Source organism: Eutrema salsugineum, unplaced genomic scaffold (genome assembly GCF_000478725.1).
Source record: "Eutrema salsugineum unplaced genomic scaffold, Eutsalg1_0 scaffold_1, whole genome shotgun sequence".
Classification (NCBI taxonomy): domain Eukaryota; kingdom Viridiplantae; phylum Streptophyta; class Magnoliopsida; order Brassicales; family Brassicaceae; genus Eutrema; species Eutrema salsugineum.
The window spans coordinates 15,443,197-15,515,285 of record NW_006256909.1 but is presented as its reverse complement, the minus strand read 5'-3'; the positions used below and the strand labels follow the sequence as shown (position 1 = coordinate 15,515,285).

The window sequence follows — 72,089 nt, the reverse complement described above, 5'->3', positions numbered from 1 at the left end:
CATCTACACTTTCTTCCGACCATTTAGAAAGAGACAACAATCATAAGGTCTTTCTGATCTAAAGACGAGACTGTATGGTATTCATTATCTCATCTAGATTTCAAAAGAGTAAACAGACAAGAAAACATATGCATCAATAGAGATCAAATGCACCATCAAAACATTTGATAGAACAACTTACAAACAGACAAACCAAAGAGTAGACTGAGATAAGACACTAACCGTATGAATCAAACACAAAAAAAACAGACATCAATGTCGAAAAGAATATGAGATACCTTTTCTAAAACTTGGTCTCCACTCAATATCAAACCCAACAATAGCTGTTCCAGAATCATCTCTCTTGGTTTCAAGAACCTTTAAAAGCTGCATTGCTCTCTTATCAACCTCACTAGCAGTCTTACTATACAAAATTCTACCACCAAACCTCATGGCCGGAAAATTCTTAGCTGCAATAAGGTATTAAAAAAAACGTCAATAATCAAAAGGAATAATTTGCTTTTTCCTACAGAATCATGTTGCCAACAAATGGAAAAAAAAAAAAAAAAACCATTGATTTTTAAATTGGGACGGTGACAATTGAGAAAACAAAGAACCTAAAAATTGAATCAGAAAATTGAGATCACCAGGAACAGACTGATAAAAGATCAGAGAAATTTCTAAGCAACAAGACAGGGAAATTCGAAATTAAATGGAGAGAGCCATTGATGTGGGTTCTCTAAACTATTTAATTACCTCTGCAGCGAGAGAGTGGAAATCGCTTGTAAGCTGTAGGAGAAGTGATGGAGCGAGGCAACTGGCGACGGATCTTAGGGGCTTGAGATGATGGAGCCTCGTGTCGATGACCGGAGGTATCAGGCCGTACGGTCGGAGTAGCGGAGGAAGAAGAAGAAGAAGAATGTGAGTTATAGGAAGCTTCAATGGCGTCGATAGCGAGAAGCTGCTCCTCTGTAAAATCCTCGTCGCCGTCCCAACTTGACGACATTTGTTTTTGAGGGAGAACGAAAGGAGCCGAAAAAAAAAAATGAATGCTTTGGAGGGAGGGATACGAATCGAATCAGGGCCTCTTAGAAATTTTTCCAATTTTGTTTTTATTTATTTACCTGAACAAGGAATTGGCAGTTTGCAAGTAAGAACATTATTTATTTTTTTCCTGCTACCCATTACATGTGGCTAATCGGCAGGTTGGTCAATGGAGCATCTTCGACAAGTCAGTATGATTGACGTAGAAAAATGCAATACCTTGTGCTCAAGCCTTTTTTGCAAGAGTATCAGCACAAACATTTTGTGTCCTAGGGATATGGGATAGTATACACACATCAAAAGTTCCATATAAAAAGTGGAAGTGATGAAATTCTTACATAAAAGAAGGCCAGTCCACTGGGGACTCGATTATGCTCACCGAATCCGAATAATCTATCTGAAAATGTGTCACATATATTCGTATTTCTCTTAGGCAAAACATCACTCAAAGGAGGTCATCCATCTCAGCATGTAAAACGGACAGACTTCTAAGACAATCTTGTTGTCCAACAACTTCATATCCCCTATCATCCCGTAGAATCAACCATAATCCACTAAGCGGTCTATGGGTGACCCAAGAGGCGTCAATTTGACATGTTGGGATTCGTGGATCCGCAGGAATGGGGCTTCTAGGAAGATAGGAATTTGGTACCATCGCATCTTCCTCTTCTTCTGGTTGGTTTGTTGTTCTCTACCTCTCAACTTCTAGGGCTGCATGCTGAAGAGTGTTTTGCAGAGAAATTTCTTTTCTATTAAAAATTTAGTCATTCTTTGCTATTCTATATATACCATAGTATTCAAAGATATATTTTTTTGTGGTTTTGTTAAACCTAGTTTTTTTTTTGTTTTCAACAAAAGAACACTCATATTTTGAAAAAATAAAGATACTTGAAAAGTAGTCCGGAAGAGACAAAGTTTGATAACGCCAGACTTGTAAAACCTGTGAATATAGAAACAAATTGTGGTTTATGGATTTTTTTGGTGCTTCACATCTAGGACATCGCATAGTGGACCATAAGTGTCTATAGGTGAGTTTTGGCATGTGATAAGATATCCTAATAATGTTTGCCACATAAAATGTTTTAACTTTTTGGTTGTATGAGTTTTCCACACTTACATTGAAGGGGAAGTAAGAACATTATTTAAATAATGGGATAACCAAGTAAATATACTAGTAAATAGTCTCATTTTAGAAAATACTTAGAAATATTTTTTCTCTAAATGTATTTGAATTATTGAGATTAGAACCAACAACCGGTAAGAATTGATAATTCAGTAGGAACCAGAAACAAAGCCGGCAGAAAACTAGATTTTTTCGGAGACAAAGCTTTATGAATAGAAGATTATATAAAAATTTAGATCCAACATTATTAAAAACAAAAACAAAAAACAAAAAAAAACTGAGAATCAATGGGAAAAAAAGAAGCAAATGAACAATGAACACTAAAGCTAAACCACTAAAGCAAAACACCTCCACGACTAACCCAAAGAAATGTAGACGCCGAACAGAACATTTTCTTACAGATAAATTAAGAAACTAAACGAATTTCTCACCTTTCTTACACTTTTTAATGACATAACAAAAGATGACCTTTTGGTCGATCGTGGAACTCGTCATGGAATTAGCTTTTGATGAAGTTATAGTTTTGGGACTATGGTTTATGTTTCATTTTTTAGGGTATAAATCTATATAACAAAATTAGTCATTAATAATGAAAACGATTAAAATAACTTTTCTGTTAAGAGTGAATTTTTTGGCTGCCAAGAAAAGACATAAGAATGCCCCGCCGACAAAATCGGATACAGCGAGGCCGACTAATCATTGTTCGTTCCTCCTAATGGTTTGATTAACGAAAGTGATGAGCATGCAAACCCAACTAATAAGACCTTGTTCGTTTCTGTATCTGGATGCTGCATCTAGTTGCAAATGTCCAAATGTTGTTCGTTTATTCAAAAAAAAATTTGTGTCCAGATGCAACATCTGGATACAAATTGATTAGCATCTCAAAAATCAGGATATTATAGATGCTGAGAAATAGAGAGTTCCGATGCAGCGTTTGCATCTGATTCATGTAAAAAAAGAAAAATCTTGATTTTTCACCAAAATGTTAATTTTTGGTTTTTCGCCAAAAACAAAAACTCTCCGTTTCCCGCCAAAGACGAAAAATCTCGGTTTCTCGTCAAAAACGCAAAATCTCGATTTCTTGTCAAAAACGCAAAATCTCGATTTCTTGCCAAAAACGAAAACTCTCGGTTTCTTGCCAAAAACGCAAAATCTCGATTTTTCGCCAAAAACAAAAAATCTCGATTTTCCGCCAAAAACAAAAAAAATGTCTGTTTCTCGCCAAAAACGCAAAATCTCGATTTCTCGCAAAAAAAAGAAAAATCTCAGTTTCTCGACGAAAAACGCAAAAATCTCGATTTTTCGCCAAAAGAGCAAAATTTCGATTTTCCGCCAAAAACGAAAAATCGACGTTTTTCACCAAAAAACTAGGTTTTTCGCCAATAAACAAAATCTCGATTTTCCGCTAAAAGCAAAAACTCTCGGTTTCTCGCCAAAAGCGAAAACTTTCGGTTTCTCGCCAAAAACGCAAAATCTCGGTTTCTCGTCAAAAACGCAAAATCTCGATTTCTCGTCAAATACGAAAAATCTCGATTTTCCGCCAAAACGAAAAAACTCTCGCTTTCCCGCGAAAACGCAAATCTTGATTTCCCGCCAAAAACACAAAATCTCGATTTCCCATCAAAAATGAAAAATCTAGATTTCTCGTCAAAAATACAAAATCTCGATTTTCCGCCAAAAACAAAATCTCTCGGTTTCTCACCAAAAACGCAAAATCTTGATTTTCGCCAAAAACAAAAAACTCTCGCTTTTCTGTCGAAAACGCAAAATCTCGATTTCTTGCCAAAAACGCAAAATCTTGATTTCTCGCCAAAAACGTAAAATCTCGATTTTCCATTAAAAACGAAAACTCTTGGTTTCTCGCCGAAAACATAAAATCTCGATTTTCTGCCAAAAACACAATATCTTTATTTTCCGTCAAAAACTCAAAATTCTAGTAAGTATAAAAAATCATGTTTTCTCAAAAAAATGCAAAAAAAAAAAAAATTCATGTATTTTTAAAACTTAAGTTGGTAAAAATATTATTTATTAAAAAATAATAATTTTTTTTAGTCATTTTATATATTTTGCATCCAACTATTTTTCTAAATTCACAAACGAACAATTTAGTATCTAGACGTAGCATCTTGATGCAAAACTTAGTTTCAAAAACAAACAATATCTAGATATTGTATCTAGATGTTGATCTAAATGCAAAATCTAGATGCAACATCTAGATAAAAAAACGAACAGGACCTAAACCCTTAAAAATCAGGATTTCACGAAATTCTTTAGAGCTTTACATACTTAAAGAAAGGTAAAATGATGAAAATATATGAGAATCAGATTGCTCGCCGGGTCTCATTTTCTCCGGTTAACTTAAAAATTTAGTTTAGTTTATAACTTAACCCTACAAACTACAAACACTAAATTAAACAAGAGGAAAGAAAAACTCGCTGATATTATTAGAAAAAAAAAGCCAACAAAATACAACAATTTCAATGAGAGAGAAAAACATTCAAGAAGAAATATAACTCAAGAAAACCTTTTCTTTTTTACTGTTTTGTTTCTTCATCTCTTCGCCTTGTAAATTCCAATTTGGCGACCCTACAAAAGCATATTATATATAGAAGATGATAGAAGATTAACTCTTTAGATAGAGAGAGAGAGACAAAGATCCTCTAATCCTTGTACTTCATCTCAGTCATGAGGAATCCAGGCATCTCATACGAGGCTGAGAACTTCTCGACATCAGCCTTGAGCTCCTCGAGCTCCTTGTTGTTCACCAAACCCTTGTTAAAGTCCTTCAAAAGCTTACCATGCTCCTTCTGGATGTTCAATGTCAGTGTCACAGATCGGCTCAAGAACTCTCCTATCTTCTCAAAGTCCTTCTCCACCAATCCTCTCGATGTCATCGCAGGTGTACCTACAAAACAAAAACGTAAACATCAAGACCCGAGAATGAGCTTCAATGACCATTGTCAAGAACAATTCATTCAGTTCCACTTTCTTACCGATTCTTACACCTCCAGGAGCAAGAGCACTGCTGTCTCCAAATACAGCATTCTTGTTCAAAGTAATGTTGCAAAGATCGCAAAGCTTCTCAACCTTGTTACCTGGCAGAAGAAGAAGCATATGTAACATCAGGACTAGTTTCGTATAACATAGGTCTCAATCTCAAAGGTTTTTTTTTCCCAGAGGATATAATTCACTTACCGGTTAATCCAAGAGGACGAAGATCCCAAAGGACAAGGTGGTTCTCGGTTCCACCGGTTACAATACTGTATCCCTTGCCCATTAAGTAGTTTGCAAGGGCAACAGCATTGGCTTTCACCTGTTTCGCATAGACCTTGAAACCAGGTGTGTTAGCCTGCTTCAACGCAACAGCTAGAGCACCGATCTGGTGGTTGTGAGGACCACCTTGAAGCGCAGGGAATACAGCAAAGTTGATTTTGTCCTCAAAGTCATAGACTGCACCCTCTGGTTGCCCCTTCTTTGGTGGTTTCGGGCCCTTCCTGTAGAAGATCATACCAGCCCTTGGACCTCTCAAACTCTTGTGGGTTGTGGTTGTCACAACGTCACAGTACTCAAACGGGTTTGCAGCTTCCTGTAAACATGAATAAAAACTCAATCAGCTTTGTGATTAAATGCAAAAAAGCTCAATCTTGGCAACTAACATTAGTAACACCACTTCATCAGGCTTAAAGATTGGTCTGATTAAAAAAAAGTTAACAATGTGATGATTCGTTCCTATGAACAAGCCTCATTCCATAATACACCATGGAAACACTAGATTTGAGACATGAATGCACAGATAAGCAATAAAACAGGGTCAATACTAACGAAAATCGTAGTCACAATGATGATGAATGCAGCCAGTGAGACAGAGATAAGAAATGTGTAACTGAGTCAGTGTAAGTAATTCATAAATCCAGATCTTCGCTGTTGACCATTCAAAATGCTAAAACAAAACCAGATCCAGCAAAATGAAGGAGATACATGAAGAACAAGATCAATACACATGATAGTAGGCAATATACCTGAGCAGCGACGAGTCCACTAATGTGAGCCATGTCACAGAGCAAAAGAGCTCCAACCTTATCAGCAACAGCTCTCAATCTAGCGTAATCCCAATCCCTAGGGTACGCACTACCACCACAGATGAGTAACTTAGGCCTGAAATCCATCGCCTTCTCCTCGAGCTTATCGTAATCAATGTAACCGGTGGTGAAGTTCACCTTATACGGAAGGCTCTCAAAGTAGATCGAAGTAGCAGAGATCTTCTTCCCACCGGAGGTATAGTATCCGTGCGTCAAATGACCACCTGAAGGCAGATCAAGCCCCATGATACGATCGTGCGGCTGAAGCAAGGCGGTGTAAGCGGCGAAATTCGCCGGAGATCCAGAGTATGGCTGAACATTGACACCCCACGCCGCGGTATCGAGACGGAAGGCCTCGAGAGCTCGCGAGCGGCAGAGATTCTCGATCTCGTCGATGAACTCGTTTCCTCCGTAGTAACGGTTACCGGGCATGCCTTCGGAGTATTTGTTCGTGAGTGCGCTTCCGAGAGCTTCGATGACGGCGAAGGAGGTGAAATTCTCGGAGGCGATTAGTTCGATTCCGCGGCATTGTCGACGCTTCTCCTTCTCGATGAGGTCGTGGATCTCTGGATCTACGGTGACGAGTGGAGTGTTTCCCCATGATGAGACTGGTTCCATCTCTGAATATAATCTGAGAGAGAGAGAGATTGGAGATCGGAGGAAGAGAGAGATCTGAAGATCGGAGAGTTGAGAAATGGGAGAGAAGAGGAAGGAAGACGGTTGGGTTTAAAAGCGGTGAGGTAGTGAGTTTAAATTACGGTTTTGACCTTGATTCTAAATTTGGTGTTGGTTGGTTAGGTGTGTGTGGTAGGAGAAATAGCGAATGTGTTTTGACTATTTTATCCTCTTACCAAATTTTTCCTTTTACTTGTGTTTAAGGTTGTTTTGGGTAAACTCTGTCTCCCACTATTTTCTTATTTTTGACAGTTGACAAAAAAAATTGAAATTGCTGGTAGAAAGAAAAAATTACAAACAAAATTAAACTGCTTTTTTTCTTTGACGTCTTTGTCAAAACAGAGCTTTTTTCAACACAATGCTAAAATTATTTAATGAGCTTTGTTATGTCTTACATAATTTATAGATTTTTAATTTTATAATCTATAATTAGAGTAATTGCATTTTTACACAATTTATAGATTTTAATTTGATAATCTATAATTGGAGTGATTGCATTTTTATTTATTAATAAAACCATTTAAAACTTATATGATGTGGAGACACATAATATGATCAAATTATGATGTAATATGATTGACTTATGTTAAGGCATATTTGGACGAATTACTTAACGTTAAATATCCTATTTTAATCAAATTTTATAGTGTCATATTAAATTATTATATGAGGCAAATTTTGTAACATCAGGTCTTTACTATTTTTTTTAAGTCGCCAAATCTTACTTTTAATCTTTGGTTTTCTGGTTAGTTTTAGAAAAAATTTGATTTTATACTGATGGAAATTGATTAAATAGTGTGGTCACATTATCGAGTATATAAAGCACTCATAGATACGAGTGGTAAAAAAAAAACATAAGAACGTTAGATCTAATCCAGTTATTTGAAATCCAGACAAAGTAATTTGATTTCTTTGAACTTCAGTTCCATTTAATTCCCTTTTTTGTTTCATCGCTAAATTTGGAGCTAGTTTAATTACTGTTTTTTTCTAGACATTCGAGTTTGTTTTCGTGTCATCACCTAAATTCAGATCTATATAAGTCATGTTGTTAATGGAAGTATGATCTTTAAGAGAATCAGGAAACACACATTTTGGTAAACAAACAGTTCCAGGGAATATTTGGTTGAGTCGCTTCTAAAACTTTTTTTAGCAAGCAAGTAAGTAGGCACTACACAAAGTAGTAGTAGTTGTAGTAGGACTGTAGAAGAAATTTTTTTATAATTATTTCATCGTGTTCTCCATTTATCAAGAAACAAATAAAATAGCTTAAAATTGGGCCATAGAGTGGGGAGGAGAGTAGGTGGTTTGTTTTTTTGCGAGTCGGTGAAGGTTAGAATCGTCCTCTGATATTGCAAATTTGATTTTGTGGTACTTAACTAGTGTGCGTAGTGGTAGTAGCAGATCTGAGGTCAACATGTGATGTGACCAAGATTTTCATTTTATTAATCGCATCGCAAGCCGCTACTTTTAGCGTTTCCTTTTACGTGCGTTTTGTTTACTTATATGTATGTATGTAGAATATGTCTGGAAGTTCAGTTCGGTTATTTCGGTTAATGAAATTCTTGTTCGGTTCAGAATTTTAAATATATTTTCAAAAAAATTGGTATAAGTTGGTATAAATAGGTTTTGGAAAATTAAAAAAAAAAAAAAAACAGAATCGATCGGAACGGAAGCCAACTAAACCGAACCAATAACCAAACCCAATTGAAAGTTGTCAGTCGGTTTGGATCTTCAAACCCTCGGATAACAAAAATCAACAAATTTGGTTTGGTTTACACAATTCGGTTAAAGTTTAGAATTTGGTCTCTTCTATCTACTATATATCTACTGAGTTAAAAAAAAAAAATAGCTGGCAAAATACAAATTTGTAACGACTCATTACTTATAAAAATGTATTTGTTCGCCATGAAAAACATTAAACCAGTGGCGGAGGTAGCTTTTTGGGAGGGGGTCAAATGACCTATGTGGATTTTTGTTATCAAAATATTTACTTATAATTTGAAGAGAAAATTTGGTAAAATATTGTAAAATCAGTTTATTGACCCTCTTTAATATTTGCATGATCAGTTTACTGACCCATGACAATCTTCTAAACTTATTCTCATTTTTCACCTGAGCCAATTACCATTATTTCAATTACTATTTAACTGTTTTTTTCTTTTTATTCTTTTATTTTTTCTGTTTCTTTTTTTGTTTCTTTTACTATTTTCAAAAATCCACCACTTCTAAATTCTATCTTCATAAATAATTGAATCATTTTATTATCACATACTTGATATTTTCTTCTTAATTATATTTTTTTTATTAATCTTTCACTTCTTTTCTTAACCATATAAGATTTTTACTTAACTGTCGACAAAAATATATTACTCTATTAATATTTTTTAATAATTAATAAATATTAACTATTTTTAAAACAGTTAACATTTAGAAAATATATTTATATTTTATAATATTTTAATTTATATTTATTATAAATTAAATTGATTCTGGTAAAATTTTGGGCTGGCTCCGCCATTGCATTAAACGATGATATATACATAAAATATAAATATTGAAATGAAAGAAATTAAATATTAGAAGAAGTGAAAGTATAATCACGTTTTGGAGAGATTTCCATGTGGTAGATAGATTAGGGACTTTTGTTATTGGTGAAGCTTCACCAACCTCCGATTTAGACTGCATAATTGGGAAGTCCACCTAACTCAACCAAAAATAACGAAAAGTATGTCCTTGTATTATTTTACTTATGAAAAAAAAACAATTCTTTGGTGTCATAGAGAATTGTAGTATATTATATTTTCCCTTAAATATCTAGTAATTCCTATTGTGGTGTCGACATGGTGACATACATAAAGAAAAAGGCGAGACTATTCACTAAACTACAACATATCGACATGGTGACATACATAAAGAAAAGGCGAGACTATTCACTAAACTACAACATATCAAATCCAGAAAAAAATCACGAGAAGACTGATTGGTAAAATAAAACATTACAAGTTTTTGAGCGTATGAAAGAAGTGTTAGACTATACGAGAATAACTTTAAAAATATTACTATAATAAAAATATTATATATTTTTTTAAAGTACAACTTTTGATAAATTTTTAAAGTACAACTTTTGATATCGCTAATTATTTTCGTTTTTGTGATTAATACTCCCTTTTATAATAGTACATCCCTTACTACGGTAAAAAATTATCACTAGAACTATTTATTTTATATGCCATATTGCCATGATTTTGCTCAGACAAATAACATGGGAAAATGTAAAAATAAAGGAAAAAAAAATCCAACTTACGTGAACTATAAACCCCAAAAAAGTTCATTGTTTAATACTTCAAAATATCATTTATCTCATAAAATTTGAAATTTTCAAAAAAAATATTAAAAATAGCCTATAGGGTGCTCAATTCATGGGATACTATTTTAGTGCTGTTTTATACTACAGATAACAGTGCACAGGTTGCTTTTTATGACCCGAATGTGAAACATACTAGTAATACTAGTTTCTACCGATGCCGATTAACTATTTTTCTTTTTCTTTCTTTTTTGGTCGGCGATTAACAATCTTTTATATGCATTCGACTGTACTTTTATATTTATAAACAAAGAGAAGAAAATGTTTTAGATCTGCGTAATATGAAAAGAAGAAAAGAAAAGCAAGCTACATCGTCGCATAATTGCTACGATTCTCGTTGTCGGTTGCCGGTTGCTTTAAATATCACAAATCTTTTAGCAAATTAAAACATACGTATAATGAATTTTAGAGTTAATTTTCCCTTAATTTTATCAGATTTTGGTTGATTTCTGGTTTTATTCTTGATGATCGGACTTAAATGTTCAAAGTTCAGATCCACCGACGCTCCTCCCACGCGCCTGTCCAGATCCAAACAGTAAACACAGACAGTCAGACACACTAGTGTTACACTTTAGTGGCTATTGCATTTGCACTATTCTTTTTATTCTTCAAAAATAAGTTATTATTGTTTTTCTTTTCTTTTTCCAAACTATTAAAACTCAAAATTTAGTTGTGGACTTTCATACTAGGTTTCTTAATTTTTTTTTTTTTGTCAACAGTCTAGATGTCTAAAACGGTTGGATTATCCAAATCGGATGTGTCGAATTTACATAAATGACATCTTGTAGGTGGGCTCGAGCGCTCTTTGCTAGAATATCCGCTTTCAAATTCTTCGCACGTGGGATGTGTATTATAGTAAAGGGATTGAATTTGTCTTTCATCTTCACGATCTCGTCCAAATGTAAACCAAATGCTGGCCATTTTTCGGGTGCATACACCATCTTCACCAACTCCAAACAGTCTATTGCAAATTTTACAGCAACCTTCTGCATTCCTATCATACAGTGCATAGCCCATATAAGGGCTTCTACCTCCGTATGCAGAGGTGAAAGGCTCCGTCTTACATTCTGTGCTCCCATTATCTTGTCCCTAACTCCGTCTTTGAAATAGTACCATCCTAATCCCGATTTATAATCCGTATCTTTTCATGAACCATCAATATAACACCACCAGCCATCATAACTCAGCAATGATGAGTAGATCATTGAGTTTCCATTATTTATGGATTTCTTCTGCTGTTTAGATATTTGGGTCTCTTCCCATAATGATGCTTCTGTTTCTGCTATTCTCAAGGTAACTTGAGGGTCTATATCAATATTTGAGTATACCTTTTCATTCCTTGCCTTCCAGATATACCATAAAATCCATGGGAATTGTGTATTTGTTGTCTCTTTTGGTAGCCTCCAGAATAGGTGATCAAAATTAGCATAAACCGATGTCATTGGAAATACGCCTAGGGGTGTTGGGATCTTTGATAAGGCCCATATTTGTAAGGCAGGGGGACATTCAAATAAAACATGGTTGATTGTTTCGTCCTCTGTTCCACAACGTGCACATTGTGTGTCGCAGTTTATTCCCCGGGTTATAAGTCGAGTTGGCACCGAAAGGCATCCCGATAAAGCTTGCCAAATAAAGTACTTTATCTTTGGTGAAGTTTCCAATTTCCAAGTATATGATAGCAGTACCTTGATGTTTGGCCCATGTTGGTCTTCAATTATATCGTCTGATAGCCGGACCACCGTTTGGTATCCTGATTTTACCGTATATCTTCCAGATTTTGTGAAATGCCACCCCACTGTGTCTTGTCGATATGAATTACTTATGGGTATCCCACGAATGAGTTCCACATCTTTTGGATCTATAATTGCCTTTATAAGACCCAGATTCCATGAGTTCGTCACTGGGTCTATCAGATGATTGACCATAAGATTTGGGTAATAATTAAAGCCCTTACAAGTTGCTGATCTCGGGCGAGGAGCTGGTATCCATGGGTCATTCCATACTGAAATAGAACATCCAGAACCAACTCTTTTGATTAGCCCTTTATTAACCAGAGATCTAGCTGAGATTATACTTCGCCATCCATAGGATGGTGAGTAAGAACTAACAGGGTCTAGCGGACTTGATTTCCTAAAATACCGTCCTTTAAAAACTCGTGCAAACAGTGAATTCGGTCTATCTATCAATCTCCATAATTGTTTTGCCAATAATGCCGAATTAAAGCTCTCAACCTCTCAGAACCCCATTCCCCCTTCTGTCTTGTCTTGACACATCTTATTCCACGCTATCCAATGTAAGCCTTTTTGATGTCCATCTGAGCTCCACCAATACCGTGCTGCTGCACTAGATAGTTTCGCCGTTGTTGATTTAGGTAAACGGAAGCATGACATGACGAAAGTAGGCATTGCTGAGGCGACCGATTTAATTAGAACCTCTTTGCCTCCTTTAGACAATAATCTCGAGGTCCAACTATTAATCTTATTCTGTTGGTTGTCTGTTACGAAGTTAAAAATCCTGGTTTTAACTCCACCCATCCCCTCTGGGATGCCCAGGTAGGAACCTGATCCCCCGTCTCTTGAGATACCCAAGATATGTTTCATCTCCTGTCGTATTACCTCTGGGACCTTGTGTCCAAATTGGACCGATGATTTATCAAAATTGATGCGCTGGCCTGACACGCCTTCATACTGCCTTAATATGCTCAAGATCTTCTGGCATTCCTCTTTGTTTGCTTTGCAAAAGAACAAACTGTCATCCGCAAAAAGTAAGTGCGAAACTGATGGACTTGCTGTTGCGACCCTCAAGCCTGTCAATAGTTTATCGCTTTCTGCTTTCTGTATATTCGCTATAAGAACCTCCGTACACAGTATAAATAAGTATGGTGACAAGGGGTCTCCTTGACGAAGTCCCCTTGCAGGATTTATTTGTCCTCGTGGCTGTCCGTTTAGTAGGACTCTGTACTTTACTGAAGTAATACACCGCATCATCCATGTTATCCATATCTCTGCAAACCCAAATCGTCGTAGTAATTTTTCGATAAAAGACCACTCGACCCTGTCATAAGCTTTACTCATGTCCGTCTTGATTGCCATATATTTACTCTTACAAGATTGATTTGTCCGTAGTCCATGAAACATTTCCTGTGCGATCAGAATATTATCTGAGATCAACCGGCCCGTCACAAAGGCGGACTGTGTTTCCGAGATTAGGTCAGGAAGCAACCTTTTCAATCTCTGGCATAGTACTTTAGAGATAATCTTATAGCCGACATTGCATAGGCTGATAGGCCGTAGTTCCGTCATCCTCGTGGATCTTTCTGTTTTGGGGATTAGACAAATATTAGTCATATTCAGCCTTTCATCAAAAACCCCCGTATTCAAAAAACCTTTAACTAAGTTTAGGATATCTTCCTTAATAATTGGCCATGATCGTTGGTAAAAGAGTGCTGTCATTCCGTCTAGTCCTGGAGACTTCTCTGGATTCATCATAAATAAAGCATCATGGATTTCCTCCTCCGTGACCATTGCCGTAAGCATTTCATTATGCGCCTCCGTTATCGATGGTGGTATCTCACTTAAAGCATCCTCAAGGTCTGATGGTGATGTTGAGGTAAATAAATCATTAAAATAATTAACTGCCACCTGCTCTATGTCTTTGTCTGAGGTAACCCATTTTCCGGCATCATCGTGTAATCCAATAATTCGATTTCTCGCTCTCCGTTTTTTAACTTGTGCGTGATAAAAGGAAGTATTTTTATCCCCCATCGTTGCCCATTGGATTCTACTCTTTTGTTGCAAGTATAATTCCTCGTCTCTATATGATTCTTTTAGTTTTTTGGAGACCGCTAGTACTTCCTCTTCTGTCTTTGTAACATCGTTTTGGATTTCTTCTAATGCCCTCTTCAGGTCATTAATTTTTTCTCGCCCATATGGTTGAAGGTTAAACCCCCACTTGGAAATTTATTTCCGGCAATTCCTAATTTTATCCACAAATAGAGTCTCATCCCTTCCTTGATTTAGATCCCAACCTTTTGATATAGCATCCATTAGACCCTCTTGATCTATCCATCTTTTGTCAAACCTAAAATGTGCCCTCTTGCGTGGATTTTTATCTGCTATTGTGGCTACAATTGGCCTATGATCAGAGCCAATCATCGCTAAATATTCAACGAATGAATGTGTAAAAATATCATGAAAATTTTCATTAGCTAGAGTCCGATCTAGTCTGCATCTGACTAGTTGTGAGTTCCTCCTTCCCCTCCAAGACATCGTATTCCCTAAGCACGAGAACTCTAATAGCCCACAATCTCGTATCATAGTGTTGAAAGCCACAAAGGAGGAAGCATGTCTTAGTCTCCCACCTTGTTTTTCGTTATTCCCAGTTATCTCATTTAAATCTCCGATTAATATCCAAGGTTCTGTTCTTGTAAGGCTTATTCTTGTTAATCGCTCCCAAACTTGTTCCCGGAATTTAGGAATTGGATCTCCGTAAATAAAAGACAAGAATACTTTTTTCCCAAGAACTTTTGCTTCAATATCAATTATTCTATTGCTTGAGAATAAAATAGAAACCTCAAAAGAATTATCATAAAAAAGAGCAAGTCCACCACTAGCCCCGCACGGTTCAACCGTGTACAATTTATTATAACCAAAATGATACTGAAATTTTTCCAAAAAATTAAAATCTTGCTTTGTTTCTGAAAGAAATAAAAATTCTGGTTTGTGCTTCTTCCAAATTTCCCGAAGATAGCTTATTGTCCACCGACTCCCAAGACCTTGACAATTCCAGCTAAGTATCCTCATCAATCACTCGAGATTTGGTGCCTTTCTGTCCCAGCTTCGGGTTTGATGGACCCTTGACAGATTGTCTTTTGCGTGGAGAGATCAATGCTTGAACCATCCTCTTCTTGGTGTTCCCTCCAATTATTGTGGCGTTACTTTTTGCAACCTTCTTCTTCGTACCTTGCTTGTTACCTTCGTTTTCTCCTGTCAAGACCATTTGTGTCTCCAAATTTTCATCTTTTTCTTTTGTACCTATTTCACCGATGGCGGTTTCCTCCACTTCCGTGTTACTTTCCTCTCCAGTTGCGAGCAGCTCACCATCTTCCTGCTCTAAGAGCTCTTTCACTGCCTCTGAGGTAAGTTGCATCTGATGTTCCTGCTCGATAGTATTATCTTCAAAGTTTCCTGCAACAGCTCCATCAATCTCAAAATCTATTAAAGTATCATCGTTTGCTAGCAGCTTTTCCCAGTCATGGACCGATTCTTCATTGGCTTCTAACCCTTGCCCATTTTCTGCTGCATCCATCAGAACCTTGCCCACCTATGAATCTGCACTCTGAGTCGCATTGTTAGCAACTTCACCATTCTCAAAATCCAAGTTTTTCCTTACCTTACTACCCAATTTTGGAGCCTCATTCATTCCCGCTAGTGTAGCCTCTGCATCTTCAGTGACAGAATTCCCCTTTGTAGCGATAGTTAGATTTGTCACCGCCTCTTTTGTATCTGTCATCTTTACGTTAGTAACCTTCCGATCATGTGTTGTTACATGTTCCTCACTTTCCTTCCGTTTTATCTCCATATACCGTGATTGGAGCTCATGAGGATGCACATAGCTTACAGGTCTGCTCTACTTCAGAGCTCCTTCGCCATATTTCCATTCTCCCTTACCCCTGAGATAGCGACCCTCTTCATATCCTTCCCTGTTCCCGTGCCCATGTTTTTTATTTTTGTAATACCCATTGCTTGAGGAGCTTGATCCTCCATACTTTACTGGTTCTTTAAAACTTCCATGAGCAACCGCATTTTTGTAGGAGATTGCTCCTTTCCCATTTTTTGGATCCTCCGGTAGCTCCTCCTTTCTGTTTAGATCAGTATCAACTTGCCGAGATGGACACTTTTGTTGCTCATGACAGAGACTGTAACAGGTGCGACAGTAACCAAAGAGCCTTTCATACCGTAGATACAATGTTGTTTCTTCTCCTCCATGGAATTCCACACTCGTTTCAAAACAGAGAGGCTTAAGCCCATCTATGATTACTTGAACCTTGCCCTCATCGAGATTCACCGCTTCGACCTTCCCCAAAGCCTTCCCGATACTTCGAAAGGTTGGATCAGCCCAGAAGTGGAGATGAGATTTACGAATCTTAGGTCCTAAATGGAGATTCTAGATCAGTGGCTCCAAGGGATTATTGCGGTTCGAACGGAGGAGATCGGTCCATTAATGGTAACAGCACAACAATGGAAGTTGTAAGGGATTGCTAAGATTCTGGGGCTTTTGATAAATCTTATCATTATCAAAATTATCGGAAAGCTAAGGTATGATGGAAAGAGAGGATCAAAATCCGAATCTGAGAATGCGGCTCAATCAAATCGACAGGGAGCAAAAGGATCTCGTTTCCTTCGATGGAGTATACGGATCACTGGTCTTCATAAACCATTTGACTCGATGGCTGTTAATCTAGACGGGAACACGGACCTGAGGGGATCTCATCAGAGATATAGGCGAGTTGGGACTAAGGAAAAAATCAAGGAAAATCCACTTTGCCAATCAGATCCTCAATCAAGGGTATCATTTTCAAGGATTGGAAGAAACCCATCGTTCACGGCCTTTATAAAGAAGAGAGCAAAAGGCGTTAAGCACCATCTCACCTGTTCTTCTATATCTTCTCACATCTGTCCCCAAACCTTTTCCTCACCACCACAACCCACAACGATGTCCCAAAGCAATTTGATTACGGGAAATGCATCCGGAAAAAAAATTGAGGTTTCACAAAAGAAGTTGAGAGTTTCGGTGCCACATTTTGATAACTCAAACTTGATCGCGGGCTACTCCAAAACCTTGATAGGGAGATGCATGAATCCTCAGCTGTAGGATATGAAGGCACTTCTTTACATGCTTCCAAGGATCTGGAAAGTTGAAGAGAGAGTTGTTGGAGCAGATTTGGGACTCGGAAGGTTCCAGTTTATGTTTGATCGGGAAGAAGACATTACGGAAGTGCTGAAGATGGAGCCATTTCACTTTGACTACTGGATGATCTCCTTAGTGAGATGGGCACCAGTGGTGGATCCATCTTATCCATCTGCAATCACTTTATGGGTTCGTGTCATTGGAGGTTTCTTAAATTTGTGGACCGAACATAACAATGCTTACAGTATATAAAAAAAAAATTAATTAAAGTTTGTAATTCAGATTATATTGCAAACTTAATCATCCATTATGATGTGAAAATTGTTGATTATTACAAAAAGATTTGAAGTATGAAAAATATTAGCTAAAACAGTATGAAATTAAATTTTAGTGCAAACAATACGACTAGTTTCTTTTTAAAAATAATTCTGGTATTTTTGATATTGTAAATTTGAAATAGAAAATAAGGAGATTTATTGAGTCATGAAGTTGAACCAAATAAATCTCAGTGTCTCGTGCTCAATTTGTTCTTTATATACAGTATTGAGATCTCAGAGCACCGCTCCAATAGAAGGATGAAGAAGAAGTTTTTAACAATATATTAAATAAAAAAATAAAAAATAAGAGAGATTATAAGAAAGGTTATAAAAGTTTTTATATGAGAACCCTTCTCTCATGGAGATCTACACATGTCCACTATTTATTGATTTATTCTTTTAATTAAGACAAAAATTAAATCAAGTAATTAAATTATAATAAAATATTAATATTTTAGTTTTAAGAACAATCTTCTGAAGTTTAACCATCGGAGGTGGTCTCAGTATGCGGTGTGAGCATATATTGAGATGTCGTCTGTCTCCATTACTCTTAAATAATTTGGCAAAGTTTGTATATTCGTTTCTTTTATTTATAACTCGATTTTTTTCTATATTTAGTCTATCTCAATTGCTTAGTGATTTTGTTTTTTAACGTTTGTTATAAGATCTCCAATCTTTTGGTTTCTTTTTTAAGCTCTTGTTTAGGGTTTAGACTTTTTGATGTCAACAAACAATTGAATAGAATTAGATCTTTTTGTCAACAAGAGATAAAAAAAAAGATAATATCTCAAAATCAGAACTAGTCAACAAACAATCGAATAGAATCGTCATTCGTTGTTGAAAATCAGCTGTTCAATACAATTTTTTTGTAATGGTTCGATGACTAATTAACACTCACTAGGTGAAAGCCCGCGCTACGCGCGGATAGTTTTTTAATTTTGTGTGAGCAATGTTTTTAAATCTGTAACTATTTATTTTGATTGATAGTAACCCTTGTTTAGGGAAAGCTACGATGCAAATGTGTGGTTTATGAAAGGAAGTAAATAATAATAATTGTTTACATTTTATTTGAATAAATAGGACATGTAGCAAATTTATTTACCATGGTATTATAATTTTTTTTGTTTTTATTCAATTTGTTGAATCTTTACTTTTAATAACCGAGTTTGTTTCTGGTATTTTAGTTCTTCGGTGTTTCTATTAAAATATTACTCCTCATCTCCTATTCAAATCAGTGAAATAAACTAACATATGTTCATTTTAATGTGTACATGTCTGAAGTATATTTTATGTTATTTCATATTTATGGTCGTTGTTTTTATCCTTCCATGACATCAATAATTTTAATAAGGTTAATTTATAGTCAATTGAAGTCTACAAACACTGTTCTGATATTTTTTATTTTGGGGTCAGCCTTACGTATCAAAGCTATCAAACTATTCAAGCCTTGTGCCTTTACTTTGTAGTAATGTAAAAAAATTACATAGAGTAGTTATTTAAGCTAATGCTCAAACTATGGATTCTATCTGAACTTACAAAAATGATGAATAACCTTGATGTATTTGTGGAGACAGTCTCGGAACATGGCCACTTTTCTTGGTCTTACAGTGGGAATCCTCTTCTCCATTGTTTTGAGCATCTATCAGTTCGATCAGTCTTCCACAGGGTTGTATATCATCTTCTAAATTACTGCTCTCAGACTCATTCCATAGCTCAATGCCATTGTTATCTTACTTATCATTAGGCTTTTTGCATGTCCTGTTCTGGTCTGATTGCGGCGGCAACACTGGGATATTGATTGCTAATATTCGTGAGGATTTAGAAGAAGTGTGTTGATGAAACGTAGGAAAACAGAATGGTAGATGTAATAAAATCGTTTTTTGTTTAAGAACAGTTGAAACCTGCATTGGCTATAGCAGATTCAGATGCTGCTAAGAGAAGTGGGCGTATATCTCCAAAGTCTGGAAGACGTGCAGTGCTAATATATCCCAACCGCGACCTTTTCTTTCTGATGTTAAAAAAAAATCCAGTTAAATATCCGGACTAAAGGAAAAGAAAGAGGAAATATCATTTAGGAAATGCAAAAACCGAACCTGTAAGGGAGTTTAGGAGAGCTATACATAGGAGAACCCAGAGAAATTAGAATGAAATTTTCAGGTATCGAACTTAAAGGAGCTGGAGAAGCATTCTGTTGCTGTTCCGGACAGAGACAAAATGAGGCTGTGGATATGGAACGAGAAGTGCATATATGTAGTGAAGCAGGTTGTGATTTTCACTTGCCTCAAGTAGCTCTTGGTGTCTTCTCCTCCGGTATACCTGTAGGGAACTATGAGCACGAAATCCATGAGAATAATTCATACGACCATCAGTATTGTGGCTGTTGAACCCGACATTGTGATCTGCAGCATCAGTGAAATAGCTACAGAACGATGATATAGAAACCTAGCCTCGAGAAGAAAATGTAATTTGTCATTGGGGCTAGATGAATCATCTTCTAATACATTAATATTTTAGAACACTTTGTTGCAAGAATATAACAATATGGTCTTGAATCATAGTTGACATTATCACCGAGTTAACCCTACTTTTACATCATAAGATACAAAAAAGTTGCTCCATAGTAAAGATGCCTACCAGTGCCTCGTTGTCTGAGCTCAGCAGTCAAACGATCGACAATAAAGAGTAGATAGTGTGCATCTGTTCTGGCATATTGCACCATCTCTTCGGACAGTGGACGTTGTCTCCAATCTTCACGCTTCATTGAAGATATGAATTAAGCTTAGCATGGATAAGAATGGACTGCAAAACAAAAAAGTATACGGAGTCCTATATGTTAAAGGACTCACCTGAAGTAATTTGTTAGTAACGACTCCACATACAGCCTCAAGTAAGTATGGCAGTGACCTTTGAGGCTTCGACAACACCTCACATGCCTGATTTATGGCATTAACATAAACATTTTACTTTTTCAAAATAGCAGCAATGATAACAGTGAACAAATTTATCTTAAATGGCCGGAGCTAACAAAAGACCCAATTTTCTGTGATCATTCACTCCAAACAGCTTTCACTCATGCCAAAGTTTAAGAATTAGTGCCGGATTTAGAAAAGGTGTACCTTGGCAGTATCGAACATATTAACAACATATATGTGAAAGTCTCTTTGAAGCCAAATTACATCATTGTCGGCTCGGTGAAACACCTAGAAGCAATACGTACAAGTGTTCCATAAGAAGTATCTCAAAATATGAAAAAACCTGAAACAATCGAATGCGGTAGATTCTATATAAATGAACATCTTTATTGGGGGAAAAAATGTACCTTGCAATTATCAGGATTGGAGAAAACAGGACGAAGAATACTCATTTCATCATGTAATGCAATCGTGTCCACCAGAATTTCTTCCTCTTGCGTAGAAATCTGCAAGGGCAAGAGAAATATCAAAAATCTTAACATGAAAGCGAAAATAGCAAATGCCTTCTCAGTGGCCATCAACATCAACGGTTCCGGCGACTCTCATCTCGAAAACAAATCCTCCGACTATCCCACGGAGTCGCATCAATTGAAGATGATAAACCTTTTTTAAAATATTGGAGATGAGAAACCATTATTAAAAAACAAAATGACACATAGATCTAAATCTATTGGAACAGATCGGGAACAGAATGAAAACACTAATTAAGATGGTCAATCAGAAGGAAGAGGAAATTAAAATCACCTACGTAAATGGGAACGTTTGGTTGTAGAGCGCGAGGATCTTCGGTTGGTGCAGAGAAAGTTTCATAGGGAGGTGGAAGTCTCTTCTGAAAATTGTCGTCGAAATCATTGAAACAACTGGTGAGGATAAGTTCATGGCCGCTAATATAAATATTATCGGGGAGCCTCGGGAGAAAGACGAGTAGAATATCAGTTTTTTTTTTAATTAATTAAGTTTAGAAAAGACATGTGTTACTCTCTCCAATACTGATATGTCACGCAGCTGGAGAGAATTCAACCTCTTTTATATATTAGATTACTCATTAGGATGTGGAAGAACAAGGACCATGTTTGAAAAGAAGTGGAGCCACTGGTTGACATGTTCGACTAGTTTCTTTAATTTCAAACGACGTTAATTTATATCTAATTCATTAGTGGAATATGTTTTTGAGCGGCTTCAGAGAAAAAAAAAACAACAAATTGGTTAGCAAAAAGGGAAAGATAAAACAGAAAATTATAAAGTCACATGTGCTGGATCTAAGGCATTTATTTGCAAAATATCTCGTTGCGATATGCGGAGAACATGGAACACGCTCGTGGACCAATCAGACCAACAAGATCTCATCAAAAGTAAAATGTAAAGGACGTCAAAATGGGATTAATGACAGAATGATAAATGCAATTTAAGAGAATTTAGAGTGAAAGTGATGAAAGTGATAAGCAGTTTTTCACATGCTTTTAATGCATAAATCACGTACACGTTAATAATACTCGTCACAATATTACTACATGACTAAGTAGTAAGTATCATCGACATATGGATGCTCAATTTGTTTAGCCGAATGAAGGATGAGTCTAGTTTGCTACATTGTGAATCAAACTAAAGAAAACAATAATTAAAAAGAGAGAAATCAGCAAATACCTGTTTAAGATTTTCTTATTAATTGTGTAGATGATTAATTACAATTCTTAAACCTTGTATTTATACTTTCAAAAAGTTTAATTTCCAAACTTACTGGATAAAATAAATCTTTTATCGAACCTATTAAGAAAACCATACTTTAGAATACTTTGTCACAGAATCAACACATAAACATTATCATTTATTAGTCACACAATTCAATTATCTAATCTTATAATTGGAGGGTATAATCCGTTGAAATTAGGGAAAATAGCAAGCAAACATATTTTTAATTCAACTCATGGGTCTACTTTTTGTGTTTTTGTGTGCCGAAAGCTCTTGGATCTATCCTTACTCCTTAGACCACAAAATCATCTTCCATTTATAGACTAAAAAATCTTCCAATGTGGGAAAACGAATGAAAAAATCTTCTTTGAACAAAGATATTTCCTTAAACGCCTTTCTTGAATTTGAAGACTTCCTTAGTATGCTGCAAAACACTAATCCCAAATAATGGAAATTTTTTGGGTTCACCCCTAGAGGTGAATTCATTCATTCACTCCTCTTATTTTAGCCAATGAGAATCTACCTTGTAATATTATTTTGAACTAAAAATACAAAATTAAATACTCAATCAAATATTTTATAAATAAATAAATAAATAATATATATAAAAATTAGAATTTACGGTTTAATTTTAATTTTAAATTTTTTGAAGGTTTATAGATTAAGATTTAAAATATTAAGATTAGAATTTAGGATTTAAAGATTATAATTTAGGGATTAAGGTTTAAAAATTCTGAAAATAAAACAAATAATTATGTAAATATATATTTATTAAATCAATATAAATAAAATTTAATATTATGTTGGATTCACTATTTCCAATTTAGGGTTTATTTTTTCTTCATTTAAAATTCTGAAAATAAAACAAATATTTATGTTTTTTCCACCAAACAAATAATTATGTAAAAAAATATTTTTATTAAAAATAATCTTCATAAACTTTAATATTATGCTTGGGTTCAATATTTCCAAAGTAGGGTTTAGCATTTTTCTATTAAAAAAAATAATTTGATATTATGTTTGGGTTCACTATTTCTAATTTATGGTTTAGTTTTTTTTTTCATTTAAAATTTCAAAAATAAAATAAATAATTATGTAAAAATATATATTTTTAAAAAATAATTCTACATAAACTTTAATATTATGTTTGGGTTCACTATTTCCAAATTAGAGTTTAGTTTTTTTCATTAAAAAAATATTTAAAATATGCTATTTTGCTAAATTACCTTAATTGATTTTATTATATGGCAGATTCTCATTGGTTAAAATGAGAGGGGGTGAATGAATGAATTTACCCCTAAAGATGAACCCAAAAATTGTTTATCCCAAATTGATGTTAGATCACCACAAAGGTAAACTCTATTATTAAATTATGAAAAATAGTCAGAAACCTCCAAAGTTTCCATAACAAAAATACAAAAAAACACTATAAATGATGAAATGAATATTTAATCATTCGAATAAAATCATGATATACCCACAATGTGCATTAAAATAGTTAAACACACATATAGTCCATAATCTTTGAAGATATTTTCATCGATTTAATTTTAAAATCACTCTAATCTAAAATTTGAAAACAGTTTAAAAATAAGTAGAACATAATTCTTTTTAGTGTTTTTAGATCAAAATCCGTATATTTTACAAGGCTCGGAAACAGTACATGTTATATATGAGCGAATTCTAAAACGACTCATTTGTGTATTCACTAATCTTAACTCAGTTCAATATCAATTAGAACATGCAGATCTTATCATATTCAATTACACATTTGAGAAAATGTTGTGATTCATCTTTAACTGTCAATAACTTGCCAAAAATCAGTGACATCAACTGGTTTAGTTATGATTTTCATAAGTTCCATTACTTAAATTTTTTTTGACATTTATTGGAAAAAGATTATAAAATATCAGCACAAAATAGCAACAATAAACATTTGGTATATACACCAAAAATCTCCAAATCCTATATAAGCTAAGTAAAAGTTAAAATAAGAAAAATATTGTAGACAAAAAAGTAAGGATATTTTCTTATTCTAAAACATTATGAACTGATTTTTTCAGCTTAAATTAAAATAGCATTCAAAGAAACAACCAAGAGAAATCAACTAATCCATGTTTTATCCTAAAACATAATGAACTGATTTAAGCTTAAATTAAAACTTGTGAATTTGCCCATGCCTTGCGTGGGCTGATATAATTTTTTTTATTTAGTTGTTTGAAAATTTAATAGTAGTTTGAATTCATTTATTTTTTATTCTCTAGTATATTTGTTTTAGATTTCTTTACATTTTAATGTTATATTAATATCTAAATAATTTAGTTTAAATAGTTTTGAGATCTTTTGATCACTATTCTATGTATTTTAGATGTAGTTTTTTGAAGTATCGTACGAACTTATTCGAAGAAGAAGCAAAAAGTTAAACAATTAAGAAAGGTGTGAGAGAATTAGAGAGAAGTCTTACATATTTATACTAAAATATTTAAAGTCGAGAACCCTAATTTAGACATCATAAATACCGTTATTCCATTAGACATTTCATTTATTGATTTTTTATTTTTTTGTTAGATTTGACTAAATATCGGCTTTACTAGAGAAAAATGGTTAATATTTATACTAAATCATAAAAAATCAAAAATCCTGTAAACATAAGAAATCGTAAACACTAACATATATATCATAATTAGTGACATTACATTAGTTAGAGATGATTTTTTTTAGCGACATTCTATTACTAAGAAATATAGATTCTCTTTTTTTTTTTTTTTTACTTTTTGGTTATATTTTTTTTTTAAATTTAAATTTATAAAAAGTTAAAAACGGTTTGATTTGACAGCGAAATAAAGCATTTTACAATAATAATTTATAGCGGTTTGTTTTAAGTTATTTTTAATACATCATCAGATAAAAATCAATAAAAAATAACATGTAATCAGTAAATAGAGTAAACAAGTTTTTATACAACCGAAACTCATTCTAGCAATAACACGTAAGCAAAACATTGTGAAATTCACTGTAAATACGACACATCAACAAATCATTACAACTCATCATTCAAAGAAACAACAAAAGAAAAATCAACTAATCCGTGGGCAAGCCCGTTAGGGCTCGCCACAACTATGATCTTTGATTCGCTGAAACGAATTCGATGCAGCCACGTGGCCACCCTTTCCATAACACCGTCCGATCAACTCCACAACAGCTTAAAACACGGGTCACACTGCTCATGCAGCGTGTTCCATAAACTACGGGATCAAAGCTTCTACCAGATCCACCAAACCCTCAAAATAATCCGAGCCGTCCATTTCACTTTGACCTCATCTATTTATACCCTCTCAGTCACCTTCGTTTCTCCTCGCACACTTCTCTCTACCACCTCTCTCTCTGCTCCAAATCTTAGATCCGGCAAATATCTAAGAGAGAGAAAAATGGCGTTGATCGTTGAGAAGACGTCGAGTGGCCGTGAATACAAGGTCAAGGACATGTCCCAGGCCGATTTCGGTCGTCTCGAGCTCGAGCTCGCCGAGGTTGAGATGCCTGGACTCATGGCTTGCCGTACCGAGTTCGGTCCAGCTCAGCCATTCAAAGGCGCTAGAATCACCGGATCTCTCCACATGACAATCCAAACCGCCGTCCTCATCGAAACCCTAACAGCTCTCGGCGCCGAAGTCAGATGGTGCTCCTGCAACATCTTCTCAACTCAGGACCACGCCGCCGCCGCAATCGCTCGCGATTCCGCCGCCGTTTTCGCCTGGAAAGGTGAGACGCTCCAGGAGTACTGGTGGTGCACGGAGCGTGCTCTTGACTGGGGTCCAGGTGGTGGTCCAGATCTGATTGTTGACGATGGTGGTGATGCGACGCTCTTGATTCATGAGGGAGTTAAAGCTGAAGAGATCTTTGAGAAGACTGGTCAGGTTCCTGATCCTAATTCCACTGATAACCCTGAGTTCCAGATCGTTTTGTCGATTATCAAGGAAGGTCTTCAAGTTGATCCTAAGAAGTACCACAAGATGAAGGAGAGACTCGTTGGTGTTTCTGAGGAAACTACCACTGGTGTCAAGAGGCTTTACCAGATGCAGGAAAGTGGAGCTCTACTTTTCCCAGCCATTAACGTCAACGACTCTGTCACCAAGAGCAAGGTATTGATTTTCTTTCTTCTCAGATTTGTTCTTGATAAGACTTACTGATAAAATGATTCATATTCTAGATCTAAAGGAGAGAACTGGTCACTGCAATGTCCTCTTTCGGATCTTTAGATTTGAGAGGAGTAAATTTTGTTGCTATAGGATAAGACGACAACTAAACACTAAGTAGATATTTCTTGAAAATTACTTACGATCTTGCAGCTAATAAGAACCAGTTTATAGTGAATCATATGTTTGTGAATTGCATACAGATTCATTCTTTGATGTTGTGGTTTACTCATATGCTATGTTGCTGATAATCTTATGTGTTCTTTACTCACAGTTCGACAACTTGTACGGATGCCGTCACTCTCTACCTGATGGTCTCATGAGGGCAACTGATGTCATGATCGCCGGAAAGGTCGCTGTTATCTGTGGATACGGTGATGTCGGAAAGGGTTGTGCCGCCGCCATGAAAACCGCTGGTGCTCGTGTTATCGTGACTGAGATCGATCCCATCTGTGCCCTTCAAGCTTTGATGGAAGGACTTCAAGTTCTGACACTCGAGGACGTGGTCTCAGAAGCTGACATCTTTGTCACCACCACCGGTAACAAAGACATCATCATGGTCGACCACATGAGGAAGATGAAGAACAACGCCATTGTGTGCAACATTGGTCACTTTGACAACGAGATCGACATGCTTGGACTCGAGACTTACCCTGGTGTGAAGCGTATCACCATCAAGCCCCAGACAGACAGGTGGGTGTTCCCTGAGACCAAGACCGGAATCATTGTTTTGGCTGAGGGTCGTCTCATGAACTTGGGTTGTGCCACTGGTCACCCTAGTTTCGTCATGTCTTGCTCTTTCACCAACCAGGTGATTGCCCAGCTTGAGCTTTGGAACGAGAAGTCGAGTGGTAAGTACGAGAAGAAGGTTTACGTTTTGCCTAAGCATTTGGATGAGAAGGTTGCTGCACTTCACTTGGGCAAGCTTGGAGCTAGGCTTACTAAGTTGTCAAAGGACCAGTCTGATTACATCAGCATTCCCATTGAAGGACCATACAAGCCTGCTCACTACAGGTACTGAGAGAGAGAGATTAGACAAAGCGGGTTTGGTTCTGCTTCTGGTTTGTGTCGGGTTATGGTGGAAGAGTGGAAGATATTGGTCTTCTGGTGAAGTTGATCAATTATCGTTCTTAATAAGGGTTCTTGGCTTTTGAAGGTTGTGCTTGTTTCTTCTTCTTCTTCATTTTTCTTGAAAACTTAAATTAGTTTTTGATTATAGTTCTCCTCTTGATTTTATTTTTGTGTGTTTTGTTCAACGTTGTACTCTTTAAACAAATCATACAGAAAAATGAAAAAGGGGAAACTGTTTTCCGCATCTCAATTTATTGATATCTCTCTCTTTCGACTTTATTCTGTTTTTTTTTTTTTTGCTTTTTTGTTCCATTGAATGTGATGTGAAGTGTTCATATCTCTAATGGGTTGATGCTCATATGCCGCGGTTGCTATTATGCTTGCTATTATGATTTGCACACGATTCAAACTTAATCTTAGGATTCATTTATACCAAATTAATATCGTACGAGAAGAATATAAGAATCTCACCAACCATACCGAAAATTTTGTAATAAGAAAATTACTCAAAGAGAAATTCCTTTTTCTATCACCTAAAATATCCCTGTAAGTTCAAATTTCATTCCACATCATACTCTTGTCACTCGTATAGTAATTGGAATATTCATAGTTTACAGTATGACTATAAACTTCTACTTAGGTAAATAGCCAAGTGATATGATGAACTATTAAGATTTGATTGAAGACTTAAAGAACTTGTCGGATAAGGCCCAAGATGATGATAGTGTCTCTTTTTTTTTTTGGCCGCAGATGATCGTATCTCTATGGAGGAAATCTCCATGATGGGAGAGCAGTTTCATTTTTTTTTTAATTTTGTTTCCCTATATTTTAAGTATTATAAAATGAACGGTTTATAATCTCCAAGTTGTGACAGTGGTTTAAGATTTCATGAGAACATAGATCAGTGACTCAATCCTCAACCTCAATGTAACGACCACCTGAGTGTGTCTCTCATCCTGAAAACGAAAAGACCTAGAGATATGAAGTAGGTTTGTACACATTAGTCTTTGCAACACAATGTACAAGATCATATCTAAAGTTCTTTGTCAAAGACGGAAAAGACTCCTTCCCACAATCACTTCGGAAACACAGTTCGCCTTTCAAGAAAGGGAGGGTGATCTCTGATATTATCTTCTCGGCGCAAGACACTTTCCATGCTCTTAATACGTGGTGTATATGGAGATTCTGGGTCTGTTCTTTTCATGGATGCTGCGTCAGCGATCGCGGCAAAAAAAAAACAACAATGGAGAATCTAAAACTGTTGCCTATCTTCACATTAATCTAGTGTTACAGTTAATTTTAAAGGAGATGCCGGTGTCGCTGGTGACGCTGGAAAAACATAGTGGCAGCCGCAATAGTTGCGACAACTACTTTTAAACGTGGCGATGGTGTTACTCTCCACATACTTGTGTGAGAAGTAACTGAAAGTGGTGATAATTAATCGCTGACGCGCGTCCATCCAAAGAACAGGCCCCTATCAATGAATACCGATATGACTAAAGCGTATGATCGGATGGAATGGTGTCTTTTAGAGACTTTAAAGCTCATCAATATTGATTTTGCGTCGCAGGGTCCTGGATCTTATGGATTATGATGTGTGAGGAAACATGCATGAACTTAAAAACTAATACATAGTAACAAAATTTACAAGACTAAACTCCTTTCTTCACCATAGAAAAACAGAAAGCGTTAGGCTCGGAACAGAAAGCAGTCAACAATGATATAAAGTCGTAAAATCCAACACAAAACAAGAGTCAATGTGTTTCCAATTCTCTAAATTTCAATTCTGAGACCAACTCCTTCCTCAATCCACATAGCACACAAACATGCTCAGTTACAACATCAATTTCTACTTTTGAACTTCTCTGCATCAAGAAATCTCCACATTCCCTAGTGAAAAGCTTCTAATTTTGGTCCATAATCACCCAAAAAAACAAGCAAATCAACGCCTAATATATTATCCATCAATCTACTTAAAAAACTTCCTATAACACATAGATCTCAATGATTTGGCATATTTGATAGCCAAAACTGCTTACATATATAGCAACAACAATACAAAAAGCTTCTGAATTTACTTGCCTCTGAATTTCACAAACCAAACGCCAAAAAGCAACAAGAACTGAATTTTCTTCCATTATACTATACAAGAAGCATCAAGAACTCTCTACATTCCCCAGTGAAAAGCTTCTGATTTGGTCCATAAGCACCCAATAACAAGCAAATGAACAGCTAATATTATATGCATCAATCTACTGAAACCTTTATATAATATATAGATCTTAATAATTGGACATATTTGATAACCAAAACAGTTGCAAGATTACATATATAACAACAACAATACAAAAAGCTTAAAACTTTATAACAGAAAATATACTCTGAATACTCAAAACCAAACTCCCAAAAAAGCTCTAAAATTTCTTCAGGTAACGATGTCGCTGGTGTCTCTAGCACACCTTGTAATGGTATCGCAGCCTCTGTTGTAAGAATTGGCTTGACCTGAGCGGCAATCGTAGTAAGAGGCGCCTGGTTTCTGACAAGGAACCATGTCTCTCCTTAGGGTTTCGTAGCCGATGTACCGTTTCCGCGCCATCAGCACTCTCCGGCTAATTTCCGACGGCATTAGCTCTTCGTCTTCTCCGATGAGTCTGTTTCGGACCAGCATCGCGTCGATCTCGCCGTTTGGGGATGGAATCGGGATGGCGTCGGAGATTGGGAAGTGGGTTTGGAGGACAAGAATGGTTAGAAACAGCAACGCTACAGAGTTTATCATGTCGATGCTGGTGTTTGCAGATTTTTGCGGAGCAATCTGTATGCTAGATCTCTCTCTCTCTTAATCTGGCAGAAGCAGAAGCAGAAAGCAGAAGAAGCAGAAAGTTGTAGTTGGTGAAGAAGAAAAAATTCGCTGACAAATGTACAAACTAAAGCAGGTTTTGGTTTAACTGTTCGGATTACGGAAAGTCAATTTTAACCGGTAGGTTTGCAAAGATAAGTTTTTCCTTTTTCTTCTTCATTTTGGTTATTAGAATCGACAGTCGACAGTGTCTTAATGAATGAACTAGATTTTAACCCATATTTTTTTTTTCTAATATAAATTGCATTTATCTTTTTCTTTAGATTTAATTTGTTTTTGTTATTTATTTTTTTAAATCAAAAATTGTTATCATATTTTAATTTTAAACAATAAAATTTGTATATTAATAGAATAAAAGTATATGTTAATTAAGTATATATTGATCTAATGTTAATTATAAACTTTGTTATTATGTGAATTTAGATTTACACATAAAAAATCTTTATATCTATGAATTTGCTAATCCATCCGTTTCGTTGTCTTAAATCATTTTAAATATCTTACATGTTTTGACATACTAACTCATATAAAACTATAATTGTAATTGTATAACCCTATAAATATTTACTAATATAGAATATTTGGACCAATTGATTATGAAAAAATATAATAAGATATTTATTTACTATTTGTGCTATTAAAAAATGTATATATATATATATAAACTGGCTAACCTGTTAGTTTAATTGTTTCAAATCATCTTAATATCTTATATGTTTTAATAAATTAACCCATGGACCTTATATATATATATAACTCTAATCAGCTCAATTATATTATTGTATAATATAAATATTTATTAATCTCAAATATTTGATATTTTAAACCAATTGATTATGCTAAAATACGATAAAATATTTATTTGCTATGCATTTTTATAAAAATATTATTTAAATTTAAAATTTTAAATTAAATCTCTCATGTATTTAAGAAATATTAAAGTATTAAAATTATTATTTAAATTTTCGTAGTAAAATTTAATTATAATTTTTTTTTTGAATTTTTTGAATTTAAGTTAAATTGAATGCAAATTTTGTAACTAAATTTAATTAAATTTCTAATAATTTGAAATTTAAATTAAAGATGACCTAGATTTTAGGAAATCTAAAAATATCTAAATTAATAACTAATTTTCGAAAATTAAATATAAAAATAAAATAAAATATTATAAAAAATATTTTAGGAGTGTTTGGATGCAAGCACTAAATGTGTTTCTGTTTTAATGAATAGATTAATTTATTTTAGGAGCAAAAGTGTCTATTTTGACTTTCTTACGTTTAAATTAGCATTTGTATTACAAAGGCTGTTTGAAAGAAAAAAAATCAATTTGGTAGTAGTCAGTCACTGACTCAATATTGTTGGAGATAATACAGAAAATGACATACACATCGATTTTGAATAGAAATTAGAATAACTGCATTTATTCTTTAGATAGGATCATCTGTTTTTTTCCCTCCATTCACAGTTTTAAAGTAAAGTCAATTAGCTCAGTGACTCCACTTACAGTTTTAAAGTAGAGTCAATTAGCTCAGTAACCAATTTCAATAATTGATTAAGAATATGATCATGCTTTCAGAGAAATTAGATAAGTAATAAAATAGTGTACTTTCAACATTTTTATCCTCTTGACCATTTATATATAGATGGTCTATATACTATTTCTGTATTATTCTATTTATTGTATTCCATAGATTTTGCTTCTTTTTTTGTTTCTTTTCGTTATTTGCATGCTATTATTTCATCAAAATTTTATAACTACAGAAATATACAGATTCTTTCATGCCTAACATGATTTAGATTTTTTAAAACTAAAAAAATCTGTTTAACATAAATAATGTCACTAATAATATAGCAAAACTATATACATATATATATATATAAATATATAAATATATTTTATCAATAACATAGTCAATCTATTATAGTTTAGTTGATGAGATAATGAGAAGAAAAGTGAATCTTAGTTGTTTTCAATCTAACATGACTGATTTTGAAAAGCGGACACAAATACATATTGTGGACGTAAATAGTATTGTCACCAACTATTTTTAAAAATAACATAAAAAGACCATTTTATAATCAAAACATAAAAATATAGTTTACCGATACTTTATTAGAGGAATGTTTTGACTCCCCAAAACCAGCTGTTTCACTACTCTGTAATATATTTACTCTGTTAGCTTTTTCTCATCATCTTCAATGGTCAGTAATGTAATTCTGTCTCATGTAGAATATGCATAAGCTAGTATAGATAATCTATATGTTCTATATAGACTGACATATTTTTAACTATATCACATGTCATGGTTCAAATATTTTTTTACAATGAAAATCAGATCATCTTTATATTGTTTACAATAACAAGTTTGTAAAATAGTATAGACTTCATAAGTAGAATAGATTGAATGAGAGAAGGAAACAATATGGGGAGGAGAATGAATATGGTGGGATATTTTACTTATTGTTGTTAACAAATAACCCGAGTTGGGTAATTTTGGTAATGGAACAAATTTTGATTTCGTGGGTAGAGCTATGTACGGGAAGAATCCAGCTGATAGGAAGTTTGGATTTGATGCATCAAATCAAATTACTAAATAGTTTTCCTTAAAACAGATATTCTATACACATAAACATTAGCAAATAAAAAATAGTAAAATTGCATTTGAGACGAGAAAAAAGGATAAACATTTGTGCACTTTGCTCATTTATATAGTATATAAACATTCTATACAAAGTCAAAACCTTTATGCACTTTGCTCATCTGTATATTAAATCATCATTTATGACGTGCTAATATATTTTTCTCCATCTATGAAATAGACTTTATATATACAAAATCTCCAAAATTTACAAAATCTACCTAATTAGGTTCAATGTGATAGCCTAATGCTTATCACCACCGATGATATTTTGTACACAAAACTAGACTTTCTATATACAAAATTTTTCAAAATTTGTAAAATCCACAAAATTATGTCGAATACATGTACGATGTCGGAGGTAACGGAGATTATGGGCAAAGAAAGAAGAATAACCACCAGAAATGATTCAAAAGCTCCACAATGAATCTCTGCTCCAACAACTACAACGATCTCTGCCTCATGCGACAACAGCAAGCCTCCACTAAATCGACGATCGATTGACTAATATGAAATCAAATATGGAGAAACACAAAGATCTTCAAATTCTTCATTTATCTTTTTGCAACGATAGAAGATTGACTCATGTGAAATCAAATCCAGAGACGACGATGGACTATGGAGAAACGAGTTTCTGATTGTTCTGCCATAATATAGCAGAGATTCTGTCGCACTGAAAGACTGTAGATTTGCGTGAATTGTAGAAATTCGTGGAAGAGAAAGCGCTTGGTCGAGGAAAGACATAAGAACAAGAAAAAAAATAAAAAATAAATAAAAGAAAAAGTGTAATTGTATTAATATGAAAATATAAAAAATATATTTTTTTTGTTAGATGGTGAATTTGTTTGATAGCTACAGAATGCATTTTCCTTTAAAGTAACAAACAAAAATATTAATATAAAAATAATTCATCATAAATACAGAAAAAGTCACAGAAAAACAAATTGGGATAAACAATTGTTAAAAGTGTGTTTTACCCAGATCAATATTTTTTTTATTTAAATAATTTCTTTTCGTATTTGCATTGATTGTACTACTTTATTTGATCTGTGTTGGTACACAGCCAAAAAGTATCGTTAAATGTGAGACTACATAACTTATATATTTACAGATAAAATCTGCAAGTACGATAAATAGTTATGGCGGAGAGCATGATGTCACAGTTATCCAACTATACATAAACGTAATGCTTACTAAGCTGTTCTTGATTAAATGCAATATTTGGAGACAATAAACGAGAGATTTGGGAGAAATTGAGGGAAAATTTGAAATATTAACATGTTAACCTAGGTTTTTAGAGCTCCAATTAATAAGTCCACATCCAACATTTTTGTAGATTTATACAACAAATCATTAAAAAAAAAGAGTTTATGATTTAAAAAAGTCATGTACTTTCAACTTACAGTTCATCCATCGTTTCATATTTAAATATTTACAGCGAGTTCTAACTAGTGGTATTGTTGATTTTGAATTGGGAGTGTAAAAAACTGAAGATGGTGGTTTTATGTGTTGTCTTAAGCATTTTAGTGAGAGCGGTGCAAGGCTGGTTAAAAAGGGGTGGTGACAGACTGACAGTGTGTGACATTTTGTGCTAATGGAAGAAAAACTAATCAAAGGCATCAAGCTAAGAGAAAAGCTTGAGGCTTCCCTGCGGGATCTTCCACTTAATTATGGCTGGATAGCATGTTATGGATGTCAACTACTTTGGACTCTGCTCCCACATTGCTTAGGAATCTAGCAGCTCACGCCACAATCTACCATATTTGGAAGCAAATGAACAATATCGTTCACAACCTTCATTCCTCCTGATATTATCGTGAAGGACATCAATAAGAAGGTTCAAAACTCTATTTCTGTAAGAAGACAGAGACAGCATTTTGGTAACGTAATGCTTCTTTGGATTCAGTGATTTTAATCTAATTAAATTTTGCTACCTTGTTTTTAATTCTTTTTACCAAGGTACCAATGTAAAAGGGAATCTTATGCATTGCCCAACTCTTTATTAATATGAATCTTTACAATTTAGCAAAATAAAGGCTAAGAGAAAAAGACATATGATCGGCAAATGTATACACAGAAATGAATATCGTTGAGACGAAGGTAGATACTGAGCTGACCTATGAGATGTTGCAATGGATGGATATTGATGGATCTGTTAAACCGATCCCTATTCATATTAGAAATGATGGGTATATGTTTCTCACTATTTGTGTGGATCTGCACGAGCTGAAGTTGTATGTGGTGCTGATGTCTGTTGATTGTGGATCTCAAATTTTCAGAGTCAATTCGGTAATTTGAGTTCGGAGAAAGTTTTTTTATTCAATTATTCGAGTTCATATTATAAATGTCTGAGTTCGGAAGTTTCTCGACGAACTGAGTACAATATTAGTGAACTCTCGATTCCTCGGGAAGGAGTCCTCTCTCTACAGTAATCAAGCTCCCTATTTATAGTGCATTAATGAGAAGGAAGCTTAGGATTCTCTCTCTCTAATCTCCACCGCCTCTTGTTATCGGGCCTGATTGCCAATGGGCTGCGTCAGCAGGCCGAGCCCACTTCGGTCGAGACCTTCGTCGACCGGAGTCAATTGAGCCGATCTTGGTCTAAACTGGTCCAACCCGGGTAGCGGAGCGTCCCCCAGTTCGGCAAATGAGCTCGGCTGACTTTTGACGGATTTGAGGAGTTGGTGCGGTTGAAATCGAGGTCGGTTGAAGTTGAACTCTTCATCCCTGAGTGCCTCTTTGTCTCCCGAGCTTGGGGAGACTATTTTTGGGTTTTCACATGATGGAAGTCGAAGAGTCGAACTGATTTTGGTTGGAAGTTGAAATTTCTGGAATCGACACGAGGTGCAGAAACCGAGAAGTCGCAATGATTTCATTTCTTCTATAAATAAGAAACAGCTCTCCCCATTTCCTCATTCTTGCTATCACTGCTAAGGTATTCGCTCTCCTTTCTCTCTAGATTCCTTCTTTCTCTCTCTAGATTCTCCGGTTACCGTCCACCATGCTCTCCCGCCGTCAGCCAATTTTTTCCGGTGATCCAGCCATGTCTTCCGAGTCCTCTTCCAATTCTGGATATGTCATTCTCCCTGAGGATCGTCAGCCGACTTCTTCGGCTGAATTGTCCAGTTCGGGTACTACTGAAAATTCTTCGAATGCTTCTTTGGTTCGGAAGAATTCTCATGTTGCTGAGGTCGGATCGAGCAGCCGGGTGGCACCAATCCGAGCTCCTGAGCTGATGGACCAGGTCATTCGAGACTCCGAGGGCCAATCTTCCGCCGATCTAGAGGTTGATCAGGATGCTGACATCAAGATGAATGAAGACGCACCTTTGAACGAAGTCGGGGAAGATGGGACCTCAAATCCTGATGATGATGACATGATGCCGATCGTCGATCGCCCGACCGTTTGTGCTGATGTGAGACCTACATTGTCGGATGTTGACACAGTCTGGGAGACGATGCTTATCTGTGGGGCTCCTCCTGGTGTTGTAGTTTGGGTTCCTGAGCCGGACAAACGTCCGTGGGATGTCCCGGAAGATTATATATGCATCTACGAGGCCTATTTCCGTGAAGCTGGCCTGACTTTTCCCCTACCTCGTCTGCTTTTTGCTTAATGAAACCGTCATGGCTGCGCAATTTCGCAGCTAAAGCAAGCCATAATTGTGAATTTCGTTTAGATCTTCCAGCTCGGGCGCGACATCCGGACTCACGTTAATGTTGCCCAGTTCAAAATTTTTTTTATCATGAAGGTTGTCCAAATCAAGTATTGGTTCTTATCGGCCTGTTCCAATCCTCGATTTGACTTGGTGACGGCTCACAAGGTGAGCAAGTTCTTGGACTGGGAGAAAAGCTATTTCTTTCTTCGCGTTGATTTTCATTTTGCTGAGAATCCGGAGCACGTTCCGGACTGGCTGGAGCGTGGAATTTGGTAGTTATCCTCCGGTCAATCTTTTCATGCTTCGACTTGTGACAACTAACTGTCCTCTTATTTTTGCAGATCGTCACATTCCAGACTTTTTACAACGTTCCCTCAGAGATGACCTTGCAAAACAACTTAGTGAAGCCGGATAGCGTCGTTGGCCCCGTGCTTATCAAGAGAAGATAGACCAGAAGATAAAGAGAGTATAGGCTAAGGGTGAGTATTTTCCGAGCTGCTTTAATCCTTTGTGGATATTCAGGGACTTTTGTTGACTTTCCGGTATTTATTCTCAGCGACTAAAGCAGAGGCCGGACCCAGCAATCCTAAGAGGACTCCAAAGAAGGCTTCAAAAAATACTCGGCGGAAAAGAATGAGGCTTGACAGGTCAGATATTCCGATGATGAATTTTGCTGGCGATAACAAGGACGAGGGTAATGCTCTCATCGACGTCACTGGTCTGGACGGAGATGAAATCCAAGACCCTACTTTTCGTCTCGACGCGGCCCCTGTTCAGCAGCTCAACCCGGTTCTGCCTTGAAGGCGTTAACCTGGAGGTTACGGTAACTGGAGTCCCTGAAAGTTCTCCTCTTGAGCCCCAACCACAGGAAGGTGAACTCAAGGATCCTAATGACGATGAGCTCACTATTTCCGAGCCAGCTCGGAGGAAGAAAAAGAAGGCCGTAAAGTCTTCCTCCCAGAAGAAGACTGGGGATCAAGGCGGTTAAACGAGCCAAGGGACTATGGTCCTCCATGGCGGCGATATTGACGGTCATCTTTCCGATGCTCAGATCCAGCCCGGGGATGCGACGGCAGGCGCTTCGAAGTCCGGGAATCCAAGATCCCCAAAAAGGTGCAGGGTTTCCGATCCTTCTTCGTTGGTCCGTCTAAGTTATAATAAGGACCGGTCATTCTTTGACGATGCTTCCGCTTGCGCAGTGCTCTTCTGGCAGATTGTCCCGACTTCATTTCCAATGCCCGAGACGAAGGACCTTTTCCGTCCCAAGTTTTATGCTCAGCTTGTTAAGTTCGCTTCCACTGAGGTTTTCCTGTTGTTAAGTATCCGTGCTGTTTTCTTTTGGTTGTACTGACTTTCGTCGATTTCTAGCTCGTCTGCGACACAGATAAACTAGTTCAGCAGTACGACTTAGAGATTGAGAGGTTGAGGAAGATCAACGCTGAGGTAGCGGCTGAGAGAGAGTTGTTAGAGACCTCGTACCGTATGGAGAAGGAGAGGTGCGAGGCTTCCATACTGATTTTCTTGGAGAAAGAGAAGGAGAACACCACTCTCAAGGAACATGTTGGAGTGCTGGAGAAGTGGGTTGCTGAATTGGACTCCGATTTGGATGCCATATCCAAGTCCTTCAAGGCAGAGAAGCTCGAGAAGCGGAAGTATCGGGATTCGGTGTCTAAAGGCAGGGCAGATTTGCTGGCGCTGAGAAGCAAATGCGAGGCAAAGCTGGCAAAGGTGAAGGATTTTATGGATAAATCCGAGCTGAGAAAGGCGCCATTTCTCATGCTTAAGTAGGTTACTACCTTGGTCGGCTTCTGCGACTTCCTGAAGCGAGAGCATAATTACATCGTCATTTCCCATATCTTGGAGACATATGAGAGGCGGGTAAGAAACTGCACTAAGGACGTTAATGCGATCCCTCCTCCGGAGCTCGGGGATGATGACATTGCTATGCCGTCTGTCGCTGAAATCCTGGGGTCGAGCTTCTGTCGGACGTGTAAATCTCGGAAGGGTTGAATCAGTTTGGGTCTAATTCGAACTTTATTTCCGCGGAACGTGCTGCGAGCTTGAAGAATTCGTCATCTGTCGCGCGTCAATAAGAAATTTGTTTTTTTTTGTTGTTTTGTTGGTATGATCCTATGTAATTTGTTCGGACCATACTTGTTGGATTTTTAGACTTAGTATTTTATCGCCTGTTTTGGCGTTTTGTGTCGTCGTCTATTTTGATGATTTCAGATTTTTTTTTCTTAGAAAGAAATGGAATTTTCAATGAACGTATTAGAGCTACTTGATCTTTGTTTTCTTGCGAACTATTGATAATTCGGCTTGTTTGTTTGGTTTGATGAGTTTAGGTGGCTGACGCGTGGCACTACGACCGATACTCAAGGCGTTTCCAAAGTTAAATCTGTGTTTGCGTGGTGCTTATTCTTTCCAGATAACTAAGGAAAGAATGAGTGCGGATTAGGTTCTGACTTTTACTTAAGTTGAGGCACCATGGCGATGCGTGCGAGACTAATCTTGGCTTGGTAAGTCGATGTGTAAGATTGGTTTCGAGAGATTGCGAGATAAACGAAGGATGAAATTTTATTATTGTTGTAGCTGGAATCGAGAGATTGCGAGATTAAGAAATTTGTAGTTCAGTTTACATAAGTTTAGAGTTTGGCAAATGCCGGAATGCTTTTTTTTTTTTGGAGAACTCCGTGCTGGCGGAGGCCTGTACTTAGTAGTAGTACCGTTTAAGGTTAGCAGAATTCCACGAACGTGGGATCGGTGTTTCGTCGAGCTTCATGACTTCGTAGACTCCGGATTTGACAATGCGAATTACTTGGTATGGACCTTCCCAGTTTATGCCGAGCTTGCCCGCATTAACTTCTTCGGTGTTGTGGAACACCTTTCGGAGAACGAGGTCGCCTTCATCAAAATGCCGACCTTGTACCTTCTTGTTGTAGTATCGGGCTGCGAGGCGTTGGTAGTTTTGGATTCTCAGGGCTACACAGCGTTACTCCTCTATTGTGTCGAGGTTATCAACCATCATTTGATCGTTGAGTTCAGGGTTCTCAGGGAGCATAGTGTATTTTAGGATCAGGACGCTAATTTTGGCGGGTCATAATGCTTCCATTCCATAAGCCAAGAAAAAGGAGGACTGTCCGATTGAGAGGCAAGGGGTGGTTCAGTGCGACCATAAGACGTCATCGAGCTCGTCCGCCCAAGTGCCCTTTTTAGCCTCGACCCGCTTCTTGATGCCATCAAGGATGATTTTGTTGGTTGCCTCGGCCTGTCCGTTTTCTTGTGGATAGCGCGGGGTCGAAAAGCTAAGGCGGATTCGGAATTTTTTGCACCAATTATTGAACATTCCTGCGATGAACTGCGGTCCACTGTCGGTGATGATTTCGTGTGGTACTCCATGCTGGCAGATAATGTACTTCCATACAAATTTCTGGACAACTAACGCTTTGATTTACGGGTACGCTTCGGTCTCGACCCACTTTGTGAAGTAGTCCGTCATGACCAAGATGTATTGTTTCTTGTTCGTTGATCGGCATAATGGTCCGATGATATCCATAGCCCATCTCATGAAGGGGTAAGGTGCCGAGCTGGTTTGAAGCAGTTCGGTGGGCATGTTGATCATTGGGCCATGTCGCTGATATTTATCGCATTTCAGGACAAACTTCTCGCAATCCGCAACCATTGTCGGCCAGAAGTAACTAGCTTTTCTTATTTTTAGCACGAGGGACCTCCCGAGTGGTTGCCGTCGGATCCTTTGTGAACTTCGCGCATTATTTTGAATGTATATGTGCCACTGACGCAGGCAAGGAGTACCTTAGACGTGCTCCAGCAATATAGTCTGTCCTTGTGCATTGTATAATGAGCGGCTCGGACTTTAAGGCGACGTGCTGCCCACTTATCTTCCGGAACAACCCCTTTGAGCAGATAGTCTCGTAGTTGGTGGTCCACTCTTCAGGGGCCTCGTTTCCTTCTACTTCGAGGTCAGCTGGGGTATGGACGCCCTCAGTAATATGTTTGAAGTCCTGGTCGTCCTGTGTGTCTTGGAGTGACTGTTCGGGGATCTCGACCATGCTCTAGAGATGCTTTCGACGTGCTGGTTGTAGGGCTTTGTTCGGGTTTTTTTTCATAATTTCTGCGTCGAGTTGCGACGTTGCATTCTGGTGCAAGGTTGATACTTGGTTGTGAGATGCTTTGAGGGTCCGAACTGGATGCAAAGACGGCGAGGGCGTCTGCCGATGAATTGTCACCTCGCGGAATTTTGGTGAGTTCGAACGTTTTGAATCTGGCGATGAGTGCCTTCGCTGCTTTGAGGTAGGCGTCCATTCTATCGTTCTTGGTCGTATACTCACCACTCAGCTGTTTTGCGACAAGTTGTGAGTCGCAGAAGGCATGGATATGCTTCACTCCGAGCTCCTTTGCCTGCCGTAGTCCGGCTAGCAGAGCTTCGTACTCGGCCTCGTTGTTGGACTTTGGGAATTCCAAGTGGAGTGATTGCTCGAGGACTTCGTCCTTCAGAGATTTGAGGCGGATTCAGACCCCTGATCCTCGATGTGACGATGATCCGTCGACCAGCAGGATCCATAGTTCGCGCATCGGCTGTTCAACGACGAGCTCCTGTGGCATCTCGACCAAGAAGTCGGCCATAACTTGAGATTTGGCCCTGGTTTGGTTTTTGTACTCAATTTCGTACTCGCTTAGCTTGATAACCCATTTTGCGAGGCGACCTGACTGGCTTGGGCTGTGCAGAATGGTGCGCAACATTTGATCGGTCAGCACTATGACAAAATGCGACTGAAAATATGGTCGGAGTTTTTGGGCTGAGGCGACGATCGCAAATGCTAGCTTTTCAAAGGTCTGGTACCTGATCTCAGCGTCACTTAGTGATTTACTGACGTAGAAGATTGGTCGTTGCTCTCCTCTATCTTCCCGGACTAAGACGCTGCTGATTGCTGACGCGGACATAGCGATGTATAAGAATAAGGTTTCACCATCCTCTGGCTTTGCAGAGATCGGGGGAGTTGAGAGGTATGTTCTCCATCCTCGCACCGTCCCCCATACATGGTGCTTGTTTCCTCGGAATAATTGATAAAATGGCAGGCATTTATCTATCAATTTGGAGATGAATCTGTTAAGGGCGGCGATTCTTCCGGTCAGCTTTTGAACCTCTCTCTTCGAGGTTGGAGATGGCAAGTCTAAGACCGCGGATATCTGCTTGGGGTTAGTCTCAATACCTCTTTCTGTCACAATGTATTCGAGGAACTCTCCTGCTGTAGCCGAATCTGCACTTTGCGGGGTTGAGTTTCATCCCGTACTCATTCAGTATGTCGAAGCATGATGCAAGGTGTCCCACGTGTTCTTCAGCGCGTAGAGACTTAACTAGCCTATCCTCGATGTACACCTCTATCGTTTTTCAGAGATGGCTAGCAAACATGCGATTCACGAGTCTCTGGTATGTCGCGCCTGCATTCTTGAGACCGAATGGCATGATTTTGTAGCAATAAATTCCGCGATCCGTGATGAATGATGTCTTTTCACGGTCGTCTGGGTGCATAGTATCTAATTGTATCTTGAAAAAACGTCCATGAAGGATAGCAGTTCGTTCCCAGCAGTTGCTTCTACCAGGCGATCGATATGCGGAAGGGGGAAGCTGTCCTTAGGGCAAACTTTGTTCAGGTCGGTGAAGTAAAAAAAAATCCTCTTTAATACTACTGGATTCACCAACCAGTCTGGGTATCAGACTTATGTGATCGAACCAGCCTTCAGAAGTTTTATGACCTCGTTGTTGACTGCTTGTGCCTTCTCGGGACCGAGTTTGCGTCTCTTCTGCTTAATTGGTTTATAAGTCGGGTTGATGTTTAGCTTATGGCAGGTGATCTCTGGATTGATCCCCGGCATGTCGTCGATGGACCATGCGAATGTAACGACGTTCTTCTAGAGGAAACTGATGAGCGCCTCTTGGATGTCTTTATTGAGTTTGGCGCCTACTCCTACACATCTTTTTGGATTGTTGGGTCGATGAAAACCTACTCGACTTGGCTCTGCTTTGGTTGGCAAAGCTGGCTTACTGTTGGCAAGCTATTTTTCTGACACGGACTTATGACGCACGTTCGCGCGAGACTGAGTTTACACTCGGTGAGATGGCATAATCAGGATGTGGTCTGACTCCCTTTTAAGTGTGTAAATTTCTGACGGGGTCGGGAACTTGACGCTCTGATGTAATGTAGATGCAACAGCCTTCATGTCAAACAACCAGGGGGTTCCCAGAATGGCGTTATAAATCGCGGGCTTGACTAGGAATTTTATCATTCGAGTTGATCCTCCGACGTAAATCGGTATCTTCACCGTGCCGACTGTCCTATCTTCTCCCCCGTGAATCCAGTCAATGATTCCACGTATGGCTTGATTTCGTAATACGGGAAGTCCATGCTCTTGAGGATCTCCTTAAATATAACATTTACCGAGCTTCCAGTGTCAATCAATATTCTGCTTACTTCGACGTCGCCGAGCTTCAGTTCGACGACGAGGCAATCGTTGTGAGGCATATGTACTCCATGTAAATCGGCATCAGTAAAGAGCAAGGGTACTGTTCCCGTTGTCGTGGGAGGGTGCAAACTCGAAGCTTGGCGGCTGTAGTATTTTATTGCTCGAACGGAATAGTTGCATGATTCCAGTGCTCTCATGATCATGTTCACCTTTTTCCTTGTTTTGGGAATGTTCGTTTCCCAGTTAGGTGCCTCACGGTCTCGCTTAGGGGGAGTGGCCTGTTCGTCATCGGACTTGGTCAATTTAGTGGACTCTTGATTGCCAGGTTTGTTCTATCTGGGGTTTGGCCGCTGAGGTCCAGGTCGGAGTATGTCCGTAACGGCGACCTCGCCCTTACGGAATTGCTGTAGCAGGAAATCCCTGAGATGTCAGCATTTCTCAGTGCTATGTCCATGTCGTTTGTGATATTCACAAAAGCGTTCACTCAGTGGCATGTCATCTTCCCTGTTCCACGTGTTCCAAGATTTTGGCGGTCGACCTGTCTTCTGATTTGATGGACCAGCTTGGTTTACCATCCCACGAGGTTTGCCGGGCTGTGGTTTTGTTTCTTGAATGTCTTTAACTGTCGGGGCCTGGGTGGTTTGATTGGGCTTTGTTGCTGAGTACTATCGGTCCTTGGCGGCCTCCTCATCTTCTTCTGCGATAAAAATGTTAGATTTGTGAAGTGCGTCTTCGAGAGTGAGGGGTCTGTTTCGGCGGAGTTCCTTGTGGAAAGGGGACTTATACCACGTCTTCTGGTATAATGCTTCCAGGGCGGCCTCGTCATAGACTGTGCAGTGCGCTACAATCTCTTTGAACTGGGCCATGAAATCTCTGAGAGATTCGGTTTCGCCTTCAGATATTTCCCAATAACTCGGAGTTGCGGGTCTTCTGTCCGATAAACATCGAAAAGTGTTTTGCGAATTTGGTCGAGAGCTTCTTGTAGTTATAAATAGAATTGGCTTCCAATCTCGAGAACCAATTTAGCGTGATGCCTTCAAGGTGTTCGACGAATAACTGACACTTGGCCGTGTCTTTCTGTTCGGTCGAACTGAACTTGAGTCGATTTATCATGATCCTAAATGACGTGAGAAAGTGCCTGGGATCTGAGTTTCCTTCGTATGATCGCAGGTTGAATTTCTCGAGGTTAGGCACAGGAACATTGGTGATCTGGGAGGTTAATGATGTTTTCTGTGCTTCCTGGATTACTCGGTCGATTTCTGGTGCCGAACTGGTTGCCTGAAGGAATTTGGAGCTGATTTCGTGCAGCTGGGCATGTAATCGTTCGATTTCCAAGTCGCGCGCAGCTGCCAGGGTACATGCTTGTTGGGGTGGGCTCAAGAACTGTTGTTGGACCACCGATCGTGCCGCAGTATATTGTTGGTCCCATTCTCCTTGGAAATAACTGATGAGGTTTCGTCTTCTGATTGGACTTTCTTGCTGCAGACTAGAGATTTGCGTGGTGAGAGTTGCGAAATTAGCATTGTTGCTTCTGACCAGTTCCTGCATCTGAGCGGCGAAAGCGTTCATGAGTGCGGTTGGATCGAAGGCAGCTATTGTCGCATGACGAGTTTCAGCGTTTGAGCTCGGTCCGGCATTATCTTTCGAAGCTTCGGCTCGAGGTCGTGCTGGGCTATGTTCGTCCTCGCCTGTAGGGTCGCCGACTTGGATTGGATCGTTACTGCATATCGTGACATGGCTTCCAACCTGTGCTGAGGTCGGTTGTGTTTCGTCTATTGTCAGTTCTCGGAGGTCGATTACCGAATCAGCCCCATGGTAAGCGCCAATTGTTGATTATGGATCTCAACTTTTCAGGGTCAATTCGGTAATTTGAGTTCTAAAAAAGTCTTTTATTCAATTAATCGAGTTCGGATTACAAATGTCTGAGTTCGGAGGTCTCTCGACGAGCTGAGTACAATATTATTGAGCTCTCGATTCCTCGGGAAAGAGTCCTCCTATCTATAGTAATCAAGCTCCCTATTTATAGTGCATTAATGAGAAGGAAGCTTAGGATTCTTTCCCTCTAATCTCCACCGCCTGTTGTTATTGGGCCTGATTGCCAATGAGCCGTGTCACCAGTCCGAGCCCACTTGGGTCGAGACATTCATCGACCGGAGTCAATTGGGTCGATCTCGGTTTAAACCGGTCCAAACCGGGTAATAGAGCGTACCACTGGCAATGCCACAACATATGATGCTAAATATTGAAGGTTTTGCAGTTGCGTTGACACACAGATTTGCAGTTCAGAAATACAGAAGCTAAGTTATTATAAGAAAGAATATGGTGGCAGTATTACAAGCAATGACAAAATCATCAAGACACAACCACCAATGGAACTAGGCGAGGCGAGGAGAAAAGTTTTGATTCCGTGGCTTGAGGATGAACACCAGTCATATTAGTTTGATGTCCTAAAATATGGCTTGGAGCGTCATAATAACGAAAGGCAAGCTTTGTTTGGACAGAGTTCTCCAAAGAGTGTGATTCCCACATGTATTAGCTCTTGACTCTTCTGGCAATGTCATAGATCTTGTGGACTCACCGTGTTAACTAAACGTTTATTTTTCACAATTCGAAAATGGAGGTTAGAATTTTTACATACTTATCCCGTGTTAGAATATTGGATATATTCACCTCTTTAATGGAATACTAGGTAGTAATCTGCGCATTGCGCGAATGAGATATCTATAATTGTTTTTTATAATATCCAAGTTTGCAAAAATATGGACAATAAGAACTTAAAATTTTGAAACAAATATATTATATTGGTGTAAACTATATTGTTATATAGAAATAAAACTATTATGATAACAGTATAGAGATAAATTGTAATAAATAATATTATATATAGTATATTTTACTATTAGAATAATTATATTAACTCTAAGAGTGATGAAAAAAAATTACGTATGAATAAGATAAAAATAAATAAAACAAATAACTAACTTTTGAATCGATTACAACACTCTTGATTATTTAGACCAACAACAACTTGCTATTTTTTTTTCAAAGTCTTATGATATTCATTTTTAATTTTCAAATATTTGTCAAAAGTTTTAAATCAGATATTAAGTTGGAAAAAAAATTATGGAAAAAGATTATAATTAAGTAAAAAATGCTACTTTTTACAAAAATAATAAATAAATTGTTATGAAAGACATCTCTTCTTATATAGAGGCTAATCGTAGAGATTCCAAATTATGTTATACAGATTTTCAAAATTTTGATTTTTTTTTTTAAATATGTTTGATCTATATTAGGTAACAACCAAATTCCATCTGCAATATATTTGAAAAATTTGTAACTGATATTTTTGCAAAAAATAGGATTTTTATTTTTTTTTCTTGAATATTTTTTTTTTTAAATAGTTAAACTACAATGATGTTTCCAAAAGTTAAAAAAATCAGAAAATTATCTATAGAAATATTGAATGCATAGTTTTAGTTAAATATTTTTTAGTTATAAATGAATATTTTTCGTGTCATGCACCGCGTGAAGAATCTATAAATTATTTTACTAAAAATGATTTAATTTATTTAAAATATAAATAATTTAATTCATTTTATATGTATTTTAATAGTATTATGATGAATAATAATATGGTTTGGTATTAGTATTGCAATTAAAAATATATAACGATTATAAAATTTTATTATTGATTTTCATCTTTTTTTATATATGAATGTAACTGTATAGTTAATAGTTTAACTGAAAAATCAATATATCTTATTAAATAAAATTTTTAGTGATTTTTTTTTTAATTCAAATTATCGCATATGCATAAAAATATAAGTTTATTATATGTTTGATGTGATAATTAATTCAGAAAAGTAAACAAAGAGATGAAAGAAATATAATAATTTAAAAATAACTCATATTATATAATTGAATAAGGTTTGAATAAAAATAATTAATATGATATAATAAATCTCAAATCTTTTTTTTATTCTATTTGATTGGTTAATAGATATGTCTTGAAATTATTGACTAATTTTTGTGTGTCTAATTAAGGAAAGAAATATATTTTTTTTAACAATAATGATTAGTTTAATAAGATATATTTGATTCTCTAAACAAACAATATGAGTGACACTGATTGTAATTATTCTAGTAACATAAATCCTATTTCGAAAACTCTTTGAAAAGCTTTGTACAATTTGTAGAAGTGACACTTCAGCAAGGCAAACTTGTTAATAACACATAAGATACAGATTATTTTTAAAGTGTCTTTCTCAAATCTATTCTATAGTTCATACAATTTCATACAATAACTCAATGTATCATAAACTTTAACTAAAGCGTTATTCTTTACAAGTTATATACATTACTGTATATTAATAAAGAATAATTATACTAATCACTTTGATATCCAATCCCTTTACTCATGTCCTTGATTCAATCCCTGTAATTACGGTTGTCATTACTTTTTTGATATTGTGTAATTACTCTAGATATTCTCCTGATTGTGTATAATGTGTCCTATGTATATTGAAAAACATATGAGAACACTCATATATTCTTCCGTTTCTACATCTTTCATCACTCTAATATGGTATCAGAGCAAGTTTGCTATGAAGTTTTGATCTAGAGATCAAACTTTTATTAGTTTTGATCTAGCGATCAAATTTCTTATTAGTTTTTTGTTTTTTTGTTTTCCTTTTGTTTTGTTAAGCCAAGTGCTTCCACCATTCAAGTTCATCATGAATCTCCCAATCTAATTCAAGCCTAAGTACCTCTGAATCTAAGCTTATTCAAGTCTATCATAAACCTCTGAATCGAAGTCACATGTTTCCCAAAGTGCTATTCTGCCCGTATGCTCCGTTCTAGGTTTTAATTTGCAGTCACGTGTCTCTTTCCCTATTTCTCAAAATCTTCCTTAAAAAAAGTCAATGTTTACGTTCCTGTTTTTCCAAGCGAAAGAGCTTCCATTTTACCTGTCCTACCTTTTTTTTCTTCTTTTAAGTCCAAGCGAAAGAGCTTCCATTTTACCTGTCCTACCTTTTTTTTCTTCTTTTAAGAAATCTTTACATAACTTGCATGTCGGATCTTGTGTTCTGTCAAACAATTTAAAAAAAAAAACTCATGGGGGTTACACAATTCAAAGTCAATAGTAGTCCCAAATTTGTTCACATTATGGCTAAAACCATCAAATATGGTATACAAATAATCTGATCTTAATGAATTCACAAAAATTATTTGAAAGATTTCCTTTCAAAATGATAAGAAACAAAACTTCAAGAATCATAAATACAGTTGAACACAACATGAGTTATATTGGACAAACATATAAAGTCTATTTTAGACTACATGAACACATCTTAAAATTATGGCTTCACATTTGTAAACTCAATATGCGTTAACGATTATAAGCATAATAATCATGACATGATAAAACGTTTAAATAGATTTAAGGGAGCGGGTATGGTTTTCAATCATGTGACTCCCATGTACTTTCATTCCATTATTTAACAATTTTTAATTAATTTTATTTTAAAAATTCTGTATATAAAACTCTATTGCAATGTGTTTATGATTATATAGTATAAAATCTTTTGGATTTTCCGTTTTTGAAAATATATAACTTGTTAGCATAATGTTTCTTACCTGTTTTTTACTAACATTGTCAGCTTGATTTCTTAGTCTATGGGTGCGTTGGAAGCCAACATAATACCTTCTGGCCCAAAAAGTATCTTTGATTCTATACATAATTTTTTCTACATATATTTTATTCCATATTATTATGTGTAAAATAGTCGTTACTCTCGTACACAATTCAATCATCATCCAACATTCTTAAATAGTATTTGACCTTTATCAATGCTTTAGATTACCTATATCCAAATTAACTTGGTAAAAAAATTACACGAAACTCCTTGTAAGATAGAATAATCAAAGTTCTCACTTGTTTTAAGCTAAAATACAAGATACAGAAATAAAGTTTCTTGTGTTTTGTTTTTATGTTATTTTTCTAAAAAATTTCTCAATCTCTTATAGAGCTCCAAAAGTTATAAAGGAACAGATGCAATAATTTAATAAAATAAACATAAACCTAAATGTTACAATAGTTTCGTAAAGTAACCATAATTCCAAGAGGTACAATGGTTTAAAAAAAAAACAATAATCCCAAGAGTTGCAATGGTTCAGTAAAATAATTATAAACTCAAAAGTTGCAATGATTTAGTAAAATAACTATAACACTTAAATCTTTTAAAAAATAATCTTTATATTCAAGTGAGTGAAAACATATTTTAATATTAATATTCAATCTGATATGCATTTAAGTTATATACAAATTTTTTTGAAACTAATTTTTCTATATGGATGTAACTGATAAGATTATTGAGTAAATACATTGTATATGATGTCTTTTTAGTTTCTGAAATGATGAAACAAAGATCAAATGAATAATTTTCTTATATTAGAAATATATTGTAGGTCATATTAGTACATAACTTAATTACATTTTGGATATCTATATAAAATTGGTCATAAATCAAGATATCTTAATAGTTCTTTGTATACTAGAAATTTTTTTGATGATATCTATATAATATTGGTCACACATTCTTTCTTTACTTTCATCATATATATAAGATGTCTCTATATAACATATAATCTCTCATTGTGAACTAAACTACTGATAACACTAGATTTTGACCACTTTTATGGATCGTTTTAACATCTTATGCAGGTGTTTTAACTCTATTTTCAATGGGTTTTAAGTGATTTCTCTTTTTAGAGTTTTAAAAAACTTTTCAGGAAACTTGGAGTAATAGAGTGCATTTTGGAGCAAAAGAACAATTTTAGATAAATGCAAACCGGCAGAAGTATGACAAGCTATGAGGACCTTTTCACTGTCTGATCATCCCCATAATTTGAGACAACAAAGAGGAGTCAACCAGAATTCTAATGCAATTGTTTTGGAAACAATCCAACGGTTAGATCTTTAGATATTCCCGATGCACTAATGACAAAAAAATGCAGTCTCGAAGGAGAGCATAAGCCGCGACTGCGGACAGACCATGATTCCCCACGGTAAAGACCACCGCGACCGCGGCCAGAGAACATTGAAGTCCCAAGATGACCTAATTCAAGCCCAAGTTAAGCCCACAACTTATTCTTCAAACCCTAGATGCTTCCAACGAATTAGAAGGCTATATATACTAGTTTAAGGCCATTCTAATGACCAAGCCGTGGAGAGAGAGCAGAGAAAAGATCCGCACAGCTTTGGAGTAGCCGTCTTTGGGAGAAGAAGGAGTCTCCAAAAAGAGCCGTCATCAATCTCCATCTTCATCCTCATTCTTCGTTCTTTACTTTTTTTTTTTAATTTAATTTCCAGCAAACTATAATATTTTTGTGATGTCTTATACACTACGATTGAGTAATTCCTATGTTGGGTTTTAAGGGATTTTTCAAAAGGATTCATGGATTGATTACTGGTTTGTTAGATTAAGGTTTATCTTTAGAGTTCTTCGTCCAAATTTGTGTTTCGTGTATGTGGCTTGGATCGATTATCTAGCTACTGCGATTAGGTTGGTTTACTCACAGAAAGTGCTGTTGAATCGACTAACCATATTTAGATGAACAAATTCTCTTAGACGGCGTCAGTCAATCTAAAGCGTTTTTTTGAAATTATCGAACTAATTTGTCTAGACAATTAGGGAACATATGTGAGTTTAGTAAATCTGAGTGAATGGATTTATGATTAATACCACGTGAGTAGGTTAGTCTTGGTTTAATTTCAAGAACATATCTATAGAAAACTCTATGTTTAATTATCTTGTTACTAGTCTATGATTCCTGGCGAATTCCCTAACGCCCAAAACCTTCTCGTATTGATTTGATCTCATTATTTACTTGTTTTTTAAGTTTATTAATTGTTATTTTCGTCACTATTCTTCTTAGCTCAATTCTCATCTCAAGTTAATTCGTATTGCATTTACTTGGTCTTCAGTGAATTGACCCCTAAGTACTACAACGTACATCTGTGCGCTTGCAGAAAACTAGAGTTAAAACCTGAGCACATCAAGTTTTTGGCACTGTTGCCGGGAACCTTTAACATTTTCTACGAGTTTCAGGTCAGAATCGAGTCTAAGATACGTTTTCTTGTTTATTTTTTTAATTTTACTTTATTACTTCATAGAATATATATATATATATATATATATATATATATATATATATATATAAATAAATAAAAACAAAAAATATTTTAATTCTAAAAAAAGGAAACATATATATATATATATATTCATATATATATATATGAATAACGCTGAGATGGGCAAGAATAATAGACACTTTCTAGATTTAGATATGCTTAGAAATAACCACAACGTCCAATAAAAAGTTGATGAGCACGTTCGTGTCCAAGACGCTCCTCGCTTGACTCTAAGAGATTATAACACTCTGTATGCTTTCTATGAGAACCGTTCTCCCATTAGTAGACAACCCATCAACGTAGATTATGAGATCAGTCCGAAGCTCATAAAAGCAAAACCAGTTCTATGTCGATGCATCGGAGAACCCCATGGACCATCTCGAAGATTTTGAAGAAATATGCAGCACCAAGCAATCGATCGGACTTCTTGCAAATTACTTAAAGTGCAAGATGTTTCCATTTTTACTTTGTGATAATGCACATGCATGGTTCAATTCCTTGTGCGAGCCAAAACTTGTAAAGAAACTTAGAATGATCCGAAATTTCTAGGGTTTATCACAAGAACACAAAGATCAAAAGAAAATTTTATTGCTGTGAAAAATGTTTAGTATTGCTTAGGGTTGCTCAAGTTGCATAATGAATCGACTATTTATACTAGTTCTATAAACCACCTAGTTTCCAAGATTCTCAGAATATTTCCTTATTAACTCGTGCAGCCACCGCCTTTACACTTCGCCTAGGGTTCTTACGTGGGCTTCATCCTTCACGGCTAGGCCTGCTTGTCGTCGATTACCACCTGGCTCGGCCCACCGAAGAAGACCCAGCTCTGCCCAGTGAGAGAGGAACTGACTCAGCCCATCTCCTCTTTGCACGCAGCTCGGCCCATGTTTTTTGGAGTGCGACTCAGCCCAATTCGGCTCGTTCTTCAGATGGTGACGGTTAAGCCCACTAAGGCGTGGCTCACTTATCCTCATCACAGCTTGGCCCACTTGCATTCAGGTAGTGCTCAACCCATTTGTGTCCAAACAGGGCTCGGCTCACTCTCGTTAGGATGGGGCTCGGCCCGAATGTAGCTTGAGATCGTCTTATGAATACTTAATCATTTTAGAGATGGTTAAACCGGTCAGGGTGGAAACCGACCCCAACAGTTATCCCCTCCAGCTCGTCAGTTTTGGATACAAGAGTGACGAGGTTCATCACTCCTGGCCATAGGTTTAGCCATCAAGGCAAGCTGTTTCGAAGAGTTTTCAAGCTCACGTTTTTACCGAGCCATGAAGAGAGAAGGCAAGACTCCTCAAAGTTTTTGCTTTTACGGTGTGTATGTCTCTTTTTTTTAGAATGCCGAGGCGTTTCGCAAAGAATAGCGACAAGGCGTTTTCTACAAGGTTGCACCGAGGTGTTTGTAAAGGCTATGCCGAGGTGTTTCCTGAAAAGTCATGCCGAGGAGTGTTTCACACTTAACGGTGCTGAGGTATACTTAACAATTCCAAGGCGTCTCTAAAGAGGGCCTATTGACCGAGACGTGCCCCGATGATACCTAGCTGCTTTGAGCCGACGACGACGAGGCGTCTTTATTGTCGAGCCGTGAAATAGTGGCAAGGTTTTTCTGCCGAGCCGCATTGTGCAATAGCGACAGGGCTTTTTGTCAAAGACAGTTCTGAGCCGTTTGCCTAAGAGATAACGAAGAGGATCGGTCATTGTGATGGTTATGTGAGACGAATAACGCCGAAACGTTGGTTATGAGATATAACGCTGAGGCGTGTGCAAGATATGTTTTGCCGAAGCTTTTTTCATAAGGTATAACGCCGAGTCGTGTGCGAAGTGGAGCTTTCAGCCATTTTATTATATTTATATTCTTGATAACCTGAGGCGCGTGTGTTGGACACGCCCTGTAACTGGTTTGTCTTACAAAGGAGACCGTTACAGATTCCACGCGCTGTATTTAAGATTTTGCTGATTCTCGAGGGGTATTCAACTTTTATTTTCTTCATAACATCAGATCTCCAAATTCACACAAAGGTAGCTCTCCCTTCTCTCTTATTTCTCTCTCTAACTTATTTATTTTCTGGCTAGGGTTTTTTGTCGCCGCCGCCGTTCCCTAGCCGCGCCATTGACTTATTTTGTGCTGCCGATTTCATCACCGACGAGCCTGGTGTAGAAGTTTTTGCCGAGCTGTAACCTCTATATCATCACATAAGATATGACGATCCGATCTGATGATTTGTTGGACACCCTCTTTAATTACGAAACGCGTCTTCCAAGTGACGAGGTGACGAAATCGATGAGCTTTTCCCGCGCGCGTTCTATTGTTGACGAGGTGTCTGTTGCGCCAAGCCCCTCTGGTGCTCGTTCTGTAGAGGGTGAGGCGCCTGATTACGAGCCGTTCTCGTGTTTTTTCTGTAATTAACGAGGTGCCTGCTTCGACGAGCTCTTCTCGGGGTCCTGCTTCCCACCAAGATGAGACCATATACTTCGCCAAAGAGGAAGCTTTCCCATTTGATCCAGTTGAAGCAAAGCTTGAGTTGGAGCGTCCGATGGCGAGCCGAGGTGTTTCTTCTTCAGGAAAAAAGAAAGTTCCCAGAGGGAAGAAGCAAAAACCTGATTCTCCCGGTTCTACTCTCTCGACCCTAGAATCCCTCGAGGCGTTACGATACCGTTTTAGAATTTCCGAGGCAGTTGAATTCATTCTTCCTGGGAAGAACAACCTCATGCGTATCACTTTACTGTATACGAAGCATTTTTTGAGCTGTGCTTTCTCTGGTTCCCGATACCCAAAGTGATCCTCGAGTACTTATGGAAACATGGGATCTCGACTGAGCAAATCTGTATCTTGGTTCGAAGTTTTGAGTGCAGGATCGATGTTGAGCTGAACCACCTGCTCAACTTGTTGGAGATCCGCAAGGCCTCAGGAGGGAATAAGTTTTATATCTCCAACATGTCAAAACGTCGGATTATCGACAACTTCCCAATCAAAGATAGTTTCTGGACCAAGCGCTCTTTCTACGTTCAAGTGAACGAGACGTCAGTGGGTGAAGGCTTTGTCCACAGGGTCAAAACAGATTGGGGACCACTTGGTAGTCAACCTGAAGCCTTGCCTTGGCTCAGAACCTTTGCATATTTGTCTTGGTTTTTTGACTTATGTTTATTTTCCTTTCTTTTCGCAGTTCAGAATATTCTCGCCCTACCTCCCGACGATCTGTTTACTGTTCAAGTCGCCTTAGTAGCTGGAAAGGTCAACTGAAAACGCCACTTCTCTCTCGAAAGTATAGAGAGAGCCTGATCCATTCTAGCCGGAGTCCTAGTTAGCTCAGGATCTTCTAAGTCCTCAGGCGATACTAGAGAGAAGATGGTTATAATCACTCTCAGAGAGCAAAAGAGAAGGGAGGCTGAAGAGGCTTAAAGGCGAGGTGAGGAGGATTCCAAGCAAGACAAGGAGAACGCCGAGCAGACTGATGAGATCGCCAAGTCTGATGGAGAGGCGTTGAATCGGGAGAAACCACCGATATCTGAGAAACCAGGTGACGAGACGTTCCTTGCTGGCTCAGATACAGCCAAAGAAGATGACGTTGAACAGGGGGAGATTATCCCGAGGCGTCTGCCAAAACTCCGAGCGTGCTGTGAGACCTTTCCACGCTGACTGTCTCGGCGATACTTGCGCTTCCGCAATCAGCGAGGCCCCCTGCTTCCAATTTTGTGAAGCACGAGGCGATGAACCGCAAACAGTCTGCCGAGGAGAAGGCTAAGGGAATAGCCTCCGCAAAGGATGAGGTGCAAAGAAAGAAGCAGAAGATGGTCACCAAGAAGCTTGTTGTCAACGATGCCGAGGTTTCAGCATTACTCTTCTCGAAGGTGAACAATGCCAATATTGTTTTGCTGTATCCATAGAGGCTTAGACGGTCGAAGTCCTACGCCGCGATGGCCCAACAGGGAACCAAGGTATGACTCATCGTTTTATCTTGATAGTTTTTTCTTAGTGTTGGAACTTGATTCTGATCCTCTGTTTCTCTCTCAATTTCAGTTTTTATGCTATAGTCAACGAGCTGATGGCCGGCTAGTAGGCTGACGCGCTTAAAGATGAGCGCCGCCTTGAAAAGGCTAAGCAGAACGCCGCAACGTTTAAGGCCAAACTGGAGAGGGCCTCGGGTGAGAATGCAAAAGATTAGCCCGGATTGATGCACTTGAGGAGGAGAAACGGGCTCAGAAGGCGGAATATGACATAATGGCCACTCGCTTCGAGGAATCGCGGGTAAGGAAGAACAGCAAGATCGCTTCCCTGAAGAGGCAAAACGTGATGAAAGACTCCTTTATCGAGTTGCGGGTAAAAATTTCCAGAAAGGAGGCCAGACGTGAGGCAGCGGCTAAGTTCCAGGGGCGTCTCTCCAAGATTGAGAAGAAAATGGAAGAATTGGAGAAAACCAAGAGAGATGAAAATGACCTTGGCCAAATCAGGAGCAACCTTATGTTTATCAGCGATCTCCGGAAACCAGACTTCAGTCTAGACGCCGAAGAAGAGAAGTTGAAGGGCTGGAAAGCTGAGCTAATAGGAGCGCGTTGCGACAAATTTGAGGGATAAGTTGGGCGTTTGCCGGTTTTACCGGACTCTGTTGATTCTGCTTAGGAACCGAGCCACTAGAGGTCACTGCTGCTGCAATTGGAGTTACTGATCCAACGGGTACTAACATCAACACCCCGAAATCTGGTGATTTTGCTGCCGAGGCTGTCTCCGAACCGCGCCGATAGGGATAGTTCCTAGTTACTTTGCTTCTGTACTGGATTTTTTGTGCTTGGATGGCTTTATCCATACTATCTTTTCATTTTCTTTGCTACCAAACCTTGTGACTGGACGGCTTTATCCAACCTTTCTTTTTTATGCCGATTCTATAGGTTTTTGAGAAATATATCCGTGTATTGCTTGTTTTAAGCTGAAAGATATCCTTTTGCTGGATTTTTACCAGATTGATAGTTTGCGAAGGATTATCTTAGGAGCAAATTGCTTATGTGACAAGGCGTTAAGCTGGAGTCCTTCGTCATTAGAGGCGAGGATTTAAGTGATTTTTGATATAGCGAGGACATAATAATCTTTTGAAATATGACCAAGAACCAACATTTCCGAGCTGTGAAGTAAGTTTAGTCAGGTTTCTAGAGCTTACTTCGGTCTTTAAGAATTGCGACATAGTCTCGACTTACGTTTCCGTATACGATAGTGAACTGATGTGACTGATGTTTTTGGTCTAAGATTTATATAACACGCTTTATTCTTATCCGTAGAGGGTGTAACTTGCACCCTTGTCCTAGGAAAGATGGTAAAAGTCCGTTTAGAGAACTCTGTGTGTGTTGTCTCGTTGTGGCCAGCAACGAGACGAGGTGTTTTAGTGTTTAGATACGAAAGTGAAATGGCAACATATCGAAAATTTGCCGAAGTGATATAATAATGAGTGTTTTGCCGAAGCAGAGATAAAGAATAAAGAAACTTTTAAGATAAGTGAAAAACTAGCCAAAGTAAAACGAAACTAGTAATAGCTAAGGCAATGAGTCGAAATCTTAAAGAAAATGTGTAAGTATAATGTATACGTACCCACTCTCTCCCCTCCCCCCTTTTTAGGAGGGGGGGACAGCTGAACCCGTCTGAAGACGGGCTGCCTACGTATTCTTTGCAGGGATTAAACTGTCCCATAGTTCATGTTAGTCGTTGTGTGTCCTTAGTGATAGTACTTTTTCAAATGCATGGCGTTCCACGATCTCAGGATTGCTTCACCAGACATCGTTGCGAGTTCATAGACCCCTGAACAAACCACCTTAGTGATCTTGTAGGGTGTTTTCCAATTTGCTCCGAGCTTTCCTGCGTTCCTCTCGGCGGTGTTCTGGAATACTTTCCTGAGGACGAGCTCTCCTTACTTGAATCTCCGGCCTCGAACGTTCTTGTTGTAGTACGGAGCCGCTGCTTGTTAATAGTTCTCAATTGGAATCAGAGCGATGGGATTTTGCCGTGAGCGATGTAGACGCGAATCGCCCTGAGCCATTCCTTGTCGCACCTGTACTCCGGTTCGGCTGACGAGGCATCCTTCGCCATTGCTGTCGCCTCATCCCCGTTTTTGGGGTCGGGTTCTTCTTCTGGGGGGTTAATCAGACGAACTCCTTCCACCACTTCTATGCTTGGTTGTTCGATAAATTCGACGGGTGTTGTCTTTCTTCAATCCGGATCTGAAGACGAGGTGAGGACTGCTAGAGCGTCTGCCGAAGTGTTTTTGCCTTGGGGTATGCGCGTGAGTTCGAATTCATCGAACTGTTTTACCAGGCTTTGAACGATCCCGAGGTAGGCTTCCATTCTTCTATCTTTTGTTTCGTACTCTCGTTGAATTGATTCGCTACCAGTTGGGAATCACAGAAAGCTCTTATCTTCCGAACCTCGATTCCGAGTGCCAATCGTAGACCAGTAATTATTGCTTTGTACTCCGCCTTGTTGTTCGAAGCGTGGAACTTGAGATGAAAAGATTGTTCTAAGATTTCTCCCGTTGGTGATGTGAGGCGAATTCCTATTCCCGAGCCTTGTTTTGATGACGACCCGTCAACATGCAACATCTAAATATCTTCTGAGGTTGATTCATCTGTTGCATCGGGGGGAAGCTCGATGAGGAAGTCTGCGAGAACTTGAGACTTTGCGGGCGATCTGTTATGGTATTCGATGTCATACTCGATGAGTTCAACTACCCATTTGGTGAGCTTGCATGATTGGCTCAGGCTGTGCAGGATCGAGCGTAATGGCAGTATTGCGAGTACTACAATCGAGCTGAACTGGAAATAAGGTCTCAATATCCGAGCCGATATCACCACGGCTAGGGCGACCCTCTCTATTTGGGAGTAACGAGTCTCGTCGTTGGTCAACGTCTGGCTAATGTAGAAGATTGGCTTTTGTTTCCCACATTTTCTCTTATCAGCACTCCAGTAACGGTCGTTGTGGATACTGAAATGTAAAGGAAAAGAGATTCTCCAGCTACTGGTTTTGCTAAAACCAGTGGGCTCGCCAAATAGGTCTTCAATTCCTGAAAAGCTGTCTCGCGTCTGTCGTCTCATTCGAATTTCTTGTTTCCGTGAAGAGTATCATAAAGACGAGACACTTATCAATTGATCGAGAGATGAACCGATTCAGCGCGGCAATTCTTCCTGTGAACCGTTGAACCTCTCACTTCGTCCTTGGAGATGGCATCTCGATTAATGCGTTTATCAGTTTGGGGATTTCTTCAATACCCCTGTGCGTCACCAGATAGCCGAGGAATTCGCACGAGGTCACGACAAACCGGCACTTCGCTGGGTTTAGCTTCATGTTGTGCTTATTCAGTTGCTTGAAACATTTCCGTAAATGTACGACGTGGTCCTTTTCCTCCAACAATTTGACCAACATGTCGTCGATATATACCTCCTTGGTTTTGCCTAGCTGGTCTGCAAAAATCCTATTAACGAGCCGTTGATAAGTTGCCCCGGCGTTCTTGAGGTCGAAAAGCATCACCTTGTAAAAGTATATTCTGCTGTCGGTTATAAACGCCATTTTTTCTCTATTATCAGGATGCATGAAGATCTAGTTATATCCGGAGAAGGCATCCAAGAATGATAATAGCTTATTTCTTGCTGTTGCTTGTACAAGTCGATTGATATGCGGCAATGGGAAACTGTCCTTGGGGCACGCCTTGTTGAGATCCGTGAAGTCCACGCAAATTATCCATTTACCGTTCTTCTTCTTCACAACCACGGAGTTTGCGAGCCAGTCCGGATACTTTGCCATGGCAATCGAGCCTACTTTGATCAGTCTTTCTACCTCGTCATTGACCCTTTTTTTCTGTTCGGGACCGAGCTTCCTCCTCTTCTGTTTGACTGGTTTGAAAGTTTGATCGATGTTCAGCTCGTGACAAGATACGTCGATGCTTACGACATGTCTTCTGTACTCCAAGCGAAAGTGCCAATGTTTTCCTTGAGGAAGAAAATGAGGTCATCTTTCAAAAGTTCTTAAAGTTTGGTTCCAATTTCTACACACCTCTCCGGATGTGATTCGTCTATGAACACTGAGACTACCAGATCATATATACTGGTTCAGTGTGCGTTTCGCGGATTTCCGTGATCTGTAAAAGCATAAGAGTTTGGAGAGCTCGTTCGCGGGCTTTGAGACTAACTACGTTTTGGAGCTCTCCGGCTGCCGTTTTGGCTGCGAGTTTGGCTCTGAGGGTTCGGAATTGTGCTGTTGAATGTCCGTGAGTTTGGTGGTATTCGCAGTACGCTTTCTGGGCTTTCTCACTAAAGTGTTGCTGCGTGGCTAGCCTCTTCCGCGGCCAGCGCCTACTTGGTAGTTGTGGGCACCACTGGTTATTGGTTCTTCCGAACTCTGTACTGTTGCGTTATTTGCGCGATTTTGTTTTTTTGCGGGTCGCGTCAGAGTCGAGCTCCGGGTCGCTGCATTCGTCGCTTCATATTGCTCGTTTAAATTTTTCATTTCTTCTTCGTTCACCACGAAGTCCGAAAATTGATGTGGGGCATCCGGAATTGTTTGCAGCGTATTCAGCGCCATCTCCCTTCGAAATTCGGATTTATACCACATAGATCATTTTAGGGCTTCGAGGGCGGCTTTATCGCTTATTCATTCTACTTTGGATACGACAGCCTTGAACCTTGCCATGTAATCCTGCAGTGGCTCGTTTGGTCCTTGAGATAGCGTCCACAGATTGACATCGGAAGTTCCTCGGTCCATGAACATCGAGTACTGATTCAGAAATAAAGCAGAGAGCTGTTGGAAGCTATTGATTGAATTTTGTTCTTGCCTAAATACTCCAACACAGCTCCTTTGAGGTGTTCTACGAATAGTAAGCAAAAACCAACATCTCTCTCCTGATCAGTTAGATTAGCTGCGTTCCTTGTGAAGGCTCGTCTCATTGCTGTGCAGAAAGCTGTGAAATGCACTTTCAGATCGGTGGTTCCTTCTTAAAAAAGGATTCTAACCTTTTCCGGCTCGGGAATTCTAGCCTCTATTGTAAATGGAGTCCTTTGAGTTTCTTCAAGCATTCCATCAATTTCAAGCGCGGCGCTTATTTCACGGCGCGGATCTCATAAACTCTCCGAGCCATGGAGGCTCGGATTTCTTCCACCTCTTAGGTCTAGCACTGGTCACTCCTGATATTCTCTCCTCGGCTCGTCCCCGTACTCCGCTTACTCGATCCATCGGAGGTTCTCCTCTTCCCCAGTCGGATTGTTGTCGTGGGTCGGGTCGGTGCATCCGTCGATTTGGATACCATTAAGTGCCAAAGCGAGTTCTTCGCGACTTATGCGCCGTGCCAAGCTGTTTTGGTGCGGGTCTCTGGTACCATCGATCTGCTGGGCATCCACGTCGATTACGTTAGTTTCGTCCTCATCGCCTAGCCGTCTGGAGCTCTGACGAAGTGGGGGCGGCTCGGTTATGTTGATTCTAGTTGCTGCTGGAGTTTGTTTGTCAAGGGGGTGAAACATCGGTGGAGCCATGGGATTTCTCGCACACTTACCGGTTGCTCCTACATGTGTCGAGAAGTTAAAGCGTCTCCTAGCTCCATCTATCGGATCAGAGATCCTGGCTCTCCATGTCGGATGCCGTCTTTCGGTTGTTATAGCGTCAAGTCGCTCTGTGATCTCCTCGTTCCTCTTATCCTGCTCCTCAATTTTCTTCATCAACGTGGTCAGCATGTTCCGCATCTCGTCCTAGGCTTTGGTCGTTGTTGTTTTCTTACTTGATGGGGGAGCATCTTTTTCCGTGCCATTGTTGTTGGTATTGTTGGTGTTCTCGTCATCAGAGATGTTACTCGCCATACTCTTCAGATCTTAGGATCTTTCGATTTTCGAGTAAGAAGATTTCGATTCTCCACATACGGCGCCAAATTAAGCGAGCCAAAACTCGCACAATCAAAACTTGTAAAGAAACTTAGAGGGATCCAGAATTTCTAGGGTTTATCACAAGAACACAAAGATCAAAAGAGGATTTTATTGCTGTGAAAAGTGTTTAGTCTTATTGTTTAGGGTTGCCAAAATTGCATAATGAATTAGATACATTGACTATTTATACTAGTTTTATAAATCGCTTAGCCGAGAATCTCGGAAGAGATTCTAGGTGGTGGCCGCGCGAGGCCACCACCTTTACACTTCACTTAGGGTTCTTACGTGGGCTTCATCCTTCATAGCTAGGCCTGCTAGTCGTTGATTACCACCTGTCTCGGCCCACCTAAAAAGACCCGGCTCGGCCCATCTCCTCTCTGTACCTAGCTCGGCCCATGTTTCTTGGAGAGCGGCTTGACCCAATTCAGCTCGTCCTTCAAATGGTGACGGTTAAGCCCACTAAGACGCGGCTCACTTATCCTCATCACAGCTCGGCCCACTTGCATTCAGGTAGGGCTCAGACCATTTGTGTCCAAACAGGGCTCGGCTCACTCTCGTTAGGATGGGGTTCGGCCCGAACGTGGTCTAAGATCATCTTATGAATACTTAATCATTTTGGAGATGGTTAAACCAGTCGAGGTGGAAACCGACCCCAACAGTCCTTGTCTCCTGGTTCATTCGGATCATGGGACGAATGCAAAGCTGCGTTCCTTAATCACTTCTACACCACCTCTAGATCAAGCCTCTTTAGAGACAAGAATTATAAGTTCCAACAAAAAGGTGAATTTTTCCATGAAGCTTGGGATCGCTATAAAGGGTATATAAGAGAATGTCCCCACTACGGTTTTACAGAGACATGCATCTTGAATACCTTCTATAGAGGTCTTGAATGGACATCTAAGTCACCTTTAAATGTGGCAAGCAATCGAAATTTCATGATAAGGACTGTGGAAGAAGCTTACGTCTTGATTAATAATCTTGCTGCGAGCAGCAGAAACAATTGTCCCGATTATAGAAGAACATCATGTTCCACTTCTCATGATCGTAAGGAAATTGAAGAAGTACTAGCTACGGTGAAATTGTTTCTCAAAAATCTGCAACGTTCTGTCAATGTCTGTGAAGCAGGTAATGCAGCTAAGATTAATCATCAACTTGCAGCACAAGCGCACACCTATATGATTCTCCAATCTGCTCCAAAATCATCCCAAACTTCTCAAGACAACAAGGTCGAGCTTATGATGCAAGCACTTCTTATGAAGCTGCAAAAATAAGCTGACGATAGGAATATGAAAGTGGACAGCTAGTACACTGACTTTACTGGTAAGTTTGAAGCACTTTCCACTCATGTTGATAGCATGGACGTGAAGCTATCACAAATCACAGATGGTTCACAAGCCACCAAAGTTATCGAGAGACAAATGACAGAGGTGCATGAAAAAATCGCCCAAGACAACCTTGAGCTTAAGCTAGACAACATGATGCGATCATAGACAGCATAGAGGACTTGGAAATTGGAGCTAAAGGAGTTGCACTAGAAGAGCAAGGAGGACTTTAGGAAGAAGAATCTTTGATGATGCCAGCCGGTCCAATGACTCGATCAATGTCCAAGAAATTCAAGAAAGCTATCAGAGCTATGCTTAGAACCAGTTACAGACAAGCTAATGTCTTGAGCCAGGAGGGAGAAGACGTTATACAAACCACATTGGTTTCTATACAGGCTCAAGAAGATCAGAAAGTGGGCATGTGACCTGTTTGCACTCTTTTTCCCTCTCCTTTGGTTTTTTCCCAATAGGTTTTCCAAAGAGAGGTTTTTAATGAGACAAACGGATCACATCATATCCCCATCTGCTGATCCAACAAAGGCCCAGCAAGAGAAGACTCGGCCAAATGGAGAAGAAGAGTTTCTTTCTTGTTCAAACTTATTCTTTATTATTTTTAGTTGTTTCCGAGACAGGTCTTGGCTGTCACAGACTTGTTCTCCTTCTTTTTAAACTCTTGTACGCTCCTTTGTTAAACCATCTATCTTTTCTATCAAAAACTCTTTGTAAGTTAGATCATTTGATCTTCTGAACATCTTAGCTTGTGAGTGTGTTATATCTTTCAAGCAACCGATTCTTTGGTGTGTCATATCCATTGAATCACCCTGGTATATCAAAGGCCTTTTGCAGCCTTTGTGTGACCTTTCATTCCATCATTCCTTATCTCAAATCCGAACCAGCTCTTTACATCATCAATCAGATCCAGTACTTAGAGTGACGATCTAAGGAGAAACGTATCAAGTGGTATCAGAGCCACTCTAAGGAAGGATCAACGTGAATCAGGTTGTGTCTAATCTGTTTATGTGTTTTGATTCATATTTTTTTTTCGTTCAAGAAGATTCGATTTAAAGCTTGACATAATCATTAGTTTAGATCTTAACAAAACTTGATCGCTGCATCACAAATTTATAGATCGTTTTGTTCTGTCTTAAAATCTGATCAATCATCATCATTCATCCTAAGTGATTAACCTGTTAAAAAGTGACGTTTCAAATTCAAATTGTTAGATCTGGTTTCATGATTGCTTGAGGGACACGAAGAGTCATTTTGTAAGAACTCAAAGGATTGCTGCTAGTGATCTGTTTTGGGTTGGTTGCAGGAAAAGATGTCTGATCATCATGAAGGATCTAACAGCAATAACAACAAACTATTAATGGAAGCGATGATGGCCAAGATGAGAAAGCTGATGGCCACTCATTTCGAAGAGTTTCGGCAAGAGATCCAACATCAAAACTCTGACCGAGACACTAGAAGGAGAAACCTTGAGCGATCTCCTGAGAGGGCTAGAGAGCAAGTCAGACCAGCAAGAGATGAAGCCGCAGAAGAATATTACAGCTAAGAAAGTAGCTCGTTAAGGAGTAATCGCCAACGATATAGACGAGTAAGAGAGGAAAGGGCTCAACCTCAAGACAGTTTTGGAAGGCTTAAGCTTCGGATTCCTCCATTTCATGGGAAGAATGACCCTGATGCTTACCTAGAGTGGGAGAAAAAGATTGAGTTAGTGTTTAACTGCCAATACTATACTGAGATCAATCGCGTGAGAGTTGCAGCCACTGAGTTCTATGATTACGCTCTCAGCTGGTGGGATCAGTTAGTTACATCTAGAAGAAGAAATGGTGAATATCCGGTTGAAAGTTGGACTGAGATGAAGACCATCATGAGGAAAAGGTTTGCACTTAGTCACTATCATAAGAACTTCATCAAAGAATTAGAAGGCTGACTCAAGGAAACCGATCTGTTGAGGACTATTATTAAGAGATGGACACTCTCATGCTCAAAGCCGACATAACTGAAGACAGGGAAGCCACCATGTCGAGATTCTTGGGAGGTTTAAATCGAGAAATTCAGATGCAACACTACGTAGAGGTGGAAGAAATGCTACATATAGCCATACTGATCGAGCAACAACTCAAAAGGAGAGTTCCCACTAAGACAAACTATGGAAGTGGAGCAACGGTTACAAAACCTACTTATCAGAAAGAAGAGAGGGCAGGATCTTTTCAGAGAGAAGGAAAGCAGATTGCTATACCAAAAGTCGAAACCAAGGCGTATCCAACTCCTCAAGATCATAAAGGAAAAACGGAGACTAATGTCCCAAGATCAAGAGATGTCAAGTGATTTAAGTGCCACGGCAGAAGGCATTATGTGAATGAATGTTCAAACCGGAAGAACATGATCTTTTTGGATAATGGTGACATAGCATCTGATGAAGAAGAATTAGAGGCCGAAGCTGCAACAGATCATGAAGAGCTCCCAGCTCATTGGAATTTACTTGTGGCTAGACGATCTCTTAGTCTTCAATCCAAAAATGCCGAGCAGGAACAAAGGGACAATTTGTTCCACACCAGGTGCATCGTCCAAGGAAAAGTATGCAGTTTTATTATAGTTGGGGGAAGTTGCACAAACGTAGCCAGTGAAGTGATGGTTCAGAAACTCAGTCTGAAGATGGAGAAACATCTGAGACCCTACAAACTACAATGGCTCAATAAAAATGGCAAGTTGAAAGTGAATCATCAAGTCCGAGTACCTTTAACCATTGGGAAATATGAAGATGAGATACTCTGCGATCTGTTGCCTATGGAAGCAGGACACATTCTTCTTGGCAGGCCATGAAAATCCGATCGAAATGTAATACATGATGGATACACTAATCGGCATTCTTTTGTTTTCAAAGGCAGGAAAACTACCTTGGTGCCCATGACGCCTCCAGAAGTTTACCAGGATCAAGTACAACTGAAACAGAGGGAAAAGTCGGCCAAAAAACCATCCAATTTCTTTCTAAGAGCCTGGAGAGTTAAGAAAGCCTTATTTTCTAATCAGTCTATGCTTTTATTTGTGTTTAAGGAAGCTCTTACGAGCTTAGCTAACCTGACACCGGTTATACTGAGTGAAATGAAATCCCTTTTGCAGGACTATGAGGACGTTTTCCCTGAAGAGAACCCAAAGGGTTTGCCTCCCATTAGAGGAATCGAACATCAAATAGATTTCATGCCTGGAGCTTCTCTTCCAAACCGTCCAGCTTATAGAGCCAACCCTGTGGGAGACTAAAGAGTTACAGCGCCAAGTTAATGAATTATTGGAGAAAGGGTACATAAGAGAAAGCCTGAGTCCTTGCGCGTTACCTGTCCTACTTGTGCCTAAGAAAGACGGCAGCTGGCGCATGTGTGTTGATTGTAGAGCAATCAACAACATTACGGTGAAGTATCAACACCCTTTTCTTAGATTAGATGACATGTTAGATGAACTGCATGGGTATAGCATATTTTCTAAGATAAACCTCAAAAGTGGATATCATCAAATTTGGATGAAGGAGGGTGATGAGTGGAAAACCGTTTTTAAAACTAAACATGGGTTATATGAATGGTTAGTAATGCCATTTGGGTTAACAAATGCACCTAGCACCTTCATGCGACTGATGAATCATGTCCTTAGAGCATTTATAGGCGTGTTTTTAGTCGTTTATTTTGATGAAATTCTGATCTATAGCAAAAACCTAGAGGAGCATATCGAACATTTGAAGTCTGTTTTAGAAGTGCTTAGGAAGGAAAAGCCATTTGCTAATCTTAAGAAATGCACTTTTTGCACAGATAATTTTGTGTTTCTAGGATTTGTTGTAGGTGCAGATGGGATCAGAGTCGATGAGAAGAAGGTAAAGGCCATCAAAGTCTAGCCGAGCCCTAAGACGGTTGGACAAGTGAGGAGCTTCCACGGCCTTGCAGGATTCTTTAGGAGATTTGTGAAAGATTTCAGCACATTGGCCGCACCTCTAACCGAGATCATCAAGAAAGATGTGGGATTCATATGGGAACAAGCGCAAGAAGAGGCGTTTCAAACGCTAAAGTATAAACTAACCCATGCAACAGTACTTGTTTTGCCTGATTTCCTCAAGACTTTTGATATTGAATGTGATGCTTCTGGTGTAGGAATCGGAGCAGTACTCATGCAAGACAAGAAACACGTAGTCTTCTTCAGTGAAAAACTCGAAGGAGCAATGCTGAATTATCCTACTTACAATAAAGAGCTCTATGCTTTGGTGCGAGTACTTCAAACGTGGCAACACTACCTTTGGCCCAAAAAATTTGTCATTCACACTGACCATGAATCCCTCAAACATTTGAAAGGCCAGAAAAAGCTCAACAAAAGACATGGCCGATGGATCAAATTCATTGAGACATTCCCTTATGTCATCAAGTACGAAAAAGGTAAAGACAATGTTGTTGCTGACGCATTGTCACGAAGGTACGCCTTAATCACTACTCTTGATGCTAAACTATTAGGTTTTGAACAACTTAAGCGTCTCTATGCATCTGATTCTGACTTTAAAGAGAAATACTAGTCTTGTGAAAGATTTGCTAAGGATCATTATTTTAGACAAGATGGATTCCTCTTTTATGATAACCGTTTGTTCATCCGTAATTGTTCTATTCGAGATCTTTTAGTCAGGGAATCACACAGAAGGGGTCTTATGGGGCACTTCGGTGTAACAAAGACTTTGAAAATAATGTAAGACCACTTCTACTGGCCACACATGAAAAGAGATGTGGAGAGGATTTGTGAAACATGTGTCACTTGTAAGCAAGCTAAGTCAAAGGTTAAGCCACACAGTTCGTATACTCCACTAATTATTCCCTCTCATCCTTGGGCTGATATATCCATGGATTTTATGCTTGGATTGCCAAGGTCTAGGACTAGAAAGGACTTTATATTTGTTGTGGTGGATAGGTTTTCTAAAATGGCTCATTTCATAGCTTGTAACAAAAATGCTGATGCATCTCATATAGCTAGTTTGTTCTTTAAGGAAGTTGTGCGTCTGCATGGAATGCCTAAGACCATCTTATCTAATCGTGACACTAAGTTCCTTAGTTATTTTTGGAAAACATTGTGGTCCAAGTTAGGTACTAAGCTTTTATTTTCTACTACTTGCCATCCACAAACCGATGGGCAGACTGAAGTAGTTAACAGGACATTGTCAACCTTGTTTCCTGTATTAGTCAAAAAGAATCTTAGGGAAGATTGCTTGCCACATGTTGAGTTTGCATACAACCACTCCGTGCACTCTACTTCTAAGTTTTCCCCATTTCAAATTTTCTATGGTTTTAGTCATTTGTCTCCTTTGGATCTAATCCCTCTTCCTTTGAGTGAAAGAACTAGGTTGGATGAGAAGAAGAAAGCAGAACTTGTTAAACAGATACATGAGAAGGCTAAGATTAACATAGAAGAGAAAACAAAGCTCTACGCCAAAAAGGCAAATAAGCACTGGCAAGAAATGATTTTTGAAGTTGGTGACCAAATTTGGTTTCATTTGAGGAAGGAACGATTTCCAGCAGAAAAAAAAAATCCAAACTGATGCCAAGAATTGATGGACCCTTCACAAAACCCCAAAAAATCAACAGTAACGTCTATCAGCTTGATCTCTGAGGTACGTACAATATCAACCCTAGTTTCAATATGTCTGATCTCGTTCCTTTTGTGGCAGATGAACCAAATTTGAGGTCAAATCATTTTCAAGAGAAGGGGGATGATGCGATCATAGACAGCATAGAGGACTTGGAAATTGGAGCTAAAGGAGTTGCACTAGAAGAGCAAGGAGGACTTGAGGAAGAAGAAGCTTTGGTGATGCCAGCCGGTCCAATGACTCGATCAAGGTCCAAGAAATTCAAGGAAGTTATTGGGGATATGCTTAGAACCAGTTGGAGACGAGCTAATATCTTGAGCCAAGAGGGAGAAAATGTTATACAAACCGCATTGGTTTCTATACAGGCTCAAGATAATCAGCAAGTGGGTATGTGACCCGTTTGCACTCTTTTTCCCTCTGCTTTGGTTTTGTCCCAATGGGTTTTTCAAAGGGAAGTTTTTAATGAGACAAACGGATCACATCATATCCCCATCTGCTGATCCTACAAAGGCCCAGCAAGAGAAGACTCAGCCAAATGGAGAAGAAGAGTTTCTTTCTTGTTCAAACTTAGTCTTTATTATTTTTAGTTGTTTCCGAGAAAAATCTTGGCTGTCACAGACTTGTTCTCCTTCTTTTTAAACCCTTGTACGCTCCTTTGTTAAACCATCTATCTTTTCTATCAAAAACTCTTTCTAAGTTAGATCATTTGTTCTTCTGAACATCTTAGTTTGTGAGTGTGTTATATCTTTCAAGCAACCGATTCTTTGGTGTGTCATATCCATCAAATCACCCTGGTATATCAAAGGCGTTCTGAAGCCTTTGTGTGACGTTTCATTCCATCATTCCTTATCTCAAATCCAAACCAGATCTTTACATCATCAATCAGATTCAGTACTTAGAGTGACGATATAAGGAGAAATGTATCACAACATGAATGATCTGTGGTAAAAGTTAGACATCATGTATGATCACCTCAACAAGAACAATGAGGAGTCATTTGAGAAGTTTGCTAACCTCTCTACTCATGTCAAGATGCTCGAGAAACAAATCGGACAAATTGAAGAAAGTGTGAAGAGACAAGATGGTCATCTTCCAGGAAAAATCGTAGACAATCAAATGGGATGTTGTAATGTCATAGACACTGATGGTGAGAGCGAGGTCACGCCTATTCTTAGCAATCAAGACACTGAAGTTGAATCTCCAGCATGTCTTGAAGAGTATTGTGCAATAGGCAAAGTTCCACACAAAAGGAAGCTTCATAAGGTAAATGATTTGGTGAGGTTTGTCTTCTCCTGCGTAATTGAAGGTGTGGAATTGTTTTACTCTATTTGTGACACAAGAGAAAATGTGAATGTGACGTCTAAAGCTATTTCAAACGAGCTAAAGATTTGTGATATCAAACGTCCTCATGGTTCTGTTAAGTTTGGAGACAATTCAAGCACAATTCCATATGAGTTCGTAACAGATTTGATGACGCAAGTAGGAGGGTGTCTTGTTCCTAATGATTTTCACATTCTCGAGATGGAAAATAACTCTCCCAGGACATTAATATTTGGAAGTTCATTCCTTGCAACACTGGGAGCAGTTGTTGATTATCCCAACTGAAGAGTTTATTTTCCTAAAGTCAAAAAAAGAATCTTCTACCCGCAGTCTGTAGTGGTGGAAGCTCTTAATGTATAACCATCTACAAGGAAGAATAATTGATTTTAGACCCTTGTAATAACAAGGAAAGATCACATCACGTTTCTATAGAAGCCGTTTTAGTCGAGCCTGAGGGAGTTGTCGAATCGAGAAAATCCAAGCACAGAGCGAGAAAGTCTAAGCGCAAAACTATCTTAGATGATGCAAAAGTAATCACTCTAGAGAAACGTGGGGAAAGATGGTAATGCTAAATTACTCACCCTAGAGAAACGTCCAATCCCACCTCCAAAACCAAAACCTTCTGAGCTTCCTTGGTTTATGCATATCGCAAACTACCTAGCAGCAGAGGTCAAACCGCCATGATTCTTTGGTTACTGGAAAAGTTCTTGCGTGATGTTAGAAGGTACTTTTGGGATGAACCATATCTTTATAAACAGTGTTCATATACTTGTTTCAAAGATGCATCTCCGAAGAAGAAGTTCCAAGCATCCTATTTCATTGTCAGAAATCTAAATACGCTGGACACTTTGCTACTGATAAGACTATAGTGAAGGTTTTACAAGCTGGTTTTTTGTGGCCTAACATATTCAAGGATACCCATAAATTCATATCTAAGTGTGAAGCTTGCCAAAGATAAGGGAACATCAGCAAACGAAATGAGATGCCACAAAACTTCATTCAAGAAGCTGAAGTTTTTGATGTTTAGGGCATCAACTTTATGGGTCCTTTTCCTTTTTCTTTTGAAAACAATTACATCCTTGTTGCTGTTGACTATGTGTCTAAGTGGGTATAAGCCATAACTATTCCCACAAATGACACAAAAGTAGTAATGAAGATGTTTAAGTCAGTCATATTTCCAAGATTTGGAGTTCCGCGAATCGTCATCAGTGATGGTGGTTCTCACTTCATCAACAAATTGTTTGAGAATCTCTTTAAGAAAAATGGATTGAAACATAATGTAGCTACACCTTATCACCCTCAGACAAGTGGCCAGGTGGAGATATCAAACAGATAACTCAAAAGAATTTTGGAAAGGACAATATGACCAACAAGAAAAGACTATAGTCATCAAAGCTTGATGATGCTCTTTGGGCATGTAGAACTGCGTTCAAAATCTTTGGGTACTACACCTTTTCATATTTTTTTACGGTAAATCTTGTCATCTTCCATTAGAGTTAGAGCTCAGGGCAGAATGGGAAATAAGAAAACTGAACTTCGACATCCAGACAGACAGTGCAAAACATTTGATTCAGTTAGATGACCTAGACGAGATACGCCATAATTCCTATGAGAGCTCTAAATCTAGAAGGAGAAAATTAAAGCGTATCATGACAAGAAGATAGTTCCCAAGACGTTCTCACCTAATGATCTACTTTTCTACTCACGCCTAAAACTGTTTCCCGAGAAGCTTAAATCACGATGGTCTGGACCTTTCAAAATCAAAGAAGTTTTACCATATAGTGCTGTGGTTTTCTGGAACCGTCAAGGAGGTGATTTCACATTCAGTGGACAACGTCTTAAGCCATATCTTGCAGACATTCAAGAAGAAAAGGAAGATCTGATCTCATTACCAGATGAACCTAACGCCTCAAAGACGACCAAGTCAAGCTAACGACTTAAAAAAGCGCTTAGTGGGAGGTGACCCATTCAGTATTATACTTATTTCCCTTTATTTTCTATTTTGTTGCTTTTTTTTGTTTCATTTAATTTCAGGTGTTTTGGAAAGAAGAACGAATAGAAGACGAGCAGAGATCATAAACCGGAAAAGGAGTCATCACTGCGACCACGTAGAGACCAGCCACGGGACATTCTCCTTCGACCAAGGTCAAGAGGTTTGGACCAGCGGTCATGTCTTTTGCACCCGCGGTACCATTAGTTTTACGAATGACACTCTCCGACAAGATAAGTACACTTAAAACATTTGATTCTTTCTTAGACTTTATCACAATGAGGACAGTGTGAAATAAGTTTGGGGGAGGATGTTCATTCGTTACTAACGAAATTTGATTTTTTAAGTTTGTTTTGGATGCATAAAATTTTTCAAAATTTTTCAGAAAGTTTCAAACCAGGGGCATAAAAGACAATGCTATGATGATTTAGACCAGTGTGCTTCTACGCTATCTCTTCGTTATATCTTTTTGTGATTTAGGCTTAGACTAGGGTATTTGCACTACGAACTCCCACCTGCGGATTTCTAATCATGGAGATTCTCTCTGATAGGACATACTAGCTCAGTCTATTTGGACTTAGTATTGATATCATCATTTATTTTAGGCAGGCATCAAGATATACATCAAGGACATCTTTTTCTCAATTTTACCACTCTTTGTTGTCCTATATGGCCAGTTCATCTTTACCTGGTACCATACCATTAACCCAAAACCTTT

At 38.3% G+C, this 72,089-nt stretch overlaps 4 protein-coding genes and 1 non-coding gene across 5 annotated transcripts in view; 1 reads left to right on the top strand and 4 right to left on the bottom strand.

The window, feature by feature from the left end:
* The window catches only part of LOC18030046 (Werner Syndrome-like exonuclease), a 3,052-nt gene extending 1,441 nt beyond the window's left edge, over nucleotides 1-1,611 (bottom strand). The window contains exons 1-2 of the mRNA XM_006414783.2: nucleotides 736-1,611; nucleotides 279-449 (exon numbers count right to left, since the gene is read on the bottom strand). Of these exons, the coding sequence (XP_006414846.1) occupies nucleotides 279-449; nucleotides 736-985 (421 nt within the window). The 5' untranslated portion in view covers nucleotides 986-1,611. The remainder of the gene's footprint in view (nucleotides 1-278; nucleotides 450-735) is intronic.
* Nucleotides 1,612-4,565: 2,954 nt separating this feature from the next.
* LOC18030045 (serine hydroxymethyltransferase 4) lies at nucleotides 4,566-6,924 on the bottom strand. The gene is made up of 4 exons (XM_006414782.2): nucleotides 6,166-6,924; nucleotides 5,342-5,732; nucleotides 5,140-5,241; nucleotides 4,566-5,051 (listed from the first exon to the last, which is right to left on the bottom strand). Exons 1-4 carry the CDS (start codon nucleotides 6,841-6,843, stop codon nucleotides 4,807-4,809), a joined length of 1,416 nt encoding a protein of 471 aa, XP_006414845.1. The 5' UTR covers nucleotides 6,844-6,924; the 3' UTR covers nucleotides 4,566-4,806.
* Nucleotides 6,925-25,507: 18,583 nt separating this feature from the next.
* Nucleotides 25,508-27,692, top strand: LOC18030044 (adenosylhomocysteinase 1). The gene is made up of 2 exons (XM_006414781.2): nucleotides 25,508-26,290; nucleotides 26,619-27,692. The coding sequence occupies exons 1-2, from the start codon at nucleotides 25,580-25,582 to the stop codon at nucleotides 27,363-27,365; spliced, it is 1,458 nt and encodes a 485-aa protein (XP_006414844.2). The 5' UTR covers nucleotides 25,508-25,579; the 3' UTR covers nucleotides 27,366-27,692.
* A 2,001-nt stretch (nucleotides 27,693-29,693) lies between these two features.
* Nucleotides 29,694-30,331, bottom strand: LOC18030043 (protein RALF-like 31). Its single transcript, XM_006414780.2, has one exon. The coding sequence runs from the start codon at nucleotides 30,189-30,191 to the stop codon at nucleotides 29,841-29,843; it is 351 nt and encodes a 116-aa protein (XP_006414843.1). The 5' UTR covers nucleotides 30,192-30,331; the 3' UTR covers nucleotides 29,694-29,840.
* Nucleotides 30,332-61,868: 31,537 nt separating this feature from the next.
* LOC112082567 lies at nucleotides 61,869-61,975 on the bottom strand. The gene has a single exon (XR_002897235.1). It is a non-coding gene; the product is annotated as a small nucleolar RNA R71 (small nucleolar RNA).
* Between the last annotated feature and the right edge of the window lie 10,114 nt (nucleotides 61,976-72,089).

What these genes read in the sequence shown, in the direction of transcription:
- LOC18030044 (XM_006414781.2), top strand. Translation starts at nt 25,580, where the DNA reads ATGGCGTTGATCGTTGAGAAGACGTCGAGTGGCCGTGAATACAAGGTC. An exon ending in ACTCTGTCACCAAGAGCAAG is followed by an intron (nt 26,291 to 26,618) that starts GTATTGATTTTC and finishes CTTTACTCACAG; the next exon opens with TTCGACAACTTGTACGGATG.
- LOC18030045 (XM_006414782.2), bottom strand. Translation starts at nt 6,843, where the DNA reads ATGGAACCAGTCTCATCATGGGGAAACACTCCACTCGTCACCGTAGAT. An exon ending in GTGGACTCGTCGCTGCTCAG is followed by an intron (nt 5,733 to 6,165) that starts GTATATTGCCTA and finishes TCATGTTTACAG; the next exon opens with GAAGCTGCAAACCCGTTTGA. An exon ending in TCCTGGAGGTGTAAGAATCG is followed by an intron (nt 5,052 to 5,139) that starts GTAAGAAAGTGG and finishes TTTGTTTTGTAG; the next exon opens with GTACACCTGCGATGACATCG.
- LOC18030043 (XM_006414780.2), bottom strand. Translation starts at nt 30,191, where the DNA reads ATGATAAACTCTGTAGCGTTGCTGTTTCTAACCATTCTTGTCCTCCAA.